Source organism: Arvicanthis niloticus, chromosome 20 (assembly GCF_011762505.2).
Source record: "Arvicanthis niloticus isolate mArvNil1 chromosome 20, mArvNil1.pat.X, whole genome shotgun sequence".
NCBI lineage: Eukaryota > Metazoa > Chordata > Mammalia > Rodentia > Muridae > Arvicanthis > Arvicanthis niloticus.
Genome location: NC_047677.1, coordinates 2,031,069 through 2,103,157, shown reverse-complemented (window position 1 = coordinate 2,103,157; position 72,089 = coordinate 2,031,069). Strand labels below are relative to the sequence as shown.

The 72,089-nt window shown below is 37.9% G+C and overlaps 1 long non-coding RNA gene across 1 annotated transcript; it reads right to left on the bottom strand.

Moving 5' to 3' along the window:
- Positions 1-20,411: 20,411 nt before the first annotated feature.
- On the bottom strand, positions 20,412-32,698 carry LOC143435198 (uncharacterized). The gene is made up of 3 exons (XR_013105278.1): positions 32,480-32,698; positions 31,912-32,084; positions 20,412-20,884 (listed from the first exon to the last, which is right to left on the bottom strand). It is a non-coding gene; the product is annotated as an uncharacterized LOC143435198 (long non-coding RNA).
- Between the last annotated feature and the right edge of the window lie 39,391 nt (positions 32,699-72,089).

Here is a 72,089-nt window from a genome sequence, read left to right as displayed (position 1 = left end):
AAATTTAGAATACATTGATAGACTGAAAACAGGAAATGAAAGTGCCTATAATCCTATATTCTTCCACAGCTGTGTTGATTCGTCCCTCTGACAAGAATCTATATTCTCTTTGCATGTCTGGCTTCTTCCTACAGTTGTCGGTTATGCTAACACTGGTCAAGCATGCCTTAGGCTCCTCAATTACTACATTATTTTATCCTCACTCACAGTGTGTCAATCAAGAGCTACATTTCACAGTTAAGGAAATGGAAGTCCAGACAAGCTCAGCAAAAGCTGAAAGTCACATCTAAAGATAGATAGAAAGTCACAGCCTGCCTTGTCATTTTAATGACCATGTTTGATGTCTACTGTTAATACTGTAACAGAGGTCTCAAGCACAAGAAAACTACAAGGGTAAGAACTGTCTGTTTGTTTGTTTATTTAGAGACATGATTTGCAGGGCCTTGGATTTACTGTGCACACAAAAGAACGAACTTCTCTTCCTGCCTGCACTTCCAGAGTGCTGGGATTACAGATGTGTTCCACATGATTATGAATCTGGGGATCAATCCCAGAGTCTTGCTTACAAACGCCAATCATGTTACCAACTGAGTTACATTCCCAGACTTCAATTTTTGGAAATAGAATCTTGCTATGCAGTCCAGGCTGACCTAAAATTCCCTATATAATCCAGGTTGGCCTCAAACTTGGTATCATCCTGCCTTAGTCTTTCAAACACTGATTTATAGGTATTCCCTATTTAATATATATATCTTAAAGAGGAAAAATAAAACCTCAATAGCTATATAGTTATATTTCATTAAGTCAGTTAATCTGTAAACCTGTAAATTCAGTAAAGTGAGAAACCGGACCATTGATACCTATATGCTATTGAAATCAAATGTTGCCTTTCACCATTAAAGACAACAGGCAGCCCTGACTGGGCACATACATTCATTTCTTATGTGTGCTGAACTAAACAGATGCTCAGACACCACCAAACTAAGAGAAGCTGTCCCAGACTTCATGTTGAAATTCTCTGGGGAAATCTTGCTGAAGCTGTACTCAGCTCTGAGAAGAGAGCAGAGGATTTCAATCATTTTGTTGAACATAAGGGCAAGAAGTAAGAAACAGCTTGTAATTCAAATGGAATTGAAAATGGACTGGAATCCTTGCCTGCAGGTTTTCCTGACTAACGCACTGTAATGGATAATGCTGTGTGGGGAGAGACCTCACCTGTGTCAGTGACTGGTTTTGGTTGTTTGGTTGTTTGGTATGGCTTTGTTCTCTGAAAAGTTGAGATGATTACAGATCTGTTGAATATGTGTGTGTTTCTGTGTGTATATATATAATATATTATATATATGATACACATATTATATATATTATACATATATATATTATATATGTATATAATATGTGTGTATGTATGTGTGTGCATATATATATATAATGCTTGAAGAGTTTTTTAAAAACTTAAATGATATATAGCAAGTGATATGTATATAAATGTGTGTGTAATTTATATTATATATAATAAAAAAATTTTTAAGTTATGTATTTTTTAAACTCTCCAAGCATAATTAACTTAAAAAATTGTTCTTAGATTTTCATGCCATTTTTCTTCATCGTAGAGATACTTGGCCTCCTTGAATAAATGTGAAGCACACCATTTTCTCCTTTTTCATAAATCGCAGTACTTTAAATCATCAATCATAATTGCACTGCTTAATACTAGCCTGTGACTCAAAGTATCAAATCATATTTCTTTTTACTCTGTCACTATCATGCTTTAACCCAGAAAGTTATAAATCACAGTGTTTAAAATTGCAGGACGAAACAAACAAAATCATCAGGGACCGAAAAAAGAATTAAGTCATATGAGCATCAGAGAATCAGAGAAGATGCCTCCAAACCCCGATGTCCAAACCTTGTTACTTGTGAACCGCAGCTTGACTTTCTTGTGTATGAAGTTCACAGTGTCAGTCAGACCTCTCTCGCTAGGTCTTGGGACATAAGACAATACATATGTATAAAAGCCCTCTCTAAATTCTCTAGCTGGATAGCGTGAAAGCTTGTTTCCGCTTCTGGGATCAAGTCAACAAAACGGAAGCCCTGTAAGCTGCACAGAACACAGATTTTTCTCCCAGATAACTTTCTGAATCCTTCCTGAGCAGACACACCAGACTGTGTGCTCTCGTGTCCAGAGAAGGAATCTAAATGAGAACCAGGCCCACTGACTCAATGAACCACGGACAGAAAGGGACCTCGTGGAAGCACCAGCTGGGCTATGCTGCTCCCATTGTGGTGTGTGTGTGTGTGTGCGTGCGCGTGTGTGTGCAAGCACGCTGAGGTGGGAGGGTGGGGAGGCTGCTTAGATGGACTGAGCCTTCCTGTGGAGAAGCAGAAGGAGCCAGAGCTGGCAGGACAGACAGTGCAAAGGGAATGAATGCCAAATGACGTGCTCTGTTAGCACAACATACTGGAGAGGAAGGCCACAGAAGGATTCTGAGCACGAGAAGGATTTGGTAAAAAACTCTGAACTCTATCTTCTGACAAACCCAGTTCTAATCCAAATTGGCCTTCTTAGCCAATGTTTTCTTAGGCAACACTTACTGGACACGCATGGCGCAGTGGAAAAAGTGTGAGCCTAGAGTCAAGGGAGGAAGTGTGGAATGTGAAACCTGTTTCTGGACCCGCCATTGGGACAGCGTGGCAGGCAAAGCCTTCTGTCCAGCCTGGCTCTTTCCCAACACTTCTGAAGTCCTTTCTGCCACATTTTTGCTTTGCTGAATTCTTGTCTATGCTCCCTCAGGTTAAGAGCACAAAAATAGATTAAGAGGTGTTTCCATCCAAAAAAAAAAAAAAAAAAAAAAAAAAAAAAAAAAAAAAAAACCCGAAAATAAAAACTTCAAAGGGGTTTGAAATTGTCTTGTCTGCTATTAATTCTTTCCTTCAGTCTTTTATTGCTCAATCTCTCTTGGCTGGTCATGTGGCTTCTCAGCTTTGAGTGTGTTGGACCAGAAGCACATGATTATACTTTAAGTAACTGTTTCCTGTCCATATTCATCTTTGAGAGTTTTTTTTTTTTTTTTTTGCAAGCAAATTCCAATTTCTATTTCATACTTCTTCACCCTACTGTTCAAAAAGAGTTTCAGTTTCTGCAGGAACAGGTGCATCCTCTCTTGCTGAGGCCAGACAAGGTAGACCTGTGTTACATGTTGGAGGACCTTGGACCAGCTGCTGCCTGCTCTTTGGTTGGTCGCTCAGTCTCTGGGTGCTCCCAGAGTTCCAGGTTAGTTGACACTGTTGTTCTTCCTATGGGGTTGCCATCTCCTTGAGGACCTTCAATCATAACCCCCTAACTCTTTCATAAGAAACTCTGACTCCAATATTTGTTTATGGGTAGATACACAGTGTGTCTCAGTCATCTTAGGCTCCTGTCTGTAAGCACAACATAGCATCATTAATAGTGTGAGGGATTGGTGCTTGCCTGTGGGATGGGTCAGTCACTAGTCGGCCATTTCTTCAGTCTCTGAGCACATATGTAGCAGAGGGCTGCCTTGTCTGGCATCAGTAGGAAAGCATGTGCCTAATCCTGCAGAGACCTGATACACCAGAGTGAGGGCATATGGGGTAGGCTTCCCTTTCAGAGGTGAAGGAAGCAGAAAGAGGACAGGATAGAAACTCTTTGAGGGGCTACTGGGATGGAGGGCAGCATTTGAGATGCACATAATAAACAAGCAAGCAAGCAAACACACTTTCAATCTTTGAGATTGAAAGATTTCAATCTCTGAGAGTCTGAAAATCATTTTTTTTTCCTCCTGAAGTTTATGTGAAAGACATTTTAGGCCATAACTTGAACTTTTTAAAAAGTTATCAGTAGATCTCATATTGATTTATCCCCTATTGACAATGATATCTTTCCTCTCCTTCCTTCCTTTTCCCTCCCTTCCTTTTATCTTCAGTCAGGGAAAACAAACCATTGGCCCTGACTCTGTTTTCTCAAAACTGTAAAGAGTTAATAACACTGGCATTTTCACATTCTCCTTGACACTTATCTCAGCTTCTGGTATGTGTCAGGGACTTGTCATCCCAGACATCCATGCAAAGTTTAGACAATGTTGTTTAAACCACATTTCACACAACCTAAGAAGCACACCAAGGCTAACGTTTGCTACACCTAATGAGGTAATAAAAAGGGCTCAAAAGACAGCTCTATTAAACAACAGTGGATAAGGCAATTGTGTAGAGAAATTTTAATCCAGCAACAAGGCTGCTTTGGCAAGCGATCACATCCAAAAACCTCATAGGGTTATATATTCTGGGTGGAATGCAGACATGCCCTTAGCACATGCCTTTAATCCCTAACAGTGAAGTTAAAGTTAGTTTGTAGAATGAAGTAGCTGTGTTTGAAAGTGACATCTACTTGAGTGGCAGATGAAGGGATGAACCAGAGAAAGATTTGACAGAATGACCAGACATAAGATACACCCAACTCTCTTGAGAAAAGAACAGGAAAGAGAGGGTACTTTAAGCACAGGAGAGAGAGAGAAAGGAGGTTTGTGTGTGTGTGTGTGTGTGTGTGTGTGTGTGTGTGTTAGTTGCACCAGGATAGTTTTACAGAGTGAACAGGGGAAGACAGAACAAGCCAGAGAATGAGAACGAGCCAGAAGATTAGAACATATTGCCAAAGTTAATAGGAGGCTAAGCAGAGCAATTCAGGCAGAAGCCAAGAGAAGCTGGATTGAATCAGTCAGCTTTGAAGATTAGATTGTAAGGTGGCTAGAAGCTTCCAGTTCTAGGCCTGGGGATAAGTAGTACAGAGGAAGAAGTACTCTGGGCTCAGCCTAAGCTGTGTATTCGTACAGCTTGGTTATGGCTCTCATCTCGTCCCTTCAACTGAGGAAACAAAAGTGACATTTACACACTTGTGATCGTCAGTCCTTATGATCAACTTGACAGATGTAAAATTACTTAGGAGAAACATTTTTAAATGTGTTTCCAGAGAGATTTACTTGAGGAAGAAAAATGCCTGAAAGTGGGCAGTAGCATCCCCTAGGCTGAAGTTCTAGACTGAATTTTATAAAAGGGAAAAAGGAGAAAACTAGAGGAATATCAGCATTCCTCCCATCTCTACTTCCCGATCTGCTAAGAAGGGAGCAGACGTCTGCTGCCATGAATGAATCTGGTCCTGTTGTCATGTTTTCCCATGATAAACTAGCGTCACTGAATCACAAGTAAAGCAAATCTTCCCCCCTTTAAAGCTGTTATTTTTAGAAGCTGTTTACCCAGAGCAATGACAACAAAATAACAATACAGTATGAAACTGGAGTGGCAATAGTCATGGGGGAGGGCCATTCATAAATGGTTGCCGGAGAGTCAAGTGCAAAATTTCTTTTTTTCATACTTATGTGGTGTTATTTGAAAAAAGTTCATTTCAATGTAACTTTTATTGTAGAAATGCTGCAGATATAATGTGTCTGGAACAAATGTTGTTTAACAATGGAACAATTTGATATTCTCATAAAAAATAGAGAATGATATAAATGCCCTTAGTAACTTGAGTCTATAAACCTTCATATAAGCTAACTTTTGGGCTTATATAAGAACCAGATAAAGGCTATGACATATGAGGGTATTGTCTGTATTCAAATTCTCTCTTGTTGCCCAGAATAAAATGTTAATAGAAATGCAGTGTCTGTAGCAGTTAGCTGCTCTGACAGCTTAATATAGAATCATAATTACTTATGTACAACCCCAGAGAATACAGAACTATGAAGATACAATTAAGAATGTACACAGAAAGCCAGAAGTTTCCCCAGGTAACTTTGAAACATCCCAAGCCTCCTATCATCACAGAGCAGATGTAGCTGACAGCTGAGCTCAATGGATGACTACAAGGGTTGAACATGACTAAAGATGTGACCTGTCAGAACTCTTTACAGTCATTATTATAAAGTTGTCCTGCCCTGCCTCGCTGGATGAGGGTATTTTGAAGCCATGGATGAAGCTATAAATAAGACTATCGAAATGTATTTAACTCTTCCTTGTCTCACAAGACAACATTGATCTTTTGCAGACCTACACCCACAGATTATAAAAGTCACAGCTTGCAACATCCTGGACATAAAAGGAGAAATTAATTTATTTCATTAATTAATTTATTTATTCACTTCAGAGCCCTTCTTCCCCTTTTCCCCTAATACCACCTTCCCATCCTCCTTCTCCCATCCCCCTCTCTCCTTCCCCTTGGAGAAAGGAAAGTCTAAACAAAGAACATGCATGGTCTGAACCTAGACCCTATATATATATATATGTAGCAGATACATAGCTTGGTCTTCATGTGGGTCTCCTAACTATTGCAACAGGGACTGTCTCTGACTGGGACTCTGTTGCCTGACTTTGACTTTCCCCTAGCTGGACTGCCTTTTCTGGCCTCAGCAGGAGAGGATGTGCTTAGTTCTGGTGCAACTTGGTGTGCCAGGGTAGGTTGATAACCAAGATATTTATTATAAGTCAACCCACCAGAGGAAACAAAAAAAATTTCTTATCTGGCAGATGCACTTGAAGTACAGGGATATGGACTTGGGTAGTGGGATTGGCAATTAGGACTCAAGTTACCCTATTGTTTATCTAAAGAAACAAACATTGAAGCTGTATTTTGTGAAGCTCCATCATTTTATGCAGGCCAGTTTCTCCATTGCTTAGCTGTACTAGCTTCAGGCAGGAATATGATGTAACTGATCCTTCCCCTCAGTGTTATGAGAACGGATACAACTGATCATTTATTGACTGCAGGGGCTGGCTTTCCATCCAGGTAAGACAACTGGAGGTAGAGGGTGTCTTAGGCTTTCTGTTGCTTTGATGAAACACCATGACCAAAAGCAAGCTTGCAAGGAAAGGCTTTATTGGCCTTACTCTTCTACATTGTAGTGCTTCATTGAACGTAGCCAGGATGGAACACAGACAGAGCAGGAAACTGGAGGTAAGAGCTGCTATGGAGGCCATGGAAGGGTGCTGTTTACTGGCTTGCTCCACATGGCTTGCTTGCTCTGTCTACTTTTTTCTTTTCTTTTTTTTTTTTATAGCACTCAGGACAGCAATCCTAGGGACAGCACCACCCACACTAGTCAAGGACCACCTCCATTAATCACTAATTAAGAAAATACTCTACAGGCTTGCATGCAGTCTGATTTTATGAACGCATTTTTGTAATTTAGGTTTCCTCCTCCTAGATGACTTTTGCTTGTGTCAAGTTAACACTAAAACTATTCAGCACAGAGGGGAAAGCAGCTGGTTTATCTGCATAACAAAATGCCTTCTATACCCAAGGCTTCCAATGAGGAACCCAGCAGAAGGTAGAAAGAATGACACTATGAACTTATCCCTGTGCTCTCTAACTTCCTCTGGTGGAGTTACCTGGGGCTGGCTTTATCCCATAAACAATGTCTACTTCTCCAGTGAGCCCCTGTTTTTGCCTCTTTCCCCCCTTCCCCTCTGGCATGGGGTGGGAAAGGAGAAATGTCTCTACTGCTGCTAGTGCCCCAGGTCCCTGTATTATTCTAGCAGTTTCCTAAATTCCATTCACATCTTGGCCATTTGTCTCTTGGTAAATAAACCTTCCTTGAGTTCTCTGAAGTGCCTGGACCATCTGTTTCCCGTGAGGAAGGTCTCCCACTGACGTTTAGATGACTGGTATTAGACATGCCAAAACCAACTTTAGAACATGCGGAGGCAAACTTGGCAAGCTTCATCAGTTAAAAAAAAAAAATTAAAGTTCACTGAGAATTTTCCTTTATTATGTATCTTTTGTAGAAAAGATATCACTGGGTCATCTAAGAGGACATAGGCTTTGGCCTCTAGTCATTTATGAAACGGCATTGTGCTACTGCTGACGTTCCCATTAGTGTCGCTAAATAGCCCAGCCATGGAAAAGTGGAGGCTAGAGCAATCCTTTAGAAGCAGAAACAGACCGTGCCTTCAGCTGCTTTGCTTTCCAAACCGTCCAACACTATCCATGTGCCAATGAAGACAGCAACTTCTTGACACTGTAAAAAGACCAAACTAAACCGTTGCTTGATCAGTGCAAAACCACTCATCATAATAATCTTTCAAGTTCCCCTTCTCCTCTTCTTACATGTATACACTCACTTTAAATCAGCTTGACATTCTGTAAATCGTATCCTTTGAGAACTTTCAAATATTAGGGTGGATTTTTCCTAGTCAAACTTATGTCATTGTTTATTTTTTCTGGTGGCTAGTGACAAGGAATAAGAGCATGTAAATCACCAGCAATTAAACTTCCTGTCTGGTCACCCATCTATATATGAACTAATAAAGCTCTACCTAATTATGGAAACATAAATCAAGCAAGTGCAATTTGTTAAGTTCTCTGGTTCTTACCTAAACCCTGAAAACAAACAAAGTAAAAGAGATTTCTTGTGTTAGACATAGCTGTCCATTCTTTGCTGCTACCTGGTGCTTTTATTAATTTGGCAAACGTGAGTATTCCCAAGTGCTAGTGTAGGCACTGGTGCTGAAAATAAAAAGACAAAGGAAAATGCTGTAGAACTCTTCCTTCTCAAGAGTTCCTAGTCCAGTTGTAACTATGATACAAACATGTGGATACTATGGTAAGGTCAGCTGTGTGCACACGTAGGAGGGACATCTGAATCCAGAGATACTAAGTGTTGAAGATCTTGCAATGTTAGGTAGAAGAACAGTTTTGGAAAATAAGTGAGTTAGGTAGGCCAATAAGGTGAATGAGAATTTTTAGGGAATTAAGTTTTAGGGACAGACAAAAGTGCAAAGATCTAAAATGGGTGAAATGGTTTGAGCCCTGCTGAGGGTACTTCACACCTGGATCAGAGGGAAGTGTGGGAAGGTAATAGAAGCAATTTACAGGAATCCATCAGATCATGAGCCTGAAGCAGGCTCAGACTTTACAGTTATAGAGACTGTGACATTAGAACACTGTTGGTTGCGTGGAACACAGCTAAGGACTTAAGAAAAAAGCGTAATGCTTTGTGTAGTTGAAAATCTATAGTGGTTTTGGTTTTTACAGTGATCTAAACATTAGTGTTTCCTAGATTTCCTGGAGTTTGCTTTCTGTGTGCTCTGCCCAGTCTAGTCTTGGGTTTCAGAAATGCCACAGGTGAGCAAAAATAGCGTTTTCAGCCATCAGACTTCCATATGAATATTATAAGGCCTGAAGAAAGAAAAGAAACTCGTTTCCAGGCTAGAGAGATGGCTTTGTAATCAAGAGCATTAGCTGCTCTCCCAGAAGACCAAGGTTCAATTCCCAGAACCCATATTATGGCTCATAACCTCTGTAATCCAGGTTTAGTAGATTCAAAACCCTCTTCTGGACTCCTTGGACATGAGGCATGTGCATGATGTACAGACACACTTCCAGAAAAACACCCATATACATAGGCAAATAATTTTCAAAAAGTAAATTTCTATTTTGGAGCTAGAGGCAAGACTTGTGAGATTTATTCTGATTGAAACTGTTTGGCTCATCCACTAGCTCACATTTAAACAAATGAGTTTCTCTCTTCTACCTCATGGTAAAATTTCCCACCAGGCACTTATGTCAAATTCTCAGACCTTAAGAACTTACAAGTAAAGTAATTGTTCCCTCTGTATTCGCTCTGCACATTTCACTGAAAGCAACACCAGTGTTCTTCTAAGGGAGGTTTACTTGCTTCCACGGTAGCACATCACCATCTCCAGGTGATGTAGGCGATGAGGACAGGGTAGTGCACTGTGAACTCCGTGCAATCTCATTGCTTCAGCATGCTCCCTTATGCTGATGTAAAAGGCTGGTCCTCTATATTACAGTTAAATACAAGTTTGCTTCCAGAAAATCTGAGTCTAGTTACGATCTCACTGTTTGCTTTCTTTGGGTATCATTTTTTTTAATGTATGAAATAAAGATAATTGCCCATGATCTGAACATGTTGCAAGATCCTTAGACTCAGGAAACAGTAACTATACTTTTTGGCTACTTTATTGGGGTTTTTTTTTTAATCTACCAACCTTCTCTACCCCAATCCCTTCCAATCCCCAACACTAGGTAGGAGAGAAAGAATGTTAGAGGGGAAAGTGGGCATTGATCTCATGAAACTACTTCCTACTGATTAGGAACATGAAGTTCCTTGTGGCAAGTCCAATCTTCATCATCAGGATATCCAGTTCCATCTTTTCATCGCTTTGCTCAGACCACTTGACAAACCACCAAGAGAGAACCATGATCAGCAGGGGAGCAACAGCCTCTGCAGCCTCTCAGAGTTCTGGCATTTTTATACCCTCTTGAGAGCCTCCAGAATTCCAAACATAAACTATCTTCAGCTGGCAGAATCACGTTCCTGCTAGAGCATGAGACAAATCATAATTAGCTGCTGTGCACAATCTGAAACAGCCCCATACCCCATACCTGGGATTAAAATGAAAAAATACTCATATAACATAACTGGATTTTTAAAAAAAACTCAAATCCTCACCACAGGCACCTTCATTAGAAAATCTTATACAGTTCTACAAAGACATAAAACAACCCATTTGCCACTATGTGGCTTTTATGTGAAGAGTACAGGAATGTGATTTAACAAAAGAAATCCATGATCTTCTTTTACAAATGACAGATACACAAACAACCCCTTGAAAAGTTCCAGGTATGATTTCTGCATTTTTTGTCACCAGTAAACAGAATTTCAATTTGAAATACAAATTTTGGGTCTGGCAAAATGGTTCAGCAAGTCAAGGTGTTTGTATACAGGTCTAACTGCCAGAGTTAGATACCTGGACCCTACCAGGTTAAACAGAGAATCAACTCTTGGAAGTTATTGTCTGATCTCTTTGGCATATAGTCATCACACACACACACACACACACACACACACACACACACTTTATTGCAGAAAATTAGAAAATACTAGTAAAGACAAAAACCAAATTTAATCATTATTAATTTCACTAAAAATACTTTATCAGCATTAAGAACTAAATATAAACTTTCTTTCCCTTCTTACTATCTCTCCTTCTTTTCACTCCTCTCTGCTCTCCTTTTTGGATAAGGAATCTCATTATGTACCCCAGGCTGTCAAGGAACTTAAGCTCTTCCAACATTATCTTCCTAGGTGCCTCTACATATGACTTGACAAGTCGCTTTCCCTTCAGAGTTCACACTGATGTTTACATCTTAAGGAAAAGACTATTAAACTCAAAAGAAAGTATAGGAAGACAGCCCCTTGTAGTAATATATGATGTACAGTCTTGTTTAGGCTGTACCTTTACTCACTAAGTAATTTTATAAATATCCACGCTGATGTTTTTGAAAGTTAATTCACTGTTTGCATTAATAGCGATAGACACTCTTCCCTTTTGCACTGGATTGTCATTTGGATTGGTCTTTAATATTGCTCTGCTTCTAGTCAGTAACGACTAACCTCTGCCCCAGTGGTCTAACTTCTAAGTCTGTTTGGGTCAACTATTAATTGATTATACATTAACTATATGATTTTTTTCATTAAATGATAGGTTTCTTAATGACAGCATTAGGGTTTTTTTCTCAATTACTTTTTGAAGAGCTATTATACCCAATGTGTAACTAAAAAGTAAGATGTGCTTTTAAAAATCATTTAAGAAAGATAGTCTTAACCACAGGCCTTTTCTTCGGCTATATGATTAAATACACTGACTTATCTAAAGGTGAACTATTAGTTTCAAATTTGTGAAATCTACTAATACTATTTTTCTTATAATCTTTTTCTTTATCATCTATATGGATTGTCCTACATTGATGAGAATTTGCTTAGATAATTTAAGTTTATGGGAGGAAGAAAATATTGACTAGATAGATATAAACTAGTCTTACTAACTTGAAAGATTATTAAAAAAAAAAAAAAAAACTAATGGAATTTACCGGGTGCAAGTATGTACAGGGCTATTGAAGGATACAAACCACAAGATTTTGTGACAAAATGACCAATATAAAAAATAAAAGAATTTAGACTCAATAATAAACTACACTGTTCAATATTTTTCTCATGCTTAACCATTAAACCATAGTACTGTTTCTTACATTGTATCATGTTGGGGTTTTAATGTAGCCTGTATTGCCACGGATAATGCAATAATTTATTAGACCATCAATCTAGCCACCATTGCATTAATGACTCATATGCCGGATAATACATTTTATTATCTTGTTTAAAGCAGTGAGAAGCTGTGGCACATTTCTTCTGCCCATCTTCGGAGTCTGAAAGAGAGTTTTGCCTACATTTTGCAGAGATCTGTTGCTTTGCATGACATTTACCTTTATATGCGGTACATTTTTATTGTTCTCTCTTCAGAGGTAAGGACTGTGGTTTGCATGTTCATCATCTCTGACATAAGCAGGATAAATTCCTTTTAAAAGAAAAGTAGAGCCTGAATTTAGGAATTAAGGTGGCTGTCAGAAACGCCAACCACATGGTAAGTCTGCCCCTTCTGCTAACTACTCAGGGTATAGTTGTTTCGCCACCTTACTTCTTTCTGCCTCGGTTTCTTTACTTAAAAGATAGAACGGGTGTTAAATGCCAGACAATAAGATACCCATAGCCAGTTAGTCACACACGTGGTCCCCAGCGCGACACCATTAGGAATGTGCTGAATGTACCTATATCACAAACAGGTTAGTTTTCATCTTCTTCTGACCATCAGTGCCCTAGATGGTTTGGATCCCGTTTTTCTTCAGGTTCTTTGCAGAACCTGTAGGTCCTGCAGAACTGGTTTTGTTACATGAACATTGATAACTATTCCCGGGTGGTGCCTTCTCTACATGATAACCCACTCTGGAGATGCTGCCAGTACTTTGACATTTTTCTGGGTCTTACCATTACTTTGCCATGTCCCCTGGGAGACAGGTTGGTAACACTGCCCCCCTTTCCAAAACTGCATCATTTCTTTAGCTGTTCATTCAGAGACAAAGCACACCCCTCCGCCCCCACGTCCATGTTTTGCAGAGTTGATCTTTGGCAGGAAGGTGCGACTGTAAAGTCATAAAAACAGAGTAGTCCACAGAAAGAACCTAACCAGGCCCACCTGGAAAATGCGACCAGGCTGAGCACAAGCTGCACTGCACTGTTTGACCTGGCAGGCCTTCAAATTTTGGGGGCTGGACTGAGTCTGCTTTTGTTTCTCAAGGAGCCTGGAAGAAAGAGGACTTGTTAGAGGAGGAGGGGAGAGGAGGGAGGAATGAGTTAAGCCCTCGCATCAGCATCTTTAGTTCTTTTTCTTTTTCTCACTTCTTTTCAAATGAGCACACCACGTTGGTTGAATAGCATGTGGAAAATTGCTCTTTCCATTGAATGAAAACGAACTGGCAAGCAACAAAACGGGATAAAGGAGGAATGCCGCTGGATGCCCTTTGGCTTCGCTTGGCTCGTCAGAGGAAGAACAAGGGAGGATCCAATGTTTTAAGATGCATTTTTACCTAAAGCTCCGCCCCAGCTTAGAAGCTTCTGATTTCCCATATACTTCTGTTTGTGCCATGAGGTTCTTTAAGACATGATTTTTCTGGACGTTAAGAACAAAAGGAAGACTTTAAAAGTAATATAAGAAAAACAACTGTTCAAGTGTTCCACTTCAGAACATTTGTTCACTTTTGGGTGTTTATCCAAGGATTGGGGTTGGGGGTAGGGCAGGGGAGAGATTTTAAAAAGCCAGAAAACTGACAACATTCTCTGTTGAGTTCTGCCTTTGAAGTTGATTCTGATTCTATTCTGGGTTTTTTTTTTTCTTTTTTTTTTTTTTACAAAAGATACTTACCTTTTGGGGGAAAAAAACCATCTTTTTGAGTGTTAGAATACGTTTCATCCATTTCCTGCATATTATATGGACTTAAAGTGTTTCAAACTAGTAACTCCCTGCATCAAGGGCATTTAAAAGTAATCATTATGCAATACCGCCTGAAATGATGGATTTTAGAGAAGAGTCAATGGCTAGCCTTATGGTTAGTCATTGGTATCTGTTTTTGGAACAAAACTCCACATAACACAAATACAAAGTCATCTCATTTAAATCAGTGTTCCTTCATACACAGAATACATGCTTTCTTGCACTAATTCTAATATTTTGTTTAATTGAAGCAACTATTTAGAGTGGAGAGAGGATCTGTGTTCAATAGTAGATCAACTTTCATGAAATCTATCTCTATAAAAGATTGTTCAAGCTTAGATTTTAGTGGCAAAAATGCCAGACGACTCATGACACATCTGAAAATCAAGACCTTTCCAGCATCTTCAAGGTCATGGTCTTTTCACTACGTTCAGTCTTCGTGTCTTCAACTACTGGTCATACACTTAATGTTTAGCTTTCAAAACATTGACTTCATAGATCTGTGTTCAGTGAAGAAAAATTATTTACATATAATACTTTTCAGTGGAGCCAGCTTTACCTTATATCAGGTTATAGACATCAAAAAGGAAATAGCATTGAATCATAAATTATTGAGCTTGGAAAGTCCTATTACTTTATACAACTCCTCTATCTTATTGATGAGGAAGCTTTTGTCCAAAGATAATGAATAGCTCCACAGGAAAATGGAGGCAGTTCTGGTCAAGACTCAGGTTTCCTGATTCTCAGACATTGCACATTGTGCTGTGAGGACATTTTATGAACAAGTATGACAGTCTCATCTTGTATTACATTTCCTAGCCTCTAGATCTCAAAGAAGGTGGCTCTTAAGATGTGGGCTGAGAAGACCAGAGTGGATATGAAATCACTGTTAGGACACAAAGGCCATGCTTGTTCTGAGCCTGGAACACAACTGGTACTTTATAAGCAGAGAATGAAAACAGTCCTTTGCTCTCTGACAAATGATGAGACACTCCACTCCAAAGAAAGAAATGACAATCCCTCCCCAAGTGAGTTCTGCAAAAAGTCCACATTGTCTTGTTGAAGGTAAATTTTCCTATAGGACCAAAGCAATGAAGAAAGCTGCTTTTATATTTTTTTCTGAGGTCTCTTTCATTTCTTCAATCAATCAATCAATCAATCTCTCCTCCTTTTATCTCTCCCTTCTTTTTCCTTCCTTCTTTCCTGTGTGCACACACATATTAGCAAATGCTATCTTGGGGATACTTTTAAAACATTTAGACCATAAGTTAAAAAACAAAAAATCAAAATGTCTCCTTACATCATACAGGCCAAGAATAATTATTATGTTCTAAACGAGACTTATGACATGACCAAGAGTTCTGTTTGATTTTGTTTTTTAGGGGAAAAACATTCAGAAAATATGTAGCACGACATTTTTAAGGGAACCAAGAAGTTAATGGCAGTAGAAACAGGTGATTAAGAAAGCTCTAGAAACTCCTTGCGTGCTCTCCCAAATCACTTTTCATCTGAAGCAGTCCACCTTGTTTAGCTGTCAGAGAGCAGCTTAAAGCCCTGCCAAGTTCTACTTGGCATTCTAAGAACACGTTGAATCTTCTTGACCAAATTCCTATTCCTGTCTTTTTTCTTTTCTGCCCTTTCTTTCTTCTGTTTTACGGCGGCTGTGGATTCTCAGATATTTGCAAACTAAGGCAGAATAATTACTAAAAGTAGGGAAAATGCTTGCCCATGATATAAATCTTTGATGCAGATTCTCAAAGACGACTGCTCTGTTTTGAATATTCTGCTTTCTCTTTCAGACAGTAGCTGTGTAGCATACTTTCACTGTCATTTTCATAAAACCCCTTGTGTCACTAACATTAGTTGAGCACGCACTATAGACCATGCAATAAAACCCTCTAGGATACTCGCATTGAAAACATTATTGATAGTCTCATTTTCTCAGAAGTTTACCTTCAAGCTCCATGAAGAAAGGAACAAAGTCCCTGCTTTCTCTTTCACCATTTCTATCTTAAGTGTTTTAATGGCCTTGTTATTCAGGTTAAAAGACATATATGTTCAATACAGAAAATTACTTGCCATCTGCAAACATAAGTACCAAATTGGGAACTAGTTGCAAAAATATATCTTTTTCAAAACCTGCTAAGCATCCTCCAGGAATCCTTAAAAGTTAGCTGTTTCCTTTTGCTCTAAGCAGCAAGAAGCCAGGTGGTATCTTCAACACACTCCCTGAAAATCTGTTTATGGAGGCTACCAATCCAATGGCTACATTTTGCGCTTTCCACATTAATGTAGTAAAGATGTTGCTAAGTTTCTGCCACTGGGTAACAAGGGTCCCTTTTTTCCAGCACCCAGTAACATTCCTTCCCTTCCCTTCAAGCTCCCCTGGCAGCCTCCTCAAAGGTGGCCAGGCTTCTAAACAAAGTCTTCTCAAGAATCTTTCTTCTTTCATTAGCACTCTCCATTCTCCATGAACGCCCTAACTGCTTTCTATTATGTTGTCCCCAAAGGCAGTGATCCATTTGCCACTGGTTGTGAAAGCACCCTACTTCCAAGTTCAGAAATTTTGTAACCATTATGCATTATTGTTCAAGCAATCACCACAGAAACCTAATGACACAGAAGACTAGAGGCATGGCTCAGTGGAAAAACTGCTTACTGAGCATTCACTAGGACCTGAGTTTGGATGCTCTAAAACCCACATAAAAGACAGGCCTGGCAAAGTAAAAGCATCTGTATCACAAGTGCTGGACGGGATGGGGGGGGGGAGGGACACAACAAATACCAGTTTCAGTAAAAGACCCTGAACCAAAACCAAAAGCAATCGTCCAAAACTGTGTTATTTTTCATATTTCTGTGCATCAAAATTTTGGAGAAATTTTCCTTGATGGATCTGGCTTGAGTTCCTACCTAAATGACAGTATGGCGAGAAAATTAATCATCTGAATAGGTAACCAGGTAATAAGAGCCCGAGCCTCTACTTTTCAGATGGCTCAGACACCTGCCAGGCAGGGACCGTCAACTTTTGGAAGAAGGTCTCAGAACAGCCAGTTTTCTGTAGGTCTCACATCCTACAAGCAGGGCAACTAGAAACTTCTTTTGTTCTAAATAATCTTTTCAAGGATGTTTGCATAGCGAATGGCCTTGGTAGATAGGAATAGTGCCTGTCAGAGATTGTCCCCCTCCAGAGCAAAGGGCAAGGCTTTTCTTGTATCTCTGATATAAAACAAGATAAAACTCCTAGATGAGACCACCTACAGTCCTCTGCTCTGCCAACTGAGGTATCAAAGGGAGTTAAATAATGACCCTTAAGGTGAAGATAGACACATCCCATTATATATAAAAAAAGAATTCCCTAGACTCACGACGTTTCCCTCCGTTGATACAAGCTACCCCAGGAGAAGGCTTCCCTTAGCCTTCTTTCTTCTGGGCTGTTGGAGAAGAGATTTAAGCAAGTAGTATTTGCTTATCCTTCATTTTCTTTTATCAATATTTTCAATAAGAATTTGACTTTTGTGACTCAGTAATCTCTGTCCTCGGCTATCATCTATGAAACTACAGCAGGGTAACTTGTTTGTTGTTTATAAGCAAGATCAAAATCTTAAGTTTTTCATAGTTCTTGACAGGCAGTTGGTTACCCCCCAGAATGAGTGATCCAATGGGCCAAAGCAGAAGTTCTCTAAAATGAAGTTTAGATTAGCCAGATGTTACAACCTCTCGTTCCCATGGTATGGTGTTTTCCTGGCAGCTTTGAGGCAGTACAAACAGGGAAGACAAACGTTGGGAACAGCAAAAAGGACTTCTGAATGTCATCTCAAAACTGGTTATCACAGCTCTTACAAAGACTAAGAAGCTGAGTGTGGGGATGAACTCTGGTTCATGCTCTCTTTCTGTGATGAACACCATGACCTAAAGGAACTTGGGAAGGAATGGATTTATTTCACAATACAGTTGACAGAGCACCATAAAAGAGTGTCAGGGTAGGAACTCAAGGCTGGGACTTCGAGACAGAACATGAAGTCAAGGCTATAAAGAAGAGCTGCTTACTGCCTTGTTCTTCAGTTTGTCTATTCACCTTTTTACATGACCAAAGACCATGTGACCAGAGATGTCAGTGCCCACAGAGACTTGGTCACTCTCACAACAACTTTTAATGAAGAAAATGTCCCCATAGACTTGTCACCTGGCCAATTTGAGGGCAGCAATTCCTCAGTTGAGATTCCCTCTTGCTAGATGATTCTAGTTTGTATCAAGGTGACAAAAAGTTAATTTGTTGATGTCATAGTTTCAGTTTTATCAAAATACTCTGTACACTGTGAAATAAAAGCAAAAGGATAAAATTTATCCAATTTGCAGCTGAATTTAAACACATTCATTTGATTTTTCCACAAGTGGGAAAAACGGAGGATGGAAATAGTCTGTATCATCCAAACAACTAAAAGAAAGGAGTTGGCGAAAGCAAAACTTTTCAAAGCAGGAATGTGGCAGTGCATGCATGCCTGTAGTATCAGTAGTCAAGAGACTGAGGCAGGAGGCTTGACACAGGTTTAAAGCCAATACAGACAACATAGCAAACCTGAGCTACATAGTAAGATTCTGTCTAAAAGGAAATAAATGAAAGCTCAGAAAAGCGTTTCTTTTAAATTAAACCATTTAACTAACTTAAAATATTATAGGGTTGATAACCTGACTTAAAAAATGATTTGCACTAATCTTTGGATTGTTCACTGTTCCATTTATATAGCAAATTGGTTTTGTATGTGTGTGAAAGAGTATGAAAATTTGTAGAAGTGTATATATATATATGTATATATATATAACATATTTATATATACACATATATACATATGTTTGTACAGGGATTGGGTGAATTAGCATATTCCATTTAATCCATATTTTAATTTATAAGATCAACTTGATGAATGAAAGGAGGAAAAACGGTTTCCACAAAACAAACCAGAAGCACATTCCTTCCTCTGATGCTTAGCCACAAAGCTCCTAATCTGTGTACAATAGGAAGATAGTTAACCTGCTGGAGCTGGAGCGTGCCTGTTGAGAAATGCAGCAATAAGTACACAGACATCTTCTACTTTGCATACAATGTAAAGAACATTTAAGGTGAACTTTGACACAAACTATCATTCCCACATAGATATATTCACAACCACTAAGCACTACATTTTTATAAAATATTAAAATAAAAGAAAGCAGACAGGAATACTCGGTGCCTTCCATTTATATGTGCCTGAGTGAGACTGCTATCCCTAAGTCCTGCCCTGCTTGGTTTATATCAATTCAGCTAGTACACAGGCTTTTTTTGAAGTTAACTGACTGGAATTCATCAATTAATCAATTAATCAAGCAATCAATCAAACCAAAATACCCTTCAGAAACAATTCCAAATTCTTATGCAGTTATTGTATTTCCTGGCCTGTGAGCGTAACGAGATTAAAGCATTAATTAGGAACACATTCCATCTTTTGCCTCACATGGCTAAACTGTTTAATTAAAGGCCTTGAAGCCTTCTGGGGAAAACAGTCAGCATATGGTATGATCTGCATCCTTCTCAAGCTCTCGGCTTTGTGCTTCTTCAGTGTTTAGGATGTAATTTGTTTATTCTTGGAGGGTTTGGCACAACCCACTTTGCCAGCAATGGACACAAGTCAGTAGTAGCTGGGTTTTGTAGATCCCTGGAGAGATTGCTATCTGATGCATGTGGACAGCCAATTCACCTTACAGTGTTTGCTGAGTGAATGCCAAGGATCATAGTAATTTTCCGGGTGCTTAGAAACAGCTGAGGGATCTAGTTTCCAGGGACAAAGGTGTTCAGGAAGAATGTCTAGGTAAGACAAGGACATCCCAATCTACCACCACACAAAATACAAAAACCAAAAAACCAAAACAAAAAGAACAAAACCCAAACAAGAAAACCAAGAGACAAAGGACCATGGCAAGGCCTTTGAAAGCATCCCACAGTGAAGACATTAAGGGCAGGCCACATGCTCAGGAGTAGTTGGCCAACACAATGCCAAATCAATAGTTTTTGTTTGTTTTGTTTTGTTTTATTTTCGTAGTTTTTCAACTTTTAGAGGTTTTTGTTTGTTTGTTTTAATTTTCATTTCTGTTTTTGAAAGAGAGAAAAATATGAAGATGGGTGGGTAATGAGGTGAGGAGGACCTGGGAAGAGTTGGAGGAGGAAAAAGAATATCATCAAAATATGTCATCTGGAAAACATTTAAGCCGATAAATACAGAAACCAAAAGAAACAAACTGAATATACTTGCCATGGAGTGTTCACTATTTCTTCAGCAAGCAAATGTGTATGCTCAGTTGAGAAGCTGAGCTGATTAAATAAATCCACTTTTAAAGTAAACAAAATGAAGATAGCAAAGAGATTCTTTTTTTATTGGTTATTTTATTTATTTACATTTCAAATGTGATCCTCCTTCCCAGTTTTCCCTCCAAAACACCCTATCCTATCCCCACTCCTCCCAGCTTCTATGAGGGTGCTCCCCCACCCACCCACTCAATCCCATCTTACTGCCCTAGCATTCCCTTACACTGGGACATCAAGCATTCACAGGACCAAGGGCCTCCCCTCCCACTGATGGCAGATAAGGCAATCCTTTGCTACATACGTGGCTGGAGCCATGGGTACCTCCTTGTGTATACTTTGGTTGGTGGTTTTGTCCTTGAGAGCTCTGGGGGGTCTGGTTGGTTGATATTGTTGTTCTTCCTATGGGGTTGCAATCCCCTTCAGCTCCTTCAGCCCTTCCCCTAACTCTTCCCTTGGGGTCCCTGTGCTCAATCCAATGGTTGGTTCAAGCATCTGCATCTGTATTCGTAAGGTCTTGGCAGAGCCTCTCAGGAGATAGCATACCAGGCTCCTGTCAACAAGTACTTCTTGGCATTAGCAATAGTGTCTGGGTTTGGTGTCTGTAGATGGGATGGATTCCCAGGTGGGGAAGTCTCTGGATGGCCTTTCTTTCAGTTTCTGCTCCACTCTTTGTCTCTGCATTTCCTTTAGATAAGAGTAATTCTGGGTTAAAAATTATGAGATGGGTAGGTGGCCTCATCCCTCAACCGGGGGCTGTGCCTAATCGCTGGATATGGTCTCCACAGGTTCTCTAAAAATATGCATGGTATGATATAGGTTGTGCTAGAAAGGGGTCAGATATACAAAGTTGGGATAAAAGGTACAGAGAAACCAGGAAGGCAGGAGACTGAGGGCATGGAGGTAATAACAGGATATGTTGTAGTGAAGAAGAGGTAGGGAAGTTGGACTTCAAATTCTACAGCTAGAAGGGAACCTGTGGAGTTTCATTTTATTTTATTTTTAGGCAGAGTTCTGATATGAGCCTCAGGACGTGAGGCCACCAGAGTGGAGACAGTAAAACCATTTGCTAGTCACGAGGGCCTCATTAAGTCTTTCTAATGCTTTATCCGAAGACAACGAAGAAGACATTAGTAGAGGGATTTTAATTAAGGAACTGATTGTATAGGCTTCTATTTTAAATAACTAGCTCAGGCTACAGATGCAAAGTTTAGATCACAAGAGATAATAGTTGCCAAAAGAAAGGTAAGAGGCCACTTAAAGCAGTTCTTAGCAGCCAACACAGTTTGCAGTTTGCCTTTTTCATTGGTAATCTGTCTTGAAAAGAGACAGCCTTTTCTTCTTGAATCAACAGCTTCCTGCCAGCATCCTCTTGAGATGAATTTACTAAACTCATTCCTTGTGAGTTTAGATAAGACATGACCACTCAGCACTACAAAGGAAGATGGTTGAGTGAAGAGAAATCGGCACAGTGATCTGTAGATATGAGTGTCTTTAGACATCACTTTGTGTTATATGTGCATGTGTGTGTGTGTGTGTCTGTCTGTCTCTGTGTGTGTTTGTATTTGTGTCTGTGCGTGTATCTCTCCATGTCTGTCTTTGTGCATATGTATATTTTTGTATGTGTATGTATATATGTCTATATATATGTATGTATATATGTGTATGTATGTGTGTGTATTTGTGTGTGTGTGTCTTTGTGTGTGTGTCTGTGTGAGTGACTGTGTGCATCTGTGTGTGTCTCTGTGTATATTTGTGAGCCTTTGTGTGTGCATGTCGGTGTGTGTATTTGTCTGTGTGTGTGTCTTTGTGAGTGTCTGTGTGTGAGTGACTGTGTGCATTTGTGTATGTCTCTGTATATTTGTGTGTGTCTTTGTGTGTACATGTCTCTGTGTGTATTTGTCTCTCTCTTTCTTTGTCTCTCTCTCTCTCTCTGTGTATGTGTGTGTATGTGTTTGTGTATCTACACACTTGAACATAATAAGCCCATTTCAGTACTGGGTACTTCAGAGCTGAAGCTGAGCATACAGGAGAATGAGGTTGGCCCTTGACTGTAGGTAGAAGTCAAAGAAATGTAGATTATGATTTAGACTCACCTGCTTCTATTAACAGGTGCTTTGAAATGGTTGCATCTATGGGGATAGAAAAGTTAGAGTGACTATTCACATTACCTTAGGGTAATGGAGAAATATATAGACTGCTTTCTCACCTATTGTCTTTCTTTGTTGTTATTTTATTTCTTATGACAAGAGAGGAAGGAAGAGAGAATGAGAGTGAGAGAAAGGATGTGTGTGTGTGTGAGAGAGAGAGAGAGAGAGAGAGAGAGAGAGAGAGAGAGAGAGAGCAACACGTGGCACAGCACAGGTGTGGAAGTCCATGGGATTGAACTCAGGTCATCAGAGATGGTGGCAAGGGCCTTTAAAGACTGAGCTATCTTACTAGCCCTGGAATTTTATTTATGGTTGTCAAACACAGCTATATATCCGTGCAGGGTCTATTCCAGTGCTGTGATTTGATTATTTCCTATTTTTTCATTATAAGCACACAGGATCTATAGTCCAAATTCTACCCCTTCCAATGCCTTGTAAGTAACAGAATTTTATACCTTTGGGTCAAAATGGTGCCAACTGAACCTACTGCAAGTGTTTCCTTTGGGGAAGTGACAATATTTTTGAGAAGAAGTGGAGATAATAAAAAGGGGAGTGTCTGCTGGCCTTTTCCTAGGCTGTTGTACTGGCTAAGTGACTAGATCAGCACATACAGTGTGCTACGTGGCCAACATCGAAAATGAGCTACTTTGGATGGTGAGACACACATTACATTTCTACACCTGGATCCTTAGGTAGCAGGAAGAAAGAAAACTGCTGGGCCTGGCTTGAACACTTGAAATCTCAAAGCCACCCACAGCAACACACTTCTTCCAATAAGGCCTCCTTGTAGTGTCACCCACTATGAGTCTGTTAGAGCTATTTTCATTTAAACCACCAAAGAATTCAAAGTTAAAATAAAACTATCCAGCCAGAGAAAGCTTCCAAAATATTCCAGTATTTCTTTATATTGATTTCCTGACCCTTAGTCATTAATTTATGGATTCAAAACTTATTTATCCACTGTCAGATACTATTGCAATTTATAGTTTAAGAAGAAATGGAAATAAGTCATGCTTAAGTGTTGAAAAGTGTTGCTAGTTACTGATGCCAAAATATCCCTCCACTTTTTTAATATGTGAGAAGATATATAGTGTGCTTTTTCTGGAGGTTTCTAAATCTATTTATAGACACATTATTAAAGTTCCTACATAATTACTTCAAGCTTTAAATTTGGTTCAATTTTTACTACTTTAAGATTTAAAAATAATTCTTTCATGTATTTTATAGTATGTTATGATTTCAATTTTACACTTCTCTAAACTCTCTAGAATTAAGACAGAATGAAAAAATTTAAAGGTCTAGCACCAATGGCAATATTTTCTACATTTAAATATTAAAATATGCAGTAAACCCTTCTTGGAAATTTTTATTGTTTATCCTCTCAAGTTACGTCTATGAATATGATTAGGATTTTTTTTCTGAACCTTTAAATTCACTTGTAACATGGCTGAGCACCAGTGTTAGGCACTTTTCTGTGCTTTGAATATGGAATTGGCCTGGTTACCACCACTTTGTCATTGATTGTGTTCAGTGGGACTGATAGAGGCTCCATTGTCAGCTCTCACTCTCCCGCCTGTCTTTCAGAAGCTCAAATGGCAAAATGTATCATCAACATTAGCGTGACTTTACTTAAAACATGTTTATGGAGGGGCCAGGTCTCAGTTTATAAAGTACTTTTTGCCTTGCAGCAAAAAGACCTGATTTTCATCCCCAGAATAAATCTTGAAAAAAAATCTGGAAAGAGTGGTATGTGCTTATAATTCCTGAACTGGGGAAACAGGTAGATCCCCGGGGCTCACTCGCCAGTCATCCTGGCATAGTTGGAGAGATCCGTCTAAAACACCAAGGTGAATGACTGTTGAAAAACAATGTTGGAAGCTGTCCTCTGATCTTCAAACGCAAGAGCAAAGTGGAACAAATACACAGGCACACAGACTGGGTGGGGTGGGTATGCTCTCTGAGAACTCCCCGGTGCCAGGCACTACTGTAAGTGTTGTAGCTTCAGCAATGATTGAAGCCGACATGTTTTCTGACTTTGTAGTCTAACATAGGCTGCAACATTAAGTAGTGAGTGACAGTTGCTAGGGAAAAAAAGCACAGACTCAGAGGTAGATGGTTGAGAAGTAACTCCTGATAGAATACTCTTTGAAAGGCCCAGGACAAGAATGTCCAAGCTAAGGGCAGGACATGGGCTTTGATTCTGAGTAAAGACTTGTAACTTCCGTGAGGATGATCTGCTTGCCTTCTCACCAATCATCTGTTTGCATTTTTCTTGTTTCTTAATCTAAGACTCTTCTGAGCGCATCTGACTCTGCCCTCTGCTCCCCTCAACAGCTTACTCCAATCCTTCCTTCGTTCCCTTTCATTTTCTCTCTTCTCTATACTGTCATTTATTTTTATGCATGCAAACATGCTGGTCTCTCACATCTTAAAGTAACAAGATGAATCCAGTACATGTCCCCTTTACCTTCTAGTTTCCTAGATTGTTTTACTATACATGCATTTGTGTGATTGAGGTAGGTTCTTGTGTATCCTAGGTTGGCTTTGAACTTCTGATCCTCCTGACTTCACTTTGGAATGTACTGCCTGAACTCTGGGATGTCAGTATTGCACTGCCGTGTCTGGTTTGTGTGATCCTGAGATCTAAGATTGCTTGTTTCTGGGGGTAGGACTCTGGGACTTAGGTGTGCATCAGAATGACAGAGCTTGCTGAAGAGCAGAATGGTGAGCCCAGAAGTTGAGGTTTCTGCTTCAAAATGTCCAAGATGAAGCACACTGCATCAGCCTCTGGCTGGTTCCTAAGTGATACCTTTGCAGCTTTTCAGTGACCACATTCTGCAAACCATTGCTTTTTGTAATCATTACATAGAAGAAAAGCAAAACCACAATAGCAAATAGGTGACAATTAACAAGCCTTGAAATAAATCCCAGAAAGCTAAGATAAATTCACAACAAATATTGTTCATTTGCATAAATCAAACTGGAAAATCTAGTCCTTTCTTTCAGTCTTCCCAGAAGAAAATGGGAATAAGGTTGGAAAAGTAATTTTAAAGCCAAGGGCGCTTTTCCTGGGAAATGCCTTCCATTCAAACTGAAAGCAGAAGAAAGAAGTATAAAAGAACAATCTTAATTATCCTGTAAATAAGACAGCCCTGATTCAATTGTGTATTCCCCAGTAAATATCAATCTGTGAACCGCAAGACCATATGCACTCATCTATAAAACATTCTGAAGCTGTTCGGCTGACAAGTCTATGGAGATGAGGCACTCTTGTTGGGATGTAGCCCCTGATGTTAACAGGAAGAAGAGAAGGGGATACCCTCCCTTTCCTGACATCCTTAAGCATTTGGAGGGCTAAGGGGGCTAGAGAGAAAGGTAGGGAAAAACAATTGCAGAAGAGCCATGCCAGAAATAATTCCTCTGTTGGAAGCCATAAGTAGGATTCTTTGAAGAGAAGCAATACATTTAGGAATAAAACTATTTTTCTTACACTGTTTTTCTGGGGGAAATTTTCATAGGGGCAGAAAGAGTAGTTGGTGAATGTGTGTTTTGGTATTGTTATTGACAGGATGTCTAGCATACTTGTTATAAACAGTACATTTCTTTTTGGATTATCTTATCCCCAAAGTTAACTGAATTAACACTGAACCAAACTATAAGCCTATTGGCAAAGCCAAGGTGCATTCAGAATGCCATCTCTGTCACAGTTGTAGGTCATCTGGTAGACACCGCATGTCTTACATTTTGACTAAATTCTCTTTTTTTCCAGAAACTCGTGAACATATGCAATAATCTAGCTCTCACCAGACACAAGAGGATGGCATACCAAAGTAGCATGGACCTGAATCACTGAGAAAGAATATGTGTGTGTGTGTGTGTGTGTGTGTGTGTGTGTGTGTGTGCGTGTGTGTGTGCGTGTGTGTGTGTGTGTGTGTGTGTCATTGATTGATAGATGGTCACAGAGAGATAGAGAAACCTCATAATATGATTTAAGCCATTGTATACTGTGGTCTATTTTTTCCAGCTAAGCCTTATCTTACCTAACACAGATGCTCCCACACAGAGAAGCCAAAATGATTCATCATATCATTTACATATCCATTTACACTTTCTTCAAAATATAAGATGTTATTTAATCATGAATTGACACCCTATATTGAAGGAAAACAACATTTGTTTTGGAAATTTGAGGACCATGTTACTAATTTGATTGTTTTTATAAACACAACCTTGAATGCAAATACTGCAACTGGCTTGAGGTGATATTATAGATCTAAGATTGAACTTTCCAATTTTAGATTGATTTTGACAAAATATCCTCCAAAGTCCTTGAGCTAGTTTATCATTTTGCCAACAACAGGAAAAGCTCTGAATTCTACATTCTTGCTCACAGACATTAAAATACTTATTTTATCTTTCAACTCATACAAGCAAAGTAACATCCCACTGTCTTAAAGCTTGATGACTGATTATTAGCTTCATCCCAGTAACAAAAATAAGAAGCTGATGTGTGGCAGCATTTGGGTTTCCTGTGTCTGATAAGATAATGCTGAAATGTACAGTGTCTTAAATCGTGTTATGAAGTCTCTGTCTCTATCTGGGTATCTGCCCCCCCCCCACACACACATACACACACATGCCACCTGCTCATGAAATGTCTCTCCAGTGATTCGGGTCCATGACATTGTGCTGTACCATCCCCCTATGTCTGGTGGGACCTGGGTTGTTGCCTATGCTCACTAGCTTCTGAAAAAGGAGCACCTGTTAAAAGGGAGCGTGAGACAGGCGGTCACTGTCTTCACCAGAATATCTATTATTATGACAGGGATGGCATTCTGAATGCACCTTGGCTTTGGAAAGACAGTAGCAGAAACCAAACAGCCTTGACTTTCCTCCATTGTTCTGCCCTGAAGAGGGTCCTAAAGTACCTTGTGGATACATGGAAGGGAAGCAGTGGAAAAATGGAGGGTGAAGGGACATAGAGAAAAATATGCTAAAAGAACGTTATATACTTCTATGAAAATATTCATTTGAAACCCAATACGATCAACAGCAAATTTATACCAATTAATGTATGTGTGTATGTAAAAAAATCCTCTCAAGTAGATTCTAAAACCCCTATTCCAGGGAAGACTCTCTATACCTAGAAAGGAGGAATGCCCCCCAGTGACCCTGAAAAAGGTCTAAACAAACAGATCTTGCTGTGATCTCCCATCCAATCAATACCATTCTGTCTTTCAATTAGATTTAACTGTTGAGCCATCTCTCTCCAGCCTCAGAAAAACTGATTTTTATGGACAGTGATTCAGAAGTCTAACTGTATGTGTTGCACATATATACATAATTTCAGGCAAACCACTTATACACATAATAAGTGAAAAATATAGGAATAAAAAAATTTTAAAGTCAGTTTTCTCTATTTTTTAGGTCTTTATTCTAAAGTTCCCATCATGTATAAACTTACATTAAGTAAATGCTGCTTCTTTTCTCTTGTAGTCAATCTCTTGTTATGGTATCTTAGTCAAAAATCACAGTGATGAGTTGATCAAAGGATATTCATTTGTTCAGTGGCATTTAGAAAGCTACTGGATTTTGATTGGACATCATTCTAACAGCCAATGAATTTAGAAGAAATAACCTGTGCACAAGTCTTTCTTTAATTCAAATCTTAATCTCTGTCTCTTGTTGACATGTCACTGCTTTTTAAAATTCTTGTGAAAGTCATTGCTAAGTATTTCTGTTTAATCTTGCCTTTGGATATGATCAGTGTTTTAATTTTGCATTCTCAATAGTTTGCAAACTCATATGAAAACAATAGATTTTTGTTAATGCACTTCGTGTGTAACAAAAAAAAAAAGAAAAAAAGAAAAAAAGAAAAAAAGAAAGAAAAGAATTCTCTTCTCTCAGCATTAGCTGTCTTCACAGTGTGGCCACTGCTGCTCCTGAGTTGCTTCCCATGAAAGGGACACGTGCTTTGTCCTAGGCTTCTTTGTATCTCTCTGTGCAAGGCTTTATATAGCACTGCCCAGAATTGGTTTAAACTTTTGGTCTAGACAGAGTGAAAAGATGCTATTGTTGGATGGTGAGGCTGCATAGCCAAGCTCTGGGTTCTGGTGGAGCAGCTCCATTAGGTGAGGATGCTCTAACATCATTTAACTGCCATCCCCGAGGCTGACTGGAAGCTGAATGAGAGGTTATTAGTCATAAATCCTTTCCTTGACTCAGATCAGATTCCCGTTTTCCTGACATACACTTTCCCCATCGTAGAGATTAAATTTTACCTGTTGCTACTCATCCACTCCATTGTATACCTGGGAACACTTATTAATTAGCCACAGGCACAGATTCCTATGGGTCTGAAAGCTCAGTGTTACTCCATGTCTGTGGCTAATTAGAATAGCTGCAACCACCATTCCTCTTAGGGTTAAGCATCACAAAGGTCTTTGCCTTTTCAAATTTGTTTTTATTTCCTTCAATGTCTCACAGGAATGGAAGGAGAATGTATAGATTCTGTGGTAAATATACTCCTAGACACTCGATTCTCTAAGTTTTTGTGTTCCTTCCTTCACATTAGGGTAAAGACACTCTAGTATTGTGATATTATGAGCTGGTGGTTTTCGTTAGATCCAAGCTTCGGTGGCCAACGATAGAAAACTTTTAGAGATACTGAAAGCTGCTTTGACTTGCACACTAAATTCAAAATACGAGGGAGTACATTCTTCAATATCCTAGTTGCTTTAGTAACTATAACACCCTTTCGACAATGTTACCACACAGATCAACAGGCCCTCAATTGGGTAATTTTAACAGATCTGAAGGGTCCACAACACATATTTTGTATCTTTTGAAACAGGTTTGAGAGTTCTCTACCTGAGGAATGCTAGGGTGTAGCTTTTAATTACAGGTAGCAACGCAATGACAGACAGTACCATGTCCCTGAGAACTTGCATATCTTTAAGTTAAAAATTTAAATGAGGTCATTTAAAATTCTTTTAGCATAGAAAGATTTTGTTTCTCAAACATGGGGAGAAAGTCTGTTTCTTCACAAGGGATGATCTTGGGATGATTTGGGGTTTCAAGTTCATACCTTCAAGCCTTAACATTATTATAGGACCTTCTTTATGTTGCTTTCTTAAAATGTGGTGCTGTTGTGGATGACCCTGGTGTTGTTTGTATTTTGATGTTAATTCTGCTTTCCCAGGAGGGGCTGCCTGAAATAAGGAATGAGTCACTTACTAAGGTGACTTCTTGTGAACCATCCCCTAATGAATAAAGGAACCAATCACTGGGTGAGTAGGCTGGACTTCCGGGTTGGATAGAGAAAGAGAGCAGGCAGGAGAGAGATAGGGGCCTTTGGACAGGGATATCGAAAGGACAAGATGTAGCTACAAGTGTCTCCTGGTTTCAATGGCGAATCCTAGTGGATTCACCACCAGAGAATTTAGATTTAATATGGCTTACAAGATTAGGATTCTAGTTTGAATCCCAGCGATTGAGTTACCATTGTTTCTGAAGTAAGTTTGTGTGGTGTGGTGGTTTTTTTTTTTTTTTTTTTTTTTTTTTTTTTTTTTTTTTTTCTTTTTTCTTTTTTCATATGGTGGCTCGACTGGGTTCCAGAAAGAAAGGTATGGCAGCAAAGCGTGTGTTTGCCAGATGTGCACCACAAGGGCTATGGGAGTTTTGAAGCCTGGTTTTGACATGGTGGCGACTCTCCAGTGGGAACTTAGTGAATTGGGTAAAGAGAGTTTTGAGTACTGAGTCTCCACAAGACAGGGACTACAGGGGCCAGGGAGTAGCCAGAGTTAGCACAGGATGGTGCCGCTTTTTTCATATTTCCTACAACAGGCGATCAGAGAGTCTCCATCAGATGAGAACAGGCCTGCCATTGCCCGCCCGTGCCTGGCCGGCCAGTCAGCCCACCGGCGCAATGCTGGCAGTAGCGTGGATTCTTTTTTAATATTTCCCGCAACATGGCACCACTTGTACAATTGCCCAGTGGTTCAATAGTCAACCATCTCTGCCTTGTAATGACCAGAGAGAAGGAATCGCTCAAGGACATAACAAGCGCTCTCACAGTCTCCACCAGAGCTTTGATTGTGTGTGTGTGTGTGTGTGTGTGTGTGTGTGTGTGTGTGTACTAATCCTCTGTCTTTGGGAGCTCCTCGGCCTAGTTATAAACAGTTATTTAATCCTATTATTTTTAAAATTAGTATATTACATAAACAATTAGTATATTATAAACAATAATAATAACAACATACAAAGCCATTTGAAATCTGATCCTCTACCCCACTCTGGCATTGGCAATAAACTGAGGACTTACGATACAAGCCTGCTGTATTTCTCCACAAAGACCACACGCTCATCAAGTGTCCTCACAAAGCAATTTCATAAAACCATGTTAAACATCTATTTATCCCATCTGACTATACTTGGTATCAAGTACTATGAAGTTGAGAATCCTCATGGGAGATAAAGATTCCCATCACAGTTTATCAAGAGATTTTAATGAAAGATGACTTATCAGTGTTTACACATAGGCAAATTTCACTAGGAAAATAGATCACTCCTAGGACCAAACGAAGCCCTCCCCCCACCCCCCCCAAAAAAAAACCATGGCCCTTTGAGCCAGAGAGACACTGGCTAGAGCTAGCAAAAGAGAATAGTTGGCAGAAGCTTTTGTTTTGAATGGATGTGGCTATTACTAAATATACCTGTAGAATATGGAATGAAAACAGGAAGACATATTATGACTTTCTTTTATGATATCCTTCAATCTTTTACAGTGTGTTTATTGGCTGAGCTGACATAGATGCCCACATGCATTCCTTGAGGGTCAGCCTCTTGCAAACCGAAAGAACCGGAAGAAGGGAAGACTGGGTCTGTGGAGGGTATGAGAACTGAGAGCATTGTAAATGCAGAATTACAAGCAAATGTGAATGAATATGTCACGTATCATTTCCTCCTTGTATGACTGCCATCACCATTGTTAATAAATAAGGAAATTAGTCAACTTCCTGTTACTCTAACCAAATATCTTCAGTTCAAGACCAAGAACTGTGTGGTCTCAATTGTTTGTATGTGAAGATAGAACATCATGCTGGGGCTCGTTTTGAAGTAGATGTTCGTGTCTCAAGCCCAGAAGGATGGGGATACAGTCAGAGATCCCACCATCACCTTTGAGGACATGATGCCTATGACCTAAGGTTGTCCATGAGGCCCTACCTCTTTAGATCCACAGAAATGCTCAGTCTAGATAAAGATGTCTTCAGGGCTTGAAATCACAGACATCCAGCACCCTAACTATAGATGTGAATGTCAAGGTGGCTAAGGAGTTTGAGATCACATATCTGATAACCAGGCAAGCCAAAGATGAAGCTAGCATATACTTATTTATATTCTTTGCTCTAGTATACTATAACATGACTTAATATCTCAATCTAAAAACAAGCAAAAAAAAAAAAAAAAGAAAGAAAGGTGATGGAGCTGAGGTGGGCACAAGGTACAATTAAAACATTATAAATAAACCATGTCAATGAAACTTATTTTTCTGTTAGAACTTACCAAATTTCAGAAAATGTCTACGAGTTTATAATCTAGTTCCTTTATTAGAATATAAGGCTCTTAAGGATAAGACCTCATTCTTTTGATTCAGTGCTGTATCCCTGTGATGGCACTTCTGTGTGTCTTGTCAGGCAGCATCTCAGCTTCTATAGCTTACTCAGGGTCGTCTCAAACTTGGGAAGCAAATGATATTAAAAGAAGAAACAAGAAAGAAAACACATGGAGGTTAATGTCAGGAAAGGAATCCTCTTTAGATGTTGAAAGGCTGAAACTCATTAAATATAACTAATTTTGAGACTGCCGATATGGGCCAGCAGTTAAAAAAACTTATCCCTCATTCAGAACCCACTACCCACATCAGCCAACTGACATATGCCTATAACTCTAGTTCCAAGGGATTCAATGCCTTTTTCTGACTTCTGAGGATACCTCTCTGTCTTTCCTTCTCTGTCTCTCTCTCTATCCCCCACCCCCCCCTCTCTCTCTCTCTCTCTGACACACACACACACACACACACACACACACACACACACACAAATAACTTTTAAAAACACAGTGTCTCTTTTACCTTCAGTTACTGGCCTCGTCTCAGGGATACGATCCCTCCATGGGATCCTCCATCCATGCCAAATTTTCATCTACCAGGATGTTCCTTAATGTGAACAATGAATAAAAGAGATTCTGTAGGTAGCAAGGGAAAAGCCCAGCTTTCCTAAGAATGAGTTGGGAGAAGAAGTGGCAGCACAGATGGGCTGAGTCAGCCTGCTTTCGTCATCCTTTCTGGGGAAATCCTGCATACCACTTAGCCAAGCTGAAATGCTGGAGATCCATTCATACACCGCAGCACACCTGCCTTCACCATCCCGACATCGTGACATGGAAAAGACAATATGAATTTGGAAAAAAATGAACCATGAGAAAGAAAAGATAAAACTCCTCTGTTGGAAAAAGAACACGGGAAAATATGCAGTGAGTTGGAGCGTCAACGTTGGGTATCTGGTTTTATCCTACTAAGAGAGATTGAGTGGAAAAACTGATCCACTGTCTCTAAAACTCAAAAATAAGAAAGTCAGTCCTCAATGCTTTCTTGGATATATAACTAATGAGAAATAAATCCAGTTACATTCTTTAACTCCTGCCTTCCCCCCAAGGGTTATGGCTTCAATTCAGCATGACCTGCTGTCAGCTCAGGAAATTTCCACCCTGAGAGTTTCCTAGCAGAGTCAAAATAAGTCACAGTCATAAGCAGATAAAGATTGTTTTTCTGAGAGTGCTTGAAACTGTGTTTGAATTCTGTCTTTAACAGCTGAGTTGAGTGCTTGGCTAATGTTTTTCCATGGTGTCACTGTAAAACTATTTTGGCATGATTTGTGAATAGCCCATACATTGACTATTCAAAAATTAATAAAATATCATTATATTTCTTGGAACAGATTATATCTGAGAAAGCAAACAACTAATCCTGGCACACAGACACTATCCAGCTTATTAGGGGCAATGAACATATGTCTGTGGTAGACATGGGCCTGGCAGTAGGTTGGGAATGAAAGAGAAATTTGGAATAGTTTGGTCTCACAGGCAAAGTTATGGTATGGGTACCACATAGAGGGAAGCAGCCCAACGCCTTTTCCCAGCTGAGCAACAGCATACTTTCAAAATATATTCTCTCTATGTAATTCTGGGTCCAAGGGTAAGAATGCCTCAGAATTCATCCAGGCTATTCTTAGTTTACCCTCCAAGTTATTATTATTGTTTAAGGAAAATTTATGTTGTGCCCAGTGAAAAGGTACAAGCAGCAGGTTTTGGACTTGAAGTCATAAGGAGATAAGGATTCATAATTAATTAAGTGGCAGGGTTGTGAAAGTAATTTGGAACTGTCAACTGCTATTTGTGGAAGGATGGTGGCAAGAAGGAAGAGGGTAGAAGAGGAAGGAGCACAAAGAATGTGTTTGTTAAGGATTCGATTGCTGTGCTCAAACACCATGAGAGAGACAACCATAAAAGAAAACATTTAATTAGGCTTAGTATTTTTGAAGGTTTGTTCCGTGATGGTGGAGCAAATGTATAATGGCAGAAATAGCTGATAGCTTACAACCTAATCTGAAAGTAGGAGGCAGAGAGAGAACATATCAAAGTCTTTTGAAACCTGGGAGTCTGCTCTCAATGATATACCTCTTCAGCAAGGCCATACCTCCAAATCCTTTCCAAACAGTTCCACCAGTTGGAGTCCAAGTATTCAAACACATGAGCCTATGGGGCCATTCTCAATCAAATCTAAATTACAATGAGAACAAAGGGAGTCATGTGGATTCAAGGAAAGCCATATTTATTTTTGCTATGTCCACTATCTGGAAAACATTTAATATTATACAGATACAATTAAAAGTATAAACAAGGATATAAATTTTGCTCAAAGACAGGAAACTTCAAATAGACCCCTTTATCAATAATGGCCCAAGTAGCCCAACAGATCCATTTCATTTTAGAGACTTTATCCATTGTCAGTTATTAGATTGGAACTGAGTTGATCAAAATTAGGTGCTTAGCTTCATTCTCCTTTTATCAAGCTCTCCCAGATCGAATTTTTTACCCCTTAGCTTTGCCAGATTTGGTGCTGACCTTTGATTAGATAAAAGCTTGGGTTGCAATATAGCTGGGGCTGAGCTCACCCCTGAAAACCACCAGTACCCCGCACAACAGTCAGCATGCACTGGAGACTTCATCAAGGTTTGTGGTCTGGAAAACGTGAAGAGGCTGTTGGCTAGAAGCCACAGGTAAGGATGTAAGAAACCTGAGAATTGATACCTTTGCTTGTTTTTTGTTTGTTTGTTTGTTTTGGAGCTGAGGTGTCAAAGCCAAGCTCTCACATAAGCTCTAAGAGACTTAAATTATTTACCTCTTTGCTTAGTTTCGCTTAGATTATGAATGAGCTGAGAAGTAAGAAAAAAAAAACTGTGATCAGGTAAGCAGTTTCCCATTGATTGGAATCCTTTACCCCTCTCCTTAGCTGAGCTTATGAATGATCTGAGAAGTAAGACAAAAGACTGTGTTGGCTGGAAAGCTAGAAATAAAACAAAAACAAAAACAAAAACAAAAACAAAAACAATCAATGAAAAGCAGCTCTAATAAAGCTGATGGACTACCCGTCTGGTCAAGTGGATTCTTGGTTTTTATTATTAGAGTTGGATGAACCCAACCAAGGCACACTTAGTGCAGGATCCCACTCCCTTACACCCCAGCTGCTCTCATAGAAAAAAGTCAGCTGAAATTCAAGGTTATTTTAACTTCTTCCAGATTTATAGACAACATTGAAATTTTACCTCTTTGAGGAAGAATCTTAAAGGACAAAGTGAAGGTAAGAGTCTCTTCAGTGGAGTACTCTCACAGTGCAAGGAATGCAGAGGAGCCCCATGGGAAATCAGTCAGGACTAAGGCAAGTTTACATAAGGTCCAGTGTTTACTTTCTGTTTGAGTAGGAAGTATCTTCTGAGATGCTGACATTTTGTCCTTTGTAGGAACTTTTAAAGTTCGTAGGTACTTAGCTTCACTCTTGGTGCCCACCAGTCAGTGGTAATCAATCCCATATAATCAGAAGGAGATTCTATTTTCCCTAACAAGCCTTCAATCTCAGAAGCAAATCGAGAATGTTGTATTGCCCCTTAGTGGGGATGTCAGCAAAGGAAACCACTGTTGGAATCACCCATGAATCATGGGAAAAACGCAAATGCCAACTTGAAATATTTTAAAGCTCTCTGGGTATTTGCAAAATATTTATTCTTTCCATAATTCTACAGTACAGATATTCCAGTATCATGAAACACACCCAGACAAACCTTCAGAAGTAAATATAATTTGTAGTTTATAGCCAAGAAAAACAGAAGCTCTCCAAAAATCTAACTTATTTTAAGGTTAGAAGTCTTTGAAACTATTAAGAAGCACGTGCATCCCATTAGACTTTTAACTAGTCTGGCCTGCCAAATACTTGCTCCTCAATTGTCAAACGACTTCAAAGCTGTAGAGAATGTGATCAAAAATTCTATTCAAGGAACAGTCTTACGATATCTCACTTTTTAATAATTGGGATTTTTCTGGTTCTATTTATTTTAAAGTAGCTAAAACTTTGCAAAATGTGATAAATGATTAAAAGTTGTCAAATGAAATTATCCAAGTAGAATGAAAAGATTACACAGTTACACCTGTCAGGAGACACAGAAAGTAAAACAGAGTGGTTTAAAAGAAAAGAAAGCATTTAATTATCGGTCTGTGTCTTACATTTAGAGGGTTAACCTGGTCATGGAATTATTTTCTTCTTGAAGTCAGTGGAAACTTTTGATAAGAATCACACATTTGATAAAAATTTGTGAGTAACTCTGCTTCTACTTTTATAGTTCTTATGAAAACAGTTTGAAGCAATCACGTAGGTGTTTTCTAAGTCTGTGAATTAGTGCTTGATTTATGTGTTGATCATAGATATTTCTGAATAAGTTACATGAAACTACCCTTTTCAGACATTCTCCCCATGATGTTCATAGAGGAGACATAACAACTCAAACTTTTCTGTGTCTTTACCATTTGCAGTGTTATCTCTCCCGATAACACACAGTCTTGTCTGTTTTTCTTTTACACAATTATCTAATAACTGAGCCAAAGTTTATATGGAAAGTCTCGTAAACAGAGACGGCGACGCATTACAAAAGTAAGGTTTCTTCGTGACTACATTTCTTCGCTCTTTCCATCTCCCTCCCTTCTGTGTTATTCTTTAGCAATCTGCTCATGCCTTGCTCAGTGTGCTAACGTTAGATAGACAGAATGCCCAGGTCAGAAGTAGAGTGTGAGAAAGCTCCCGTAGCAACCTTAGGCCCTCATCGACCTTTCTGGCATATGTGTTTACCAGATGCCTGGGTCTCAGGTCTAACTTTGTGCTTCCGAAGATCATTTTTGTGTATGTGGGAGCAGGGAGAGATGTGTTAACATCTTAGACTGAGCAGTTATAAACGAAGGCCATTGCTTTCCCTCACGCTGGGCAGTGCTCAGGAACATGGTATCTAGCCTGGTCTCAAGCCAGGAATTTTGAAGTCATCGTTTCTCCATCTTTCCTTTCTCCTTTGCACCCTATCCATTCTTTCTCACTACATCCATCATCAAACAAGCAAGTGTTTAAAAATTCATACTGCCTTTCCATTTCACACAGGTCCTTGACAGTCTTTATCGTCTACTGTATACGTATACAGCTCTGAAAGGCCAATGTCTTAGAACACAAAAGGCAATCTTGCATCACACCAAGCTCACCCTGAATACTAACTGAGCCATAACAAACTTACTACCACTATACTTTTGTTTGGCAAAGTTTTCATGTGGACTTACCTATCTTCTACCAAATCACAACCTTACCTAACAGTCACCAGTGGCCTAATAAGAGAGGCTTATATGAGAATGTATGTACATGTACACAGAGGGACATGAATTTATCAATTCATTTACTCGAGTATTTGAACCCATTATGTAACAGACATTTTTAAATGTCCTTTAAAACACTCTCCATATGCTGTTTCTTGTTCTGGCTTTGGGTACTGGTCATGTACTTTGGGGGTGTAGTATAACTTCTTTCTAATGCAGTGACTAGCAGATTATTGGTATCTGTGATCTTTGACAAACTATAGTGCTAATCGGTTGGACCCCACCCTCTCCACACACCTCACATTCCTCTTTCTGAGTGCTAGCCACTAGAAGAAGCTTCTGCCTTCTGAGAGAGCCTTCAACTCAACTTTGTTTGAAAAGGTTGTAAGAAGCAGATTGGATGAGACAGCTGTGAACCCTTCCCTTTCAAGAAGTTTGCTGATTTATCATGGTGGTTTGAATGAAAATGCTCCCCACCACCAGTAGGCCCTTAGGGAGTGGCACTACTAGGAAGTGCCTTGCTGGAATAGATGAAGCCTTGTTGGAAGTGCTCACTGGGGACAGACCTTGAGGTCTTAGATGCTCATGCCATGCCCGGTGTGGCAATCTATTCCTGTTGCCTGTGGATCCAGCTATAGAAGTCTCTCTCAACTCTTCTCCAGCATCATGTCTGTCAGCATGCCACCATGCTTCCTGCCATCCAGATAATGGACTAAATGTCTGAACTGTGAGCCAGTCCCAATTAAATTTTTTGCTCTGTTTTTTAAATAAGAGTTGCCATGGTCATGGTGTCTCCTTACAGCAATAAACTTTTTAAAAAATTGCTTGATAGGTAAGTGTAACATTTTTGAGATGCTGCAAGCACATAAAAGGTGACCACAAGGGGATGTGTCATCTCACTGAGAAACTTTAGTCATCACATCAAACAGGAAGGAAAGCGTGTAGGTAACTCGGAAAACGCAGCTAACGCTGCACAGCTATGCATCTACCCGGTTTGCTTTCCTCTGAATAACAGGTTTTGTTGTCATAGAGGATAAAAAAAAAGAACTTCCTTAAAGTAAAACACGTTGTTGAATTTAATGCAATTTAGTTGATTAAAAGACACAAGGATGAGTTTTATCAGAATTCCAGGCTATCATATTGAGGTCATTAATCAGTAAGTAGTGGCACAATCAGGGGTAATTAGACATCAGCCCCTTTTCTCATGGTCATTTTACTAATTAAGTTAGCTTTGATTAGAAGCATAAGGGATACAAATTAAAAACTACTTATTCGAACTAATGACAGGCTGCAGTGCATTGCAGTGAGCAGTTTGCCGTTGTTTGTTTTCATTTCTATGAGATGGCATTCCCAAGTTCTACGGAGAAATTTTTTTTTTCTATCTTAAAGTGAATAGACGTGTTTATAGGACTGGAATATAAAATTAGTATTAGATCACATGAGCGAATTTTAAAAAGTACATTTAGATCTTACTTGTTACTGAACTTAAGAAAACAAAAGGAAAGCTTTAAGCCTAAAAATAAGTGCCTACTTTCTGTCACTGAAGTGTCAAAACAGCATTTGGGCCAATTTCTGAGGATGGGTATCAAAACCTTAGAAAATCAACTTTCTAGACTCCGGTGAAGTCATAACAGAAGTGGATTCATTGAAGGCTTGTCTCTTACGCCTATCACTGCCATCAACGTCTTTGTAAACATCCGGGAAAACTGAAAAGATAAGATTATGTCGGTCATTCAGATCCATACACTCACGGGCATCCTAGATTTGTGTCTGAGGCTTCCACAAAGCCCTTTGCTAACCTCCCCAAACGTTCTGCTATGATATAGTGGGCACTCAGAAAAGATCCCCCAGACCATGTTCTACTCCCTTTATGCTTTCTGCAAAGCTATACACAAACCTGCATAGAAGACAAAGGTCTTTCAGACGGAGAATTCCACAGGCACTATGAGCATCCCATTTGGACGTTCAAATGCCACAAAGTTCTGCCTTTTTCTGTACGGTCATTCTCTCTGCTGTGTACGCTGATGACACAGAACATCTGGTCCTCATTCCCACTATAATGACATTTCCTGCTCTACAGTTCCTTTTTAAATCACCCTCAACCTTCTCTTCTTTAGGCTAAATTCCAGGTCTGCTCACTCCTCTCGTGCCTCGCGTGTCAGACTTTTAAATATCCCTATCCTTCTCTGAATCCCATAAACTGCCGTTCGCCTTTAGCCCAGAACTGGTCCCTTGGCTGAGAGCAGCAGGAGATCTCCAGGGCCCTCACCTTTCACCTCTCTGCCGCTGCCATGCACGCATCCCAGAGCTCAAACACATCCAAGCTTTAAAATAACTCGTTGGTATCAGGGAGAGACCGCTCTCTCTATTAACTTGCTTTCCCTCTCTGTCCCAAGGGAAGATCTCAGAGCAGATCGGGTTTTGGGAGTCAAGAGGCAGACAACTGTGGCTTCAGCTTCAGCGGTCACACAGCTCCAGAGGGATTGGAAGGTCAAGGGAAGCTTGTACAACCGCAGGCCATTCACGTGGCTCGGAGGAGGAGATGACCAAGCCCTAATAAAACACCGGCTTCCGGACATGCCATTGGGGCTGGCACGCTAATTGAAACCAGCAGGCAAGGATCTGCAGCCCTTTGACGCTAATGCTGAGCGCGGAATAACTTTTCCTTCCACAGGAACGGCAGATCTCAGTCAGTAAAGCTGGGCTACCATTATAAAAAAAAATGTGACTACCCAGCTCCTCTGCTCTAGACAAAGACAGAGAACCCCCTACCCCTTCTTCCTCTTTTTCCTTCTGGAAGCTCAACTATTGAATTTCTTTCTCTGTAATTGGGTCACATTCGTTACTTGCTGTATTTAAGTATTTTATTATATAAGACAGGACAACAACATATATTAGCCCAAATAATTTTTAAGTAATCTGAAAGAATTTTGTTTTTGTACATTTTCAAGTTTTTTTTTTTTTTGTTTTCTGTTTTCTTTTTCCTAAGTAGAAGTAACCACCGACACTCAGTTCCACAGTCTGTATCTTTCGATCGCTGTGGTAAATACCATGGCCAAGCACAACCTGGGGAAAGAAAGGGTCAGGAACTAAGAATGGGTTTACAAGGTACAGCCATCATGACGGGAAGTCAGGGAAGGAGCTCAAGGAGAAAACTAGAGGCAGAAACACAGAAGCAGAGACCATGGAGGAATAGTATTTACTGTCTTGCTCTCCATGACCTTCATGCTTTCTAATTCTGCCGAGGACCACCGCCTGGGAATGGACACCATACTTGTCTTGCCAGAATCCGTTATCAGCACCACTCTGAGCACGTACTGGACCCTTCAACTCCATTCTAGGAATGGATATCATACATGTCTTACCGAATCCATTATCAGCACCATGCTGTGCCTGTACCGGGCTCTTCAATTCTATCCTGAACTTTGCAATTTGTTTCTTCTTTCTTTCCAGAAATGTTCCCAAATGTTGAAACTCCTGGTTCAATATTCTAAATTAGCTTTTTTTTTTTTTCTTAAAAAAACGAAAAAGTCTTTCTTTTTCTTGTTTCTGCGTCCATCTTTGGATCTTGCATGTCTTTTATAAAGGTGTACAATCACGTTTTCATGTCAGGAAATAGTTCTAAACTATTATTTTAAGGTAACATACCTATAAATTCATGTTCTTTGACAGGATTCTGTTCTTTGATTAAAATGTTTTTGTGTGTTGTTGTTATTGTTGCTGTTTTCTTCTCTCTAACAAACAGGACCTGTTCTCTTTGGTGCTAAGTTTTCATCTCCTTAAGGGCCCTGCTTTGCACATTGCCAGTCTAAGCCAGATGATTGCACAGGAGATACTAATCTCTAGACTCGGCTTCTTCAGACAGCATCTTGTACAGTAGCTTCAATATCCAGTCTCTCTGGAGGCATTGTATTTGAGCCACTGTTATATGCAGAAAAACACAGCTACACCACTGTGTGACTTATCAAAATGTTGGCTTTTGGACAAGTAATACAACTTCCATAATGTCCAATTCCTCTGTAAAATAGGGAGAAAATAACTTCACTGGGCTAGAGGTGTATGCCCATAGCAGAGGATGTATTTTGAACTTATAGGTACTGAGTTAACTCAATTCTGAACATCAAAGGAAAATAAAAAAAAAAAAAAAACTCAACCGCTTTATTTGACTTTGTGTCAAGAAAAGATGTATTATATAAAAAGTGCTGGGAATATGGCTCTTATTAATCATTTCATGACTGTACAAAAATCATTTCTATAAGTTTTTATGTTCTCAAAAATGACTAAAATAATTAGAGAGTTCTATTTATTATATTTACAACTCCAATTATTTTGATTACAGTCTACTAAATTTTAAGTGGATGTTGATTGTAAATCATACATTGACCTCAAAGCCTTCTGCTAGAAATATATATAGTGGTAGTTATTTTAGTTATTCACTATGAATTTATTTCTTATTGATATACTAACCTAACTGTAAGGTAGTTTTTTGTAAAGAGTTTTTCATACCTAAGCTTCCTATGTTCTATTATAAGATGAGAATAATGATATTTTCACAAATAGTTTTGAATAAAATGGGATGTTATACATTAAGTGTGTAGTATTTGTTTTGTCTCAAAGTACACTTATTAAATAGAATCGATGCAAAAACTTAAATAATAATTTTCACATGTTAATATTAATATATTAAATTCAAGTTTAGGACAATCTAGAATGTTCCTGATAAAATTTACTTAGTCCTTCATACGAACTATGTGCAAAGTATGTAGAAGTGTGTAGGTGTGTGTGTGTTTGTGTGTGTGTTTGTGTGTGTACATATCTGACAAATATGTATAGAATCTTGTCTTTGAGATCACATAAGGAAGAAACAACTTTTTGCTTTTATTTCATCTCTTGATTGTTTGATAATTTTTATGAGTAAAACTACTTCTAGGGTTTTTTAATACTAAAAAAATCACAGTAAAATTTGAAGATATAGGTAGGATCAATTAAAGTTTATTCAATCTTACTGAATTCCAGAAAGTACCATAAAACCCTGAAGATTTTAAAGTATTTGAGCAACATTGTAATAGCTTCTAATTTGTCATTTACCAAGTCTCTTTTTAACTGTGGCACTAGTTTCTCAGAACCCTTAAATATTAAAAAAGGATTATTTTAATCAAATAGTGAAGAATAGCTTACTTTATGCTAAAGGTTATTAAAAGTTTTAATATGCAATTTCATTTTTAATTTTTAGTATAACACAACAGAATAATATCTGCATTTTATTAAAACTAGCTATAATATGACAGATAAGCTATTCTGGGTAGTATTGTCTCTGCCACCATAGATAGCTAAAAGTTCAGAAAAGCATTTCACCAGGTTTTAAAAATTTAAAGTGAAAGGGATGTTCTGAATTGGAAAATGTAAAAATGGAATTCAAATTGAGATCAGGAAGTGGGAGCTGAAAACATGTGCTGTAAACCACAAAAGCTTTAGATGCACATGTACTGAGGGACTGGAATATGGTTTTTATAAACAGTAACCATGGGAAAGAGGCTTTAAACTGACAGTTTAGAAGGCGATATATATATATATATATATATATATATATATATATATATACACATACACACACACACATATGCATTCATCTTGGTTCTTGACAGGAAATTGTTCGAACTGTTGTTAGAAAAAACATTCTAATAAAGTTGGTCTCATGAAAACTAAACAATAAAAATAAAAAATAATTAAATTGAAATCACTCATCATATCATACATAGCTAGTCACTATTAATATTTAACATGTGTTCTAGTCTATTTTACAATAGTATATGTGTGTGCACCATATATAATATTACTGAAATGTGATCTCTTAAATATATATGCATTAATTTGCTTTTAAGTTTTCATATTTGTTCATATTGTATGATGACCATGCTCTCTTCTTATTACCTCAATTCCCCTTTCTTGCTCTCCTTCCTCTCAAGAGTACTCTGTTCCCTAAACAATTTCATTTCTACTTTTGTGTTTCATTATATACAAATTATATATATATATATATATATATATATATATATATATATATATATATTGCACATAGACATATATACTATATGTGAATGTGATATAAAGTATCTATCTATCTATCTATCTATCTATCTATCTATCTATCATCATGTAGGAACCACAAGTAAGTAAGGTATTGACTAAATTCATTTAGTAGAATTATCTTCAGTTGCATTCATTGCCCTGCAGGCTATATGACTTTATTCTTCTTTATTGCTGACAAAAGTTCTATTGTGTACATACTTATACATTCCTCTGTTGTTGGGAATTTAAGTTGGTTACACAACTCAGCTATTATAAATAATGTCTTTTAATGATTATTGTGAAAGTGTCTCTGTTTGCTTGAAGCACTTTAGATAAATACCCAAGAGCAGTATAGAAGGGTCATGTGTTAGTCTGAGAAACCTTCATACTGACTTCCACAGTGGATCTACTAGTTCACATTCCCAGCATCTGTGTAGAAGCCTTCGCTTTTGTTCAACTCCCTGCCAGTGTTAACGGTTATTATTATTTTTTTTAATGATTGCTATTCTGACTGGGGTCAGATGGAATCCCAATGTTTGCATTTCTCTGATGGTTCGTGAAGTTGAACAATTTTTTTCATGTGAGTCTTGAGGAAAGACATGTCTCACATTGCATTCTGGTATAATTGTTTGATGACTTAGCATAAAAATCAGAATTAAATTCATACCCCTGTGTGTGTCTTTGGAAGCCTGAGTAGCATGCTGAAAAATCACATTCTCTTCATTCATTTGTTGCTAGGCACCTAAGCAATATCCATCCATATTAGCAGCAGGAACTAGATTCATAAATAACATGGTGTGCAAGCACCTCTCTGGTTGGTTGATCTCATCTCCTTTGGAACCATACTCAAGAGCAGACAGTTGAGTTTTGTAGTATATTTAATTTTAATATCTTAGGAACCCCTACAATCTTTTCTCCACAATGGCAACAATGATTTATATTTGCACCAGCTCTGAACATATAAATGTTTCCTTGCATCTTAGTACCACTACACTGCTCTTGGGTATTTATCTAAAGTGCTTCAAGCAAACAGAGACACTTTCACATTAATGGTTAAAAGACATTATTTATAATAGCTGAGTTGTGTAACTGACTTAAATTCTCAACAACAGAGGAATGTATAAGAAAAGTGTAGTATGTAAATTATTCACTTTTAAATCACAGTCATTTTAATTGGGATAAAATGATGGTTTTGATATTTATTTCTCTCATGACTAATTACATTAAGCATCATGTCTATTTGCTATTAGTTTGTATTTATTCATTGGGGAAATTTTTATTCAGATAATTTGTCCATTTTTATGTTGATTTACTTGGGGTTTTGTCATAACTTTCTAGGTTTATTTTTGTTCTTTATATATTCTGGATATTAATCCTTTGTCAGATGAACAGTTGGCAAATAATTTTTCCCATTTCATGAAATGTACCTTCCTTCGTATGCATTTTAGAGCTATTGAGTTTGATGTAATCCAATGTCAGTGTTGGCTTTAGTTCCCAGTCTTTGGCTAACATTCAAAACATCATTGCTTGGACCAGTCTATTTCACCGTTTTCTCTGTGCTTCTTAGTAGTTTCAGAAGTTTGAGATCTATAGTTATTTCTGTGACATATGTTGAGCTCATTTTTGTACTGGGTGAGAGATACACATCAAGTTTCTGTCATCTGCGTGTGAATGTCCTGTGTCTCCAACAGCTTTATATGTTTTGAGCATCTTTGTAAAAAACCAACTGCTTGTATAATACGTGGGTTTGTTTGGGGGCCTTTATTCTGTTTCACTGGCTATGTAGCTGTTTTTATGAAAATACTGTATTGTTTAGGTTCCTCTGTTTCAGTAGCATGTCTTGAAAAGCAGGTGTTATGGAGCCCACAACTTTGATCTTTTTGCTCATGGTTGCTTTGGGCATTTACAGAATCTTTCTTTCAGTAGTGGCAGGACACATTCCCTTTTCATTATTCCATGGATCTTTCTCTAGAATACACTAGACAACAGGGAAAAATGGAGAAATATTAAAGATGAAAGTTTTCTTTATTATTTCTCATCATGATGGACAAGAATAGAGGCAATTACAAAAGGGATTATAGGAATTATGTAAATATGTGGAGAATAAGCAAGTCATTCCCCAGTGAACTAGTCATTAAGGAAATAAAAGCAGAAAATGTAATTCTTTTAAAACATAGAAATGGAAGCATAGTGAAGACTGTGGAATGTAGCAAAAGCAGTGCTTAGAGACACGGCAATGAGTGGCTGCAACAGAAAACGAAGAAAATCTCGAACGCACAATCTAAAAAAAAATTATGCCAAGAACTCAAGGAAACAGAAAATCCAAACTAAGTATTAAGAGAGACATAGCAAAGATCAGAGCAGAAATATACAAAATGGGGAGTAAATAATACAAAAGATCAATGAAGCAAGAAGTTGATTCTTTGACAAGATAAACAATCTGTTAAGACTTTACTAAATAACCAAGATCAAACCAGAAGTGTGAAAGGACCCATTACAGCTACTACCACAGGAACTCAAAGTCTCATAAGGAATCGTTATGGAAAATTATCTACTATCAACTTGGAACACAAAAACAAAAGGGGAAAACACCTAGACACATATACCCTTTCAAGACTAAACCACAGTTGAGGGTGGTGGCACATGCCCTTAATTATAACACTAGGTAAGCGGAGGTATATAGATTCTTGTGAGTTTGAGGCCATTCTGGTTTATGCAGTAACACCTTGTCTCAAAAGCAAAACAGAAAACCAGAAGAAAACAAAAATCACCAAAACCAAACAAGAAACAAAAACAAACACACAGAAACAATACCCAAACCAGAAACAGAATCAAGATAACAAAAACAAATGATAAACTTGAATTAGTAATTTAAAGGTCTCCCAGTTGAGAAAAGTTCAGAACTTACCAGTCTTCCAAAGAAGACAAACCAGTTCTTTCTTAAAAATTCAGTAACATTAAGGCAAGCCTTTAAATTGAGAGCCCATTTAACTGTGAAAGGCTAGAATTAACCCTGTTGTACAAACTAGACAGAGACAACAGAAACTGAAAACTAGAACAGTTTTCCTGATAACTATCTATGTAGAAATTTTCTTCAAAATACAACAAAACAAATTCAATGACACATCAAACAGATCATTTTCTACAATTAAGTTTCCTCCATGGGATGTCAGGATGGTTTAATATTTGCATATCAACAAACATAATACATCTTAAGAACACACTAAAGCATAAAGTGTATGCGATAAACAGACAGATACAGAAAGAATCTTTGATAAAAACCAATATCCTTTCATCAACAAATCAGGTATAGAAAAATCATACCTAACATAATGGTGCTTTTGTATGACAAAAACACACATAACCTGATACTGAAGGAGGAAAGGTTACTATGTTCCCCCCACCCCCAACCCACTCAGGAAGAAGTGTCCATAGAAGTGTTATCTAGAATATGTAGGCACAGGGGGGAAAGGACATATAATAGGAAGAAAGAGGGGACGAGAGAGAGAGGGGGAGGATGGGGAGGGGGAGGGAGAGGGAACTCATCTAAATCACTGTTTTCCAATTATATGAGTTGTGTGTAGGATGAATTAACTTTATATTAACACATCTAATTATCCCTGAGTAATATCCAGTTTTAAGTTGAACTTCGTTGCTATTTTGTTGAGGATGTTTACTACCCTAAATCAATCAGGGTATTTATGTATATACAGCTTTCTCAAAGTGTCATATCTTCCTGAAATAACATTTTCTTCCTCTCCAGTTTACTGAAAGAATTTGAAAAAGACTAGTGTTAAATTGTTATGTTTTTAGCACAATTTTCCAAAGAAATAATCTAGTCAGAATTTTTTTCCTCTTTGGGAGGATTTTGGTTACCATCTGAATCTCATCACTAGTTGTATATCTGTTTTGAATCTCTATTTCTTAATCCTTTCATTTTTGATAGGGTTATATGCTTATCCATTTTCTGTAGGTTTTTTTTTTTTTTTTAAATTCACTTGTGTATTCTTTACTTTTCTGTTGCTGTGATGAAATACCCTAACAATAAGAAAATTAGGGAACAAGAAGTTTATTTTGGTTTACCGTTTAAAGGGGATACAGTTGATCAGGATGCAGAGGCAAAGTACTAGGATTCTGAAGCCTGCTTGGTGGTCAGGAAGAAGACTGATCACATTTCACATGTGCATAAGAAGGAGAGAGGCTGGAGTTGAGGCCAGGTCATACAACCTCAAAGTAGACACCTAGTGATGTTCTTCTACCACCAAGTTTCCGCTTCTCAGAAGTTCCATAGCTTCCCAAAACAGCACCACTAACTGCAGAACAGCATTCAGTTATGTGAGCCTATGCAGAACATTTTTATTCAAACTATAACAATTGGCACACAGCTATTCTCTGTGGTCTCATAATGTTTTTTTATTTCTGTAGCTTTAATTAAAATGTCCCCTCTTGAAAATTTTTATTTCATTTGAGTTTTCTTTGCTCTTTTCTTAATGTTTAGCTAAATATTTTAGTGATTTTGTTTTCTTTTCTTTTAGAAGAACGTCCTTGCCTTCATGACATTCTTTGTGTCAGTCACCTTTTCCCTAGTTTTTATTATTGACTTTCATTTGGTAACTGTGATTGTAATTTGCTTTTTTTTAGTGTAGTTTTGTGATGGGTACCATTGGTTGCTTAATTTTTTTCTTCTTTTCTTTGTAGGCATTTTCTACTGCAAATGTCACTCTTAAGACTGTCATCACATCTTCTATGTCTAAGTCTGTTGTGTATTTTTTTCCATTTGTGTCAAGATATTTCCTAATTTGTCACTTTGATTTCTCTCTGGTTGTTCAAACTGTATTGTTTAATTTCCACACGTCCATGGCTTTTCCAAATTTCTTCCTGTTATTGATTTCTAGTTTCATTCCACTGTAGTTAGAAAAGATATTTGGTAATATTTGAATGTTCTTAATTTAGTTTAGACTTGTTTGTAAGCTCATGAGCATGCTGTACTCAAGGTATTACTTGAGTGCCAGAGAAAAACATCTATTCTTCATTTGGTCCACAGTATTGGTCAAGTCCTCTGCTTAATTGGCAGTCATATTATTTACTTCATCCATTAGTGAAATAGAGGTATTTAAGTTACCTTTTATTGCTGTATTCCTTGGTTTTTTTGTTAATGCAAGAGGTTGCTTTATATATTTGTTTTGCTCATGTATTTATATTTCTAGTGTCTTAGTTATTTAACTTATATGATTATGTAATGGTTTTCTTCTCTGGGTAATAGCTTTGACTTAAAATCTGTTTTGTCAGATATAAGTTTTGAACATCTCTTTTAGTTATCATTTCCATGGGGTATATTTTTCAGTCCCTTAACTTTTAGTCTATAGGTGTCATTAAATTTGAAGAAAGTCTCTTGTAGAAAACATATTCAAAAGATGGCAGTAACATTCTTGATTAGTTTGCTAATTTTTACACTAATGGTAATTAATAAGGAAATAGCACTCAATTTTTCAAGTCTTTGAAGATTTTTGTCTTTTCTTTGTTTTAATATTTTTTTGGTTGAATAATTCCAAATTAACTTTCATCAAATTTCATAATTTTTCTGTTTGATAAAAGTCTACTATTTATTATATTTATTATCATTTAGTAAGCTTTTAGTTTACTTCCTTATTTTTCATACCTAAAGCACTTGATTTGGTTCCTTAAACTCTGTATTCATATTCTCACTCTGTTCTTGCATCATTTCTCCTTATCTCACTGTGCCCTGGCCCTTTTCTCGACATTTTATTTTGCTTGTATTTCACATTATTTTATTTATTATAAAAACCTTAAAAGTTAAAAGAAATCACAATCCAAAATTGATCATATCTGCAGCCTACACATAAATTTCTATACAGGTAGAATAGCACTTTCTGACGGATATTTTAAATTCTTTGTCAGATAATTTATAGATCTATCTTTTTAAATTTTTTGTTTACTCCCTCCCCATGTTTAATTTACTTTTTGAGAAGTTTGAACAATGCATTTCATTCATATTCCTTGTTTCTTCCTCCTCTCCCAGATTCATGCCCCCTTCCTTTCTCACCTGTACTGACTAGTTTTATGTCAACTTGACATCGGCTAAAGCCATTTGAGAAAAGGTAACCTTATTTTAGAAAATGCCCTCACCAGCATCGCCTGTGAAGAAAACTGTGCAGCATTCTTTTCACTAGCAATTGATGTGGCACTTCTATAGGTAATTCCCTGCCCCTGGGATGCTAGTCCTGTGTTTTATAAGATAGCAGGCTGAGGAAGCCATAGGAAGCAAGCCAGTAAGTTACTATTGCAAGACCTCTGTGTCATTTCCTACCTCCAGGTTCTTGTCTTCAGTTCCTCTTCCATTTTCTCTTCCCTTAATTCTTACAAGATGTAAGATGAAATAAACCCTTCCCAATGTCCAAGTTGCCTTTTATTATAGTGTTTTTATTATAGCAATAGAAACCCTAACCAAGATATCATACATCTTTGTATCCTCCAGTATAATTTATGCTGCCTATACATTCTGGCAACTATGACCTTTATGCAGGTTGATCCACCCAGCAGGTGCCATACTCTTAAAGTAAATGGATTCTTCCTATTGTAGCAGCTACAACATCCATTATATCCTTATCGGAGGATTGGACTTTGTGCCCATTCCTCTCTCTGTTCTGGAATGTTGTCCTCTTCATGCTGTCTCAAATGCAGTTAATATGTTTGTGACTTCTTCGCTGTGCCCAACAAACACCATTTTCTCATAGTCACCCATCACTTACAGATCTTACAATTTGTCTATCTCTCTTCTTCTGCCAGGATCCCCAAGCCAGAGTTGAAAGGGGTGTGATACAGATGTTCTGGTTAGCTGTGAACATTCCACATTCTTTTCTTCTCTGCACTCTGGTTAGTTGTGGGATACCATCTACTGTAAAAAGATGCATCTCTGATGATCATAAACTAATGCATTAATCCATGAGTACAATGACAAACTGCTATGAGTTGGTTTAATAGTATAAGACCATATTGCTTAAGACATGATACACTTAAGTCATAGAAAATGCAGAAATAGACCTAGTACTCACCTGGATGCTTCATCCACATTAACTGGTTTTCACAGTGTTCAAGGTCCTATGTATGTTACAAGAGAATAGTTTACAGCTGAGAGCCCTGCAAGCTACAACAATGACGGGTTTGACAATGCAATGGTGACATAAACGTTATAGGAACAACCAACTGCTTTATGATTGGATTTAAGGCTGACCTTTAGATTGAAGGCCATATCTGGTACTTTCATTAGTACCAAGAACCTTGGTTAGATGGGTCCCAGACATTAGAAGAAAATCAATTATTATTTCTCTTTCTTTAAGTCAGTTACAGAGGTTGGGTTGTGTTCCCTTGGTTGGGAAAGTTTTCTTGTTTCTTCTTGAGCACTATTGCTTTTATTGGTATACATGAGTTTAAAAGGAACAAACAACCCCCCCCCCAACAGTTGCCCCTCCAAGCATAAATGTGCTAATTTTATATATAAAAAAAATCCTAACCAGTCAGTCATTTTAGAGATTCTCTGGCATGGGGGAGCCTCCAACATTCCTTATAGCTGAATATTCTCTAAATCATTCATGCACATTTCTGTTTCAGGTACTCATAATACCTTACTCATGCTGGTGTTTCCATACTATGCGATTCTTTGGAATGGCTCAACACAAGGTGGATCTTGATTTCTTATCATAGTTCATAGTTCAGTAAGTGTACCTGGATTATGCCAGTCCCTGTTAGCATGCTGGGACTGGGGATACTTAAACCCCTCCCTCAGATAGTCCCATTGGAAGCTAGAATATTATCACCATAGTCCATTTGTTTCTTTCTGCCCTATATCCCAGAGAAAAGAGATCAGGGTGATTATTTTCCTACTTGACTACAGTTCATTCATGGAATCTAAAAGCTTCACTGCTCTTTTTTGTTCTCAGAAATCCCTACTTATGTAGACTACTTTTGGTCCTATCAGTAGCATATGAGACAAAAGCAATCTAAGAGTTTCCTTCTCCCCAGACTAAACTTTTTGACAAATGCCACATTCTTCCATTCCACATCTAGAGGAAAACTGACCTGGATTCCTTTTTTACAAGCTGTATTAGAACTTTTCTTGGGTAGTGGCTCCTGCACATCTACAGTTCCTCCTATCAGTGCTACAAGTCAGGTGAATCAGAAAATATTATCCAGGAAACACCTTAAGATGGTGGAATGTTAGATATATTCTTTATTCTTTTCTTGATCTTTTATTTTTGTGAAATATTTTAATATTATTTTATTACCATATGTATGTAAGTATTTTGCATGCAAAATACACTTTATATATACCTGGTGCCGTTACAGGCCAGAAGAGGGTATCAGATCTCTTGGAACTGGAGTTACAGACAGCTGTAAATTGCTATGGATGTGCTGGGAATTGAACCTGGATCCTTTAAAAGAGCATCCGGTGCTGTTAACCACTGGTCCCTGCAGTCCTCCATCCTACTTTTAGAAAACCAACATCAAAACTGGACTGCTTCCATCTGCTAGTTCATTGGTCCTCTGGTGGAGCAGTAAATACTCAGCTTTCCTTTGTTCAAAGCAGTTCCAACACATCTAGAGTCTAATTATTCCTCCAAGACAAGTAGGACATAGAACTGTCTTTTAGGTAGTCCCTTGGAATTCCCAGATGATGTTTTCTGCTCTGACTCATTGTTTTCCAAGGGAAAAGCTGAGAACTAAGAATTTGCTTCTTCAAAGTTTCACCTTTGTTCTCTGTGGTCTCCAGCTTTGCATCCTCTCCTGTTTGGAATGCAAGACAGAAACCATTGGAGAGGCCATCTACCCCTTAAAGAATGAATTTACAAACATGTTCTAGTCTTTCTTGGCCTTCCAGGGATAAGGTAGGAGACTCCTCCAAAGTATCTGTCAGAGAAGGATCTCTGCCAAATGAACATCACTAGTTTTCCTGCTGGCTTTGATGCAACTAGTTCTGCTTTACCTGAGATGTAGGACCCTCTTAACCTCATGGTGGATTTATCACACAGGAGATTGGGTTGTATATTGTAGACCTGGTGTTCCCATTGAAGAATAAGAACATTGGTATTTTCTGTTCTGCAATCTGGTTGATTTTCCTCATTTACTGGATAATTAGTGTCATAAATAAATGCTATTTTTAACTTTCAGGTAGATATTCTAATATTCAAATAAATTATTAAGGAATATTATTTATTTAGTTATTGTTTATGTATTTATTTATTTCATCTGAATGGGTTTCATGATGTCTTCATACACATATAGTATTGCACCTTCCTCATCTCCCACCATAGCTCTCACCCACCTCTCTGTTTCTTCCTCTAGTTCAAAGGGTGTTTAGATATGGATAACTCCCCTACTTTGATCCCACCTCTCTCCTCTTCCGTCTACACTTTTTGAGTTTGAGATTTTGAATCCGAGGAGAAGTTCTAAAGAAGAGGACCTTACAAGGCAATTTCATATGAGGTCCTGAGGTAATTTTAGAGCATCTAAAAATAAGCACCTTGTGAAGTAAGTTCCTAAAGTTTTTTGTCTTTTCTTCCCTCATTACTCAGCCTTGAGTTTGGAAAAGTATACATCATATCAGGCGTGTCCTACAATCAGCTTTGAAATTTTGTGTTATGGCTAGCTCAAAACATCTTTTTTTCTCAGATATCTTTTCAGGGTGTGATGAGCACCAACTATATAATTTATACTAGCTGTCAATTTTCCATTCACCAACACTATGCTTTTTCATGTGATAATCACTTGTAGTGTAAAACACAGTGGGAAACTTCTGGTAAGTTTCCAGCACCACTGAAAATAACATGATGGTCTCATCTTCCTCCTGAATACTTGAAAGAAGACACCAGAGAGCCTCTGCACCCTGAACATTGGATCATCACACAATTTGGGGGGTGGGTGGGTGGGAGGAGGTGTTGCTGAAGAACGAAATAGTAGCAAACTATGTGTGAAGGGAAAGCATTCTGATGGCTCCAAAGGAAACCATGCAATTAGATTCCCTACTCTAGTTCTCTGGAACTGAATTTAGCAGATGTACCATAGAGCATCAATAACAAGTCACTACAAAATTTCCCCCAATTTCCACTCTGGAATGCATTTCATTTCTATATTAAATTTTCATTGTCCTGAAGCTTTCACTGATTTACCAACAGCCACAAGAAAAAAGGAAGTTAATGCACAACACAGGAGTTACTGTATTAAGGAAAGGTGACTAGAGGACAGTATCTGCAGTATTATTACCCAGATAACATTTGTAGGAGAAAATTAACCCATCTAAGCAGATCATGATACTACCGTAGATGCTTTGGGATCCTTGATTATAACATTGTGGACAGAATTATATCTTCATCCAAATTTTAGAACTAATTTCAGCAAACAAATACTCTTTGAGTAACATTTATTAAGAAGTTAATGTATTGCAGGTGCTGCCCTAAGTCCTTAACACGTACAAACATTTCCTAGTTACAATGATGAGAGAAGACTTGCTAGGAACAGAGCTAGAACTGATAGTAAGCAGAGGACGGGCCCAGCTTACCATTGTTTTATGTTCAGTGAGAAACCAGACATGTTGCTACAGAGACTTTATAAAGCAGTCTGAGTGTATAGTGCAAATTACAATAGAAATCCCAGATTTTCAAACCAAATCTGTTTAAAAACCAAATCTGTTCTTATAACACAATAGACACATATCTGTACACACAGAAACACACATATATACATATATATATATATATATATATATATATATATATATATATATATATCATATACATGTACAAATATACATATATACATGTATATATAGTCTCCTTGGCTAATGTGTCCCTCCAAAGACAGAGTTGCAAACATTATACCTTCTCCGAGCTCTGTCCAGGACAAAAAAAGTTCATGTGTCTTTTTTTTCTTCTTCTTAAATGGCAAAAAGCCCAGACTTTTCTGTTACTGTTCCACAGTAAACATCTGTCTCTCTAGTCACCCAGGCAATGATTCATTTGTTAGGGGCTTAGTGGGCACATTTTGGCTAGCAGCCTGCCATGTGCCCATGCCGGCCCTTGAGTGAGTTCTGTACTGAAGAGGTGTCTCTCTTTTTGACCATACAAGAGCATGTGCGTGGGCTTTCCAACCAGACACAGTTTAGCAATGAGATAGGTATGCGGCTCAGGAAGGGCCCAAGGAGGCACCTTGCCCAAGAATTACCAGAGGAGCCACCCTCAGCCGCCAGCCTGTGGGCTGTGACCCACTGTGGCAGGGACACAGACACTACTGTTTTGTGGATCCTCTACCTCTAGGGTAGGACAGATAGGGGACAGCACCCTGTTGCTACGTGTGTATGAAACACAAGTTTCAAGACTGCAGTACCACAGGACAATGGTGGCTTCCCTTGTTATATAATGAACCATTAACGGCCCTTTGAGCCATGCTGCCTCATTGTTTCAACCATTTCCATCTATCACCTCTGCTCTCCTGCTCTGAGTTCTTCTTGGAACTCAAGCTCTGGCCGCCAAGGGAATCACTGTTCAGGACAGCAACTATACAAACTGAAAGACTATGAGAACGTTTATAGAATGAGAGTGAATATGCAGTAAAAGAAAAGTCAATTGGGGATACATCTCTCTGTTCTATTCACTCTTTCAGCGAATGATTATGGTACAGGTATAGCTCTAAGGACATCATGCATGGAAATACCTTTGAAGCACCGAGCACACTGAGAGGAAAATGAGCCTACATTAAAACAGAGAGGACGTACAACTCACTGAAGCAACTGACTAGTGGGATTCATTTGCATGAAACAAAAATAATACAAGAAAAAACTCCCACCTAGGCAACCTGTGAAAATTTTATTCACAAGTCTTTCTCCCTCTCCCTCTCCCTCTCCCTCTCTCTCTCCCTCTCCCTCTCCCTCTCCCTCTCCCTCTCCCTCTCCCTCTCTCTCTCTCTCTCTCTCTCTCTCTCTCTCTCTCTCTCTCTCTCTCACACACACACACACACACAGCATACCTGCAACAACCACAGTTTAGCTTAAGTATAGGCAGTGTGTGTCAGGCTTGAAGAGCCTACAGAGTGAAAAAACTTTTTGACAAATAATGTTTTGAAAGGCAGGCCATCTATAAGAGCCTTTGAGGGCTGTGCATAACTACATGGAATTGTGTTCTTCACCCTTCCTAGGACATAGTTCATTGAATCATCCTTGTAACTGTATAGATGTGTAGAATATCAGTGGGCTGTGGAAAGGTGAGCTAGGTATGTAGTATATATTTTCTCTTTGTAGTTAAAAACTCGAGATGTGTTTGCAGTCAGGACCTTGCTTCCTGTTATAGATTTAAAATAGTTTTCTTATGAGTTTCTGGAGTAGAATTTTAAAAAGTTATATGTTTATTTGTTGGACACACACACACACAAAGACACACACAAAGCCATATATACAAACACATACACAAAAACACACACAAAGACATACTCACAGACACACACACAAAGACACACACAGAGACATGTACACAAAGACACACACACAGAGACATACATAAAGATACACATATAACACACAGACATGCACACAAAGACACACACACAATCCACTTTTAGTTATTTTCGTTCCCTTACCCTCTCTTACCTCCCTCCTTTTTTGGAACTCCTTCTTCCTAGTATGTCTTCTTACCTTCATGCCATTTTTGAAAGTTTTATTTTATATTTAATTGGGTATGCATGTGTGTGTTGGGAGCCGACTTGTAGTAGAAAGCGGCTATCAGCTTTGTAGCCATCTCAAGCCATATACCCTGACATGAGACTTGTTTGTCAACAGCCTACAACAGCTGAAGCACACTCTGATACCCCACATATCTTGTTTTGTTGTTTAGTGCCTCCAGCTGCAAGGAGCACGTGGTATCCACGCCTGCAAGGCATGCGGTGCACGTGTTATCCACATGCTATACACGCCATACACGCCTGTAAATACCCCAGTCTTCCCTCCAGGAGAGCCATTAAGAGACAATATGAGATACAATAAGAGAGACATGAAGTGAGATAATAAAGGAGACTTGAGACTTGATCAGAACCTCTGTCTTGTCTCCATTCTTCGCATCTCTTGCTAGATCCTGACCCACAGACCCCAGCAACAGAGCAGGCCGGGACATTTTGGCCCCAAAGCGTGGAGCAAAACGGTCTGCAACACAGTAGCTCCAAGCGTGGGTCAAAGAGCAGGCTGCAACATTTTGGCCGCCCAAAGTAGGGCAGCTTGGGCGGCAACATGTGTGTATCTCTATAAGGTTTGTGCAGGTGCATGCAGTACCAACAGAGGCCAAAAGAGGGAGTAAGATCCCCTGGAATGGGAATTTCAGATACTTGGAATCTGAGGAATGTAGCTGATGGGGACTAACTTCTGTTTTCTGAGGCAGGATATGCCTTTAACCTCTGAGCCATCTCTCTAGTCTCTCTGTGTGTGTGTGAGAGACTACCGGTCTTTAATTAGAGTTGTATGCATGAATAGGTAATTTACTGGAGCTTGAGTATCCTTTTGGTAGCTACTTAGTTACTAAGGCAAAGGACACACCTCCAATGGCCTCCCTTGTCTGCCCAAGGTCCTTCCGGAAGGGGTGGGGCCTCATCAGCAACAAGCAGGATGAGATTTAAAAAACCACAAATATACATTAGAAACACACAAGTTATACAGTTTAAGAATTTTCTCTTTGAGATTACATTTGTGGTAGAAATATTCAAATTTTAAAGAACTCTAAACTCATCCAATCTTTTCTTTTGTGAACTTTTTGGAACAATGGAAGGGAAGATATATTTCAACTCTTCAACTCTACCAAGATCAACCAATCGTTCCTACATACATTCTTGAGAGTAATTGTAAATGATTTGCTGCAAAATTATTTTGAATACTTGAAGAGGGAAAAAAGATAATTAAATCTGTGGTTGCTTTACTCAAGACATGGGTTTCTGCCACAGTTCTTTTTCTTTTTTTTTTTTTTTTCTTTTTTTTTTTTTTCAAAGTTTTCACATCCACATTATAGGGTTTGGGTAGTTTTTAAGAATTATGTTTAGAGACATCTCAGCCAAAGGCATGAGACTTCATCTTTTGTTTTTATGAAATCTGAGCCTGAAGAGATGAATCAGGGTGGTTGTTAAATCTGAATTAGTATTGTTGAGAATCCACTGGCAACACAAGTGCTGATTTGGAATATCTTTTGTGACTTTAGTACATGTTAGCCATGAAAACTGAGGACAAAATATTATAGCATTTCATAAATCACTACTGAGTTCATTTTGGGTCACTATTGTGATTCCTAGTTGTTCTTTCTTGGATACATATCTAAGGATAGAGTAAAAGTTCAGTGTGACTGACATTTTGAGGAGGACTAAAGGCATTTTAAGTTGTATCAGTAGAAATATCACAGTGTAACTTCGAAACCAGAGAAAAGCTCTTGTCATTATTGTAGCAGAATTGCGTTTTACTGAGATAATGCTATACCTAAAGACACTTCATATAGACATCACACAGAGCAGGGTAGATCTTGCTCTTTCATAGCAAAACTCAGAACGTGGCTTTGTGCAAAATACTGAAAAAATTCTGAGACTTGAAGAACATGGATGCAAATTAGAGAACCCAGCCACACTGTGCAGAGTTGTGAGAACTAGGTGGGACTGAGAATCCCATGCGTTAAAGACAGTGGCCAGGACAAAGCAGCTTGTCAATAAACAGATAAGATAGAGCCACAACAGAACGGCACTGTTGTAAGTTAGCAAGTTTTAAACAGCAGGACTCAGCAAATCCTGGGCATCCTACCTGTGGGAGTTGTGGAAACATGTGGCCTTTCATGATGAGTGTATGTTTTCTGTAGGGAAGATGTGTTGGTGAGAGACAAGGGATTCAGGTCACTTCTCTATAGTTTCTTTTACTGGATGGCCCTATGTTCTCAGCCTCTTCCTTGTCAAGGTTAATCTGAAAAATCCTTACACTTTGAGGGTTTATAATGGATAATAAGAATTAATACTATGAAGTAGATACTGTATATGGCTTGGCTTCTAAATGCTTTAACCTTTCTTGGGTCTAAAAATGCCTTATCTTTACTAGCTTAACTCCTTTAAAAGTTCTGATAAATAGTATTATTAGAAATTAACACTATTGATGCCTTTCAAGGGATACCTTATAAATGATTATTGTAGACCTGTGAAGACACCATTCTGCACACAAAGCAGGTTTTCCCCTTGCTTTCTCTATAACTTTCAATTACCTCAGGTGCAAGCAGAGCTGTGTTCTTCAGTCACAGCTTCCCATATGGCTTTGTTCTTTATTTATTACAATGTAGCGTCACTAGAATTCTATTTAGCAAGATGCTCTATGAACCACAGTAGCTTCCAAATATTCATCTCTAGGCTAAAATTGAGCAACACATGAATTTACAGAAAAGTTGTTTGAAGAAAAACAGCAGAAGAAAGCAATGCGCACGAAAATCTTCACAGTGGTGTTATTTATAGTAATGTTAGAAATGACCTAATCGCTCAACAAGAAGGAACTGGTTGGATAAATATCAAAGTAAGTAATGAAATATTATGTACTTGCTAAAGAAATAATTATGAGCATTAGGTAATAACATGACACTGTCTTGGTACAATGCTAATTTAAAATAGAATGTATTACTTCATCATTACAAATTTAGGAAACATGTGAGCATGTATAAGTACCAAGTGAAAACTAAAAACTATAGTCACATAAAGTGTATTCTTTCTTTTATTTTCTTGTTTTCTTAATTATGCCTATGCTTAATTAAAAAGTAATAAATTTTGAGTAAAAAATACGCAATAGATGATGACATATAAACATGGATAAATTATGTTTAAACGCAGTTCTAAACATCAAAGGTTAGCTTTTAAGATAACATTAAATTGACCATTATAAGAAAAGCTCAGCCGGGCAGTGATGGCACACACCTTTATAATCCCAGCACTTGGGAGGCAGAGGCAGGCGGATTTCTGAGTTTGAGGCCAGCCTGGTCTACAGAGTGAGTTCCAGGACAGCCAGGGCTACACAGAGAAACCCTGTCTTGAAAAACAAAACAAAACAAACAAACAAAAAAAAAAAACAAAAGAAAGAAAGAAAGAAAGAAAGAAAGAAAGAAAGAAAGAAAGAAAAAAAGAAAAAGAAAAGTTCAATCCTAACCACATCTGCCTGTCAGTTTGTCTATCTGAAAAAGTGAATGTTAGTGAATCAAAAGTCATAATCCTGGACAATTGCCTCAACTAAGACACCAACTGGCAATTTATCCTGAGACAGTTTATTCCCTTGAAATAGAATTATCTCAACTTCAAAACCTAGGAGCTACACTAGACAATGTTAGGACTGTTTCCAGCCTCAGGTTCTAAGGTTTTGAGCTTAGGTCTTTATTCAGACCCTATTTAATGAGTATTCTTTTTCAGTTACTCTTCTCTGTGGTTAGTTACTATTTTTTAAACTTTACCTAGAATTTCTGCTGAAGATGTGACAATTACATATTAAATAATCATAATTTTATTAACTGCTAAAATATCTTCCCAACTCCCAGTCAGTCCTAGAAATTTTATGTTTGGAAAGAATATATGTATGTGTATACACACACACACACACACACACACACACACACACACACACATATATATATATATCCTATAAAAATGAAAAACAGTGTTTCATTATGAATGATTTTACTCTTTTTAACCTTTCCAAAGTCACATCCATGTGGGTAGCTAACTTCAGTCAGAAAAGGCCACCTCTTTCTGATTCTTATGTCATTTGGCATAAGAAACTCATTCTTCTATAGATTAAACTAATACAATATTATCTGATTGGACATGAGTTAAACTGTCAGTTTGAGAACACAGATACATTTGAATGAACTCTACATGGTTTAGACTTTGTGAGAATTAAACTTAATAATTTTATTAAAAGATCTTTCCATAAATAGCTTTCAGAACACTCCTAAAGTCTCTAATTCATTATGTATCTATTGAATATTTACTTGTGCCAGGAGATAAAGAATTATAAATCAGAGGAGAGAGAAATCACAAAATATTTAGCTCCAGTAACCCCAAATTTTAACATTCTATGGGCTTTGGAGTTCTGTTATTGAACCAAAAATGGGAGTCAGATGAGACATATTCTGATCAGCGGGTTTACTATTCTAGGTGCTTTATATCTAACCAGTGTTTGTGGAACAGAAACAAAATTGGAAAACATAGTCAGAGAAGGTGGTAACAGAAGGATTCTCACAAGCCAATAGAAAGCCTGGAGAGAAAGACACAGAACCTGGCTCAAGAAAAACTGTCACTAACCTTTGTTTACTTCTTAAACAAGGAACTCTTCTTCCAGAAAACAAGGACAGACTGACCCAAATAAAGCCTGCTGTAGTCATATTTCTTCACACACACAGCATTTGCTAATTCCTGTCCAGATCCAGACACTGTAGCATGCACAGGATCAGTAATAAATGCCAGAACATCCCCCAGCAAGAAATATTCTCACTTTAGAACCACTGGACAAAAGTGATTCCTCTATTTCATCCAGTGACCATTCCCTCTCTCCTTAGAGGTCTGTCTTTGAGACTTGTGGCTTTTATGTCAAGATAATTGGAATGCTGTCAAATAAATACTAAATACTGTCAGGGAAATATGTCAGCAAGGACCTTTAGTTTTTTTTTTTGCTTCTGAATTTTCCCCATCAAATGCCACACAGTGACATTTACTTAAACTGAAATTGCTGCAAACTAGTTGCTTCTAATTGGAAAAAAGATGTTTGAGGCAACTTAGCTGGGAGTGTGGAAGAACCAGGGAAAAGTGACTATCACCACATTTGTTCTGATGTTAGAATTCATCTTTCTTTTTAATTAAGTGCCAGCCTCTAAGTTGTGTGCCCTTAGTCTTTCTAACTGACCAAAAGCTTCGATGTGGAGAAGTCAAGAATTAGTCACCTCTGACAAAATTTACCCGGAAGATGTCTTTTTGCATGGCTCTCTTTGCTTCTCATTTTAACTCCCTCTAGCACACAAAGAAAAGATTTTATGCATGGGCCTGGTTGAGATCAGGCCTCTGAAAATTGGAAGCAACTTTTCAGTTCACTTACTGTTAACTATTAAACTCCTGAGTTCTGGAATAGGGTGATTGACCTTCATAACATCAGTTCTATTCATTTATAATAAAGACTGAATGTTTTGTGTATTAATATTTCTTGATTTCCATCAGAGTTCTTGCTATCATATCATATACTGGTTTCCAAGGTGCAACAATATGTATGAATGAAACTTCAGTTTTTTAAAATAATAAGTATCTATTTGATAATAGCCCACAACATAAAACACTGGTCCTAGACAGGTAAATTCCATAGAAGAATCATATCAGCATCAAAGAGATGTGTTTAGATTCCAGCTCCCTTTGTTTTTTTTTTTTTTTTTCTTAAAAAATATAACTTTCTCTACATGGGCTCATTTCTTCTGCAGACCAGAGCTGCTTTGTGAGATGATATTGAGCTGTGGAGAACAAATCTCTGAGAAAGAGGTCAAAAGTAAAATCCTCATGTCAGACTTTATCTTAATGGCACCCTTGAAGCTGGAGGCAGAACATACATTTTATCTGATTCTAATTACATGGAACTGCAAAGTCATTTTGGCAACAGAAACTGTTCTAACCTGTAATTAAATTTGGGATTTTTATTTTTTTAAGACATAAAAGATGCTTTGGTAAGGACTTTGAAGTTTAAAAAAAAAAAAAACATAAAACGAATGAATTCAACAAAGCCTGGTCAAATGAATCCATGGTCTGAGCATAAACCAAGGTAGTTGGGAACAAGTATATCTTTAATCATTTATGGTTATGGTGCAAATTGTTTTTATCCCAAACCCCTACTTGACAAAGAATTAGTACAATTTAGACATTGGTAAAAATCTCTAAAATTACAATTCTTAAGGAAATGTCTCTGCACACCTGATTTCTTTTTCTGACAATATCAGAAAGAAAATCTCCAGTTTGAATCACACAACCAGCAATGATAAGGAATTTTGAAATGTCTTCGGTGATAAAAGAACAGAGCAGTTTAAAATATTGGAAGTGAAAAAGTGATAAAAGGAAGTTTGTTAAGTAGTTAAACTTTCCTCACCTTTTTACCAAGAATATTTAGAAAAGTAGGCACTGATTTTTAAATTCCTGTACTTCAGTGTGAGGTTATGTGAGCATGCCCAACGGAGCCCTCCGCCTCCTCATTGCTTTGGCAAGCTTTCATAAATGATTTTGGAAAGCACTAACACAGTCTCTTTGGATCTCTTCATTTTAAACCAACCTACAGACATTACACCCCCAGTTATCAGAGACCTCAAGGCAGTAAGGAAAAGCAGGATGTCGTCATGGGAATAACCACTGCAGGACATTATCACCTACAGTGAAAAATGCCAGCGCAAGACTTCCTGTGGTACCACCCACCAATTCACACAATTCAGCCAAGCTGACTCATTCATAACTTTGAGACACATCAGAATAAATTAGTGAGTCATTAAAAAGACAGGGGCAAAAGGTAAAGTAACTCTTAGTACTTCCAAAAAAATATGTCCAACAAACAAACCCTATCTCAACTGCATAGTATTTTAAGTGACTAAGTCTATATGTATATTATTTTCTGCATTTATAAAAGGCAGAATTTCCAGAGTCATAGCACGTGACAAGAAGAGGAAACTCTAAAACAAGGCAAGATCCACAGATCTTTATGAGAAAACAAAATTGATGGATGGGTTGTTTTATGATTCTCAGTAATGACTCATGGGTTTTGGACATGACGGGATGAAGCTTTCAGATCCAATGTGGGCATGTCTGTCTGCCTGGTCAAAGCTCTTGGGTTGGAGAGATTCAAAGAAGGGTCTTTGTTTTTCCCTTTTATTGAATGTAGAAATCTTGCACTGTGCACAATAGTTTCTCTCACTTTAGTTAACTGATAGACTGATATGAATCTATTTGAGACCTGTTAATGGGGCATTGTATGTAACTACAAGGTATTACTGATGGTCCCAAAATACCTTTTCAATGATTGGGAGGAAACAAATTAACCAAAAGTTATAATCTCAAATAAGAGCTTTTTTATTAACCAATATTCAATTTAGTAATATCAACCATGCCAATAAAATACTTCATTTTTCTTTATTCATCTAAAATATTTTAAAATTCTTTTTTTAGTTTATAAAATTTATTCAATGAGTGTGCGACTTAAGAAGTTTAAGTAAAATACAGAATTTTACAAGTATGATCCCAGATTGATTTTACATAACACAATTCTCTTGCATCTGCTTTCAGTGAAGCATGCCACATCCTACCCAAGATAACCAATGACAGAGCTTTCATTACTTAGCTTTGTTTATCTGTTTCTTTCCAATAGAAATTTCTTCTAAAAGACATGGTAAGCAGAATATAAAGCCCCTCAAGATGCTCATACCTCAACCCTTACACTTGTAACCCCCTCACATAGGTACAAAGACTTTGCTACTGTGGGTAAGGCTTTCAGATGAAGAGGTTATTCAAGACTGTCTGTGTAGGTCTAATAAAATTATGTCATCCCTTGAAAGTAAAAAAACCAGTTGGGTCCAGAGAGTTATACCCACTTTGAATGGATCAAGGGCATGCGAACAATAAGCACTGAGCCTATCCTTGCCAGCTTTGATGGTTTTGTTCAAATCACACAGTACACATAGCTTTTAGAAGGGGAAGGTTAGAAAAATAGATTCTCATCTAGAGCCGCCAAAGCCCCTTGAATACCTTGATATTAGTCTTGAGACCATGTTACACTTGTAAAATAATACATTTTGTTGATTTAAGGATTAAGTATGTGGCAGTTATTAAGATAAGCCAAACTAGGGGAAATGGCCTTTTTCTTTGTTATTCTTTTTTTTTTCTAAATTTTCTTTATTTACATTTCAGTTGTTGCTCATCCTCTCAGTACCCCCTTCAACAGTTCTCATTCCATTCTTTCTCCCCCTTGTCTCCAAGAGGGTGCTCTCCCCAGTAGGCCTCCCAATTCCTTAGGGCCTCAATTCTCTCAAAAATTAAGCACATCTTCTCCCACTGAAGCCAGACCAGGCAGACCTCTGCCATATATGTGCCGGGTATCTCTGACACACAATCAGTGTGCTGGATGGATCAGTCATTCTTTTGTTGGCCATTACTATATTATATCCATGCGAATTTCTGCTACTCTAGCTAATCATTGACCAATGTCTAACCAGATGATACATAAATGAAAAACACTAAGGTACATGTCTCTACTGGACTATATATTTTTTTTTTCATTTCTTTGGAGAACTAGCCAGGATCAGAATTTCTGAGTCACAAGGCAAGTAGATGTTTAGCTTTTAGAAGTTACCAAGCTATTCTCCAGAGAAGTTGTGCCATTTTACATCTCATCTTCAATGGATAAAGGTCTCAGGTTTTTCAAATATTTATGAATTTGTAGCTGGTCCATCTTTGAATATAGTCATTCTAGTGTTAGCATAAACAGTATCTCATCACCATTTTAATTTTCATTATCATAATGACCAGTAATGATGTGTTCTCAAGTACTTTTAAAATCTATTTATTTATTATTTTTATTGAGGAATCTATTGGACTATTTCGGCCTTTTGCTTATTATTGAACGTAATTCGGACTTATGATGTTATGTATGATAGTCAACCCAATCTTCTGGTATTCACTCTCCTGTATTACCTTCTATGTTGTCTCAAAATTAGTATGACCAATAGAATCAACAACATATTACAGAAGTGATGTGTCACTTGTAATATTAGATTGTATGAGATAATGCCTTTTATCATTCTTTATTATTATTATTATTATTATTATTATTATTATTATTATTCCCTTACCTCTTTCTATTACTTTCTAATAACTAATTTCATAAGAGCAAATACATGGCCCATGGAGAGGATCATGGGACTGCCAACAATTACATGGATGAGCGTGATAGCACATGATAGTTCCAGATGTCTGCAGGCTAGTTCAGCAGCGTTCCTGTAGCCTTGAGCCAGAGGCACATGCTCAGTGAAGCCACTCGCGGATCGTTGACCTTCAGACACTCATGGTTTCTCGATTTAAGATGGTAAATAATAGAACAGTTCAACATGCAGAATAGATAGCTAATGCATCCTGGATCTACATCTTTACAATACCAACTTTGCAAATTCGCCATTGTTCTCTCTATACTTCCTTCAATGCTCTCTTTTGAAAATCACATGCTAAGTTTGGGTGGCGTCATGTTTATCATTTTTTTTTTCACAGTTCTGGGTAAGGTCTTTGGATTCATGTCTAAGAACTCTCTACTTAACAAAATAGCTTAATCCGTTTTTCTCCTGCTATTCAAGTTTGCTATTCAATCTAAGAGCCAATCTTATATGAAAAAAAAAAAGTAAGCTTGCAAGTGTGTGGCTCCTCTCCCTACTCCCTTAAAATGATAGCTATTCTTTGGTGCCAGCATCATTTGGGCTAAGGACTGTTCTCTCCACTGAATCATCTTATCATGTTACTGTAAGTGAATGAGTTTCTGGAAGGTTTTATTCTTATATAGATTTGTATTCTTAAGCTGTCGTTATGTGGTATCAATGATCTTTGCTTTATGTTGACAATGGTAATCACGTAAGTCCCCCACAATTTCCTCCTCTTTCTCAATAAGTAGCATGGGGTGATAACTTTGGAAATAGAAAACTCTTTTACCAATTAAGAACTTTTAAAAATGAACAAAATTGATGGACCAATAATTTAATAAAAATTATTGTCCAAAATGGTTTTAGAGGTCTTCATCATAATTAAACTACCAAACTTACTAAAATAACTATCTTTGCCTATATTTTTCAATGGGCTTGATATTAGAATTGATTCCTACTGAAAGCAGTATATAATATAAAATAATCAGTGTGCCTTTTTGCAATAATTATTCAGGCTGTTTATGTTAGCACTCAAAATAACAGAATCTAGAATTGCTAGACAATACTTAACCTTTCCACCATCTTTTTCCCTAGAAGACTATCAATACAGTAGAGATTTTCCTCCTTTGACTTTTATGTTACTGCTTGCCATTGATACTAGTCAAAGAAAGGTCATTTACAGTTTGTTCTAAGTGAAACATGGGAGAGTTATTAGCCAGCATACGCATTTGACAAATCTGTGTGAAAAGGGCTGTTATCTCTACTGCTGGGTCTCTTCCTTCTGGAGTCAGACACTTCCAAAAACGTGAATATCAGCATCTAAAATACCTCGAGTTTCTCCAGCTCTAAGAGTGGCTAATATAGTGCACTTGACTTTTAGTCCCACACTACTACATGATAAATCATTTAGGAAAATGCCAGTGAACACAGAATTATCTCGTTTGCCACATACTAACTGATACAGTGGTTTTCTCCAAATACTTTTGAGAGAATTGGGTTAAATATGTAAAGCCAAAATATTTGGACTTCTTTCAAGATACATGGATATATTAGGCTAGGGCTGATCCCAGTCATTGGTTTGATATGTGGGGTTGCATCTTGTTAGAGCTATGGAAAGAACAGATGACCCACGCAGGGATATCTGCATGAGTGAATTCTAAGAAAGGTGCTATAAATAACCAGGATACACTAAAACATTTGTGTGGCCTGCCATGCATATCTTCCTGAAAGTTTTTCCTATAAGAACTCTTGAACTTTGATGTTAGGGAGTATATTAGGCACTGGTTGAGGTATATGTGTGAGCATACCACAGAGTAAATTAGGTTTATTTCATAGAACAAGGGTGCTTGGGATTTCATCAATTTACATAAAAAAATAACCAAACCAGTAATGTTAAAACTGAGCTTTCTCTGATTGATGCTTTAGGAAAGGTCATAATTGCCACTATTCACAATGTTAAATTGCTAACTTCAATTAACTGTAAGTCTTCCTTGGCTGGTCTGCCTCTCATGTGTCTACACTTTCTATGATCCAAATATGTTTTTTAACTAGTGGCAACATCAAAAATTACTAATAAACATAAACCCATTTTCCTTGTCAAGGAAAGAATGAAGAAAATTTGCTATGATTTATTTTATAAGCTATAATTCAGATTGATAAATAGTAGAAAAATGCCCTCTAGGTGGCTGTGACAGTCTGGGAAGCAGGCAGACCATCTTAATCTTTATCCTGTTCTACAGTTTATTTACCTCAGTCTCATCCCCAGCCCTGTAACAGACAGATTGCAGGGCTGGTCCTCCAGCTGCTCTCCTTCCTTGGAGGACTCCAGCAGACCTTATAGGGGATCTGGGTTCCTTAGTCCTGTATACTCTCTCAGCACCTCCTTTTAATCCAACCCCTTTTATTCATGTCAATCTCTAATACCTGAAAATACTTTTTTTCCAGGGATCCTCAGTGGCCATACCAGCAGGAACTCAAGTAGGCGAATCACTGTTCTTCCATTAAGATGTCTCTATTCTCTTTTAACATAGTAACAGGCTGCTTACAGGTGCCCCTCTCCCACCTCAACATCACCCATCTGAGACTTCAACCTTTGGTCCAGACCCAGTCCCTTTAGCACTTTAATTCCTGTCTCTCCAGATAATTATTTGCCTTACTGCACCCTACTTAATGGAATCCACCTTCCTACTACATCTCGTAGTGTGTACAAGATCCCCTTAGTTCTTGTCTGAAGCCTTTCTCAGCTTTTGCTAGGGTACCTCTATCATCCTCTGCCACTCTCTAGTCCACAGAAGCACCTTCTACAAGGAAACCCACAGTATCCACACTTCCATAAGATCCAGGAGGACAGCAGAAGCTAAAGAACTGAACATCCATCTAAAAAGCAAGGCCAAATAGTAACATCTTGAATCACAATCAAACCAACTCCAGATTCATAGACAACAATGTAAAAACACAATCAGTAACAGCCAAGATAATATGTCTCCACCAGAGAACCCAGCAACACTACTACAGTAGCCCTTAAAAAGATATAACTGAAACCTAGGATAAGAATTTCAAACTAGCTTTTATGTCCATGCTCAAGGAACTTCGAGAGGATATGAATAATTCTTGTAATGATGTCTGTTAAAACACAAACAAGCGGTTTAATGAACTAATGAAGAGTTTAAGATATGAAAGTAGAAATAAAATTATTATACAAACCCTAAAGTGACAAAAAACTGCAAATAAAAATTTAGAAAGTCAAAAAAATCATCAGAGGTAAATTTCACCAACAGAGTACAAGACATGGAAAAGAAAGCCTCAAACACTGAAGAAAAAGGTAAAAGACATAGATACTTTGGTCAAAGAAAATGCTAAATGTAAAAAGACAAATCCAGTCACACAAAACAAAACAAAACAAAAACAAAAACAAAACAACCAAAAACAAAAAAACCAGAAACAGACAAATCTATGAATGATAGGAATTTAGAATAAAGGTCAAAGGCACAAAAAATATTTCAACAAAATCATAGAAGAAATTTCTCCTAACCTAAAAAAGGAGGTACCCCTTGTCCAGCTACAGATTGTCAACATAAAACTATCTCAATGGCATATTTGGAGAATTTTTGTCTCTGACTACTATGTCTGTGCATTTTTTTTTTTTTTTTTTTTTTTTGCCTTACTGGTCTTTTGATAATACATTATGGTTTCTGATTTTTTTTTTAATGAGGGCTTTTTTTCTTCCCCCCTCTATATGTGTGTATGGTGTGTATGTCTTCATTAGCATATACTGCCTTTTCTCGGTTTTTGTTCGTTTGTTTGTTTTGCTTTGCTTTGTGTTTCCTCTGTTTTTTTTTTTTAAATTATTTTGTTTTATTCTTGCCTTTTTTTTTTTTTTTTTTTTTTGTCTGGTTTTTGAAGAAACACAGAAGCTATGGAGAGGATGGGTGATTGCCGGGCATGGTCTGGATGGAGGTGAGGGAGGAGAAATCAGACTGAGCATGCCAAGAAGCCTGACTTTTCATAATCTAGTAATATGCTGACATCAACATGGAGGTCAATGTAGGGGGTGCTTTTATTTGTATCTCAGTTGACATGGCCTAGTATTAGTTAAAGCTTGACAATATAACAAAGATTTTACTCTTTCAGCTGATCCTTTTCTAATTGTTAGCATGTATACTCCCCCACCAACCCCGTTTGTCTGATTGTTTTGTGTGTGCTGTGTGTTTTGTATGTATGTGGTATGCACATGAGTATGAGAGCCTAGTCACACATGAGTATGAGTGCCTAGTCACACATATGCTGAGTCCAGAGAATGATGCTGGGTATCTTTTGGCATCATCCTCCATCTTATTTCTTTGAGACAAAGTCTTCACAAAACTGGAAATTTCCTTTTTTTTTTTTTTTTCTTTTTTCTTTTTTAATTGTCTAGGCTAGCTGGTCAGCAAGATCTGTTATTTTCTCCAATGTTGAGCTTACAAGAACACGGTCAGGTCTGGCTTTTTATATGGATGTCAGGGATTCAAATTCAGATTTTCATTCTTTCACAGGTTTTTTGTTTTTGTTTTGTTTTTGTTTTTGTTTTTTTTTTTTTTGTTTTTTTTTTTTTTTTTTTTTTTTTTTTTTTGACTCTGGGCTATCTCTCCAGAATGATTTTTATTTTTCTTATTTTCCTTTTTAAGTGTGTGGTGGAGGTGGAGTTTAATAGGAATAAATAATGGTAATGTGATTTTATTGCTTTCTTTGTTTTAGGTTTAAATTCTTTTTTAAGACATGTAAGGGATTCAAGATATAGGTGGCAATTTTAGCTATAAAAGCAATCACAGACAGCATTCATTATATAAGGAGTTATATTTTAATAGAATATTAAATATTCTATCAAACATCAAAGGATGCTTTTCAAACATAATGAGTTTTGAAATTTACTCTTTTCTGGCAGACCAAATCTAGATGCAAATACATCTTTATAATTTTCAGCAAACTTCATAAATAAAATAGGACAGCAATTAATGGAACTAAAAATATAGATACTTCATTGTTTGAAAAGACATATGATATGTATGACTATTTTATTTCTTAAACATTTGCACAACAGTGTTAATTTAATGCCTCTAAAACTTGTTGAATAGTTTTAAGTTCCCAGACATTAACAATATCAAATCAAGGGCTGCAGAGTTGGTTGAGTCTCTAAGAACATGAGCTGCTTTTCCAGAGAAGCTTGCTTTTATTCTCATAACCTGCATGGCAGCTCACAACTACTTGTATCTCCAATTCCAGGGGATCCTATTGGACTCCTAGGAATCTATGCAAATAAACACAAACACACATAAAAATAATAAAATTGAAAAATTCATGTCAGAAACATTAAACCAGAAAACTATTCTCTCTCTGTCTCTCTGTCTCTCTCTCTGCCCCTCTCTCTGCTTCTCTCTCTCTCTCTCTCTCTCTCTCTCTCTCTCTCTCTCTCTCTCTCTCTCTCTCTCTCTCTCCCTCTCCCTTTTTATTGTGTCCCCACCTAGCTTGTATCTCACTCACTATGTAAACCTGAATGGCCTCCAACTCACAGATATCTGCTTGCCTCTGCCCACCTAGGTGTATTTCATCATTCCCTATGCAGTTTACTTTCTTTTGCGATTATCTCTGACTCTCTATATGACTATATGTGCAGTTACACCTATCTACATAGCAAAATAACATTCCATTCAATAAAAATGTTAGTTATTTGATCTAGGCAGTTTAAATGTAATACTTTATTTGGGGCTTATAGGTTCAGGAATTTAAAAAATGTAAGTATTGCCATCTATACCATTACCAGGACACAAGGTGAATTACTGAGTATCAGGAGCATTGTTCTGCACAACTCTTAGCAATGTTTTGACTTTTCCCAGTATTGTGGTATATATACTACTTGGCCGATGTGGTTTTCCTCATTGGCCAATTCAAGTCAAAATGGAGTGAAGAAAGGATATTTGGGGCCAAATAATACAGTGTGGTCAAAATCACTTGCCTCATGTAAATATAGTCTTACTGAGAAAGAATTTGTCATGGGCATTGCCAGCAGTCAGCTATATCATCTTGTAAACCTAGTGTCAGTGTTTCACCTTTTTAAAAATAAGTAGAATATTAAAGACTTGATCGATAATGTAAAAAAAAAAAGATGGCACATCATTCAAATTAGATTGAAAAATCTTTGATACTTGAGAATAGACAAAATATTTTCAGGTTCAATCTAACACTTTCTTTGAAATGATTATAGCAGAAGTTATTGTAGAGAAGAAAGAAAGGCATCCTAAATTAATAAATGCCATCTTAACTGCTTGTGTATTGTGAGTCATTTACTCCTCTGGAAAAATAATTTCCATTAATGTTAGATTATGTGTTGCAATAAATCTTGGTCTAGGTCACATGTTTGCAGGCTTATGGTGAGTTTTAACAATGCTGTCATCATGGGCCTCCGCTACTGGAGGCATATAAGGAGGTTTCTTCACTCCTTGCTTCAGCAATGTATTGTACAGACGTTGTGTAAGCCGAGCTTGCCAAAACCAGCTGGTCAAGGAGCCTTACGTGACTCTGCAGAGTTCTGGGAATCCTCCCACACTTACTAACTGGGTAAACAAGCATAGTCAAGCTTCATGTGAGAAATAAACTTGGAATTCTTGGAAAATAATTCTCACTAATTTTTTAGATGCTTTTTTTCTTCCTGGAATTCTATTTATTTTAAATCATGATCACCTGTGTGCAAAGATGATGATAGCATTTTTACCTTCT